This window comes from Hyaena hyaena, unplaced genomic scaffold (genome assembly GCF_003009895.1).
Source record: "Hyaena hyaena isolate Hyena2069 unplaced genomic scaffold, ASM300989v1 scaffold_1869, whole genome shotgun sequence".
NCBI classification, from domain to species: domain Eukaryota; kingdom Metazoa; phylum Chordata; class Mammalia; order Carnivora; family Hyaenidae; genus Hyaena; species Hyaena hyaena.
In genome coordinates, this window is record NW_024082488.1 from 50314 (window position 1) to 122402 (window position 72089).

Consider the following 72089-nt stretch of genomic DNA (forward strand, 5'->3'; position numbering starts at 1 on the left):
AACATTAAGCTGACCATTTTAAATGTTTTTTAATGTTTTATTTATTACAGAGAGAGAGAGAGAGAAGACAGCATGAGCAGGGGAGGGCCAGAGAGAGAGGGAGATGCAGAATTGGAAACAGGCTTCAGGCTCTGAGATGGCTGTCAACACAGAGCCCAATGCGGGGCTTGAAGCCATGAACCGTGAGACCATGACCTGAGCCAAAGTCGGACACCTAACCAACTGAGCCACCCAGGCACCCCCTGACCATTTTTACCATTTTTAAGTGTACAGTCCAGTGGCATCAAGTACATTCATATTGTAACACAACCATTACCGCCATCCATCTCAAGAATTTTTCATCTTCCCAGACTCAAATTCTGTCCCCATTAAACACTAGCTCCTCTTTACCCCTTTCCCCAGCCTATGGGAAACTGGTAAGCATACCAGAAATCACTATGTGTCTCTATGAATTTGACTATATAGCCACCTTATTTATGTGGAATCATACAATATTTGTCCTTTTGTGGCTGGTTTATTTCACTTAGCCTTACAGTTTTAAAGTTCACCCACGTTATAGCATGGTGTCAGAATTTCATTCATTTATAAGACAAAGCAATAATCAATAGTATAAATGTGTCATATTTAATTTATTTATTCACTCACTGATAGACATTTAGATTGTCTCCACCTTTGGGCTATTATGAAAAATGTTGCTATAAACATTGGGATACAAATATTTGAGTCCTTGTCTTCAATTCCTTTGAGTATATACCCGAAAATGGAGTTGATGGATGATATGGGAATTCTATATTTAAATTTTTGAGGAACCTCCATACTGTCTTCCACAGTCCCACCAGAAGAGCACAAAAGTTACAATTTCTCCATTTTCTTGCCCATGCTTATTTTCTGTCATTTGTTTTTATAATAGCCATCCCTAATATATGTTGCTTTATAAATACTTGTAAATGAATGAACAAGTAAGCATAATCGACTGGGGCCCTAGATAACAAAGACCCAGCAGGCAAGTTGGTAAAATAAATGTAGCTGCAGGGCTGTGATGTCTTGTAAGAACACACACTTTCGGAATGGTTTTCCCATCCGTAAAATTGTTTCCCCATCTGTTAAATGGATTTAACGATACCAGGTATGCAATGTTATTTTGACAAAAAAACAACAACAAAAAAATGTTAGTGAATGTGCTCCTGGGAGCACTACTCGATAACCTGTGAAAAGTGTGATTGTTCCAGTTTTAACCAGTGAGGTACCAGCAAGGCTTATGTGGCACCGTCTGTCAACACCATTCTCTCCACCCCAACATTCAGACAAGGACACTCTGCATGTTTTTATTCCCTTAGGAATGAGGGAGGACATGGCTGGGTGGGGTGAGGGGGGTCGTGGTCAGGAGTCTGTGGTCTGCAGCCTGAATCCTCCTCTTTTGAGCAGGTGACCTGGCGTAAGTTACTGCACCTACATGTGCTTTTGTTTCCTTTCCCTCAAAAATAGGAAACAAGTACCTCCAAAACGGGTGGTGAGAAACAAATGGAACAAATACGGAAGTATGAACGACCTGCAATACATAATAGCCACACTAAACACTAAATCTCTGTTCTCTACAGGGTGAACATGGGTGTCAACTATTCAATGGGAGAAGCTAATCCGGGCTTTCATGCAAATCATCCACTGTGTTCCCTCTTTCCCTACCTGCCAGGGAGGATCAGTGAGATAATGCATGTGTTTAATTCCCTTGAAAGTGCTTTGCAAAGTATAAAGCACTATAAAATGCAGGTTGTCATTACAATTCTTATTAGGGGTCTGATTCAATGCTGTTAAAATTCGACAGCAGGCAGGATGGGAAAGGCAGGCAGATTTCCAAACAGATAATAACTTTTATCAGCATCAGACTGTGTCCAAAGCATGTGTGTCCTTCTGATCAGCAATGAAAATGGCTGCAATTAATTTGACAGCCAAGCCAAGCCATGAATTAATGGGAAATCATTCTCTAAGGGACATTTTCCCCCATGAATGGGGAAAAAATGACTCACATTGTCAGGCAGATATGTTAGTTATGCTGACTTAGAAACTGGTATTGGGGCAGACTTCATATGTGAGTATTACCATGGTAATCTCCTCATACATGGGAGATGTTGGGGGGTCATCAGGGGGCACCCAGGCAATCATCGTGCAGGTGGGGAAACTGATCAGAGGTGAAGCAACACATTCTAGGTTACCCAGATGGTAGGAAAGGAAACCAGACCTAGAATTCATGTTTCCTGAATGTGGCACCAAAAAGAATAATGAACTCAATTTGAAACACAGTAATTCGAGTCTAGACTTTGCTGCTCTTAAGAGTCTGACCTCATACAAGGTTGTCATTTTGAGGTTATCATTTTATACGTGCAGGACATGCATTTCAGTTCCTATTTTGCACATTTGACCTAAAATTCCGTCTTCAAAATCTTAACTGGTTATCACGTGTGGGTTATTTCCCCGTTAGCTGGCCTTATATGGGATCCACGTTTGGCATAGAGCAGTGCCTCTTGCGCAGAATGTGCTGGAGAAGCACATTCTCAGTTCCAGTCCTGATTCAGGGAATTGGGGTGGTCCCTGGGTTGCAGTTCTGATTTCTCCTGTGATGCTGTTGCTGCTGGCCCATGGACTGCCCTTTAAGGTTCAAGGGCAGAGAGAATGCAGAGACCATCTCCCACACAGACCCTTGGACATTTCATTATCCGAAGGATGTCCACCAGCATCAGGGAAATATGTTGAGGCTTGCTCCAAACTCACATCAAGAAATCAAAGATGGACAAAGGTTGATGTATGTTAAGACTTACGTCTTTGACGCAAGATGCTTCTCCATACTTTCCCAACTTAGTTTTCTTCCTATCACTGTAACAATTACCAGTACACAATAAACACCGGGGGCCTCGTGAGGATAAATATCCTGAACAAATCTGTGATTTCGACTTTGTTTCTAATTAGGAGTAATTGTTTTCAGGCATTGATCTCCTCGTTTTTCAGGGAACTGTATCTCCTCATTAGCCGTGGACAGTTTCCTAACTAGCTAGGAATCTTTTGATCTCTTAATGGCAAGAAAAGTACTTAGATCCATCTATGTCTTCTTTGTGGCTCACCCCAGCTGCTTTTCAGAATCTCTCTCTTTTTCTCCAGGTGAAGAAAAAGATGCCATTGAGTCCATAATGATGACGGTAAGCATTCATTAAGTGCTTACAATGCACAAGGCAGTGTTTTCGGCATTTTGCTCTAAGACTTTGTTCATCTTTATGACAGCAAAATAGATATTATATCAGTTGCTATTATTAACCAAATTACACATCTCATCTCATAAGTGGGGAGTCAAGATTTAAATCTGAATAATCTGAATCCAAAGGCCACACCCATAACATCCACATGATTCAAATAAACTTCAAATTCCTATGGCAAAGTTCTGCCATGATACGACTTCGCATAAACACAGCCTCTCCTCCCTTATCCTTCACCTTACATGTCAAGCCCTACTTATGTCTTCACTCTGAGCTTAAGTAGGATTTCTAGCAAATTCTCTTCAGAACCCTCAGGTTGGTAGAAATGCTTCTCTGCTCCAATGAAATCATGCCAGTCTCTGAACATTTTCTCCTTCAGGACCACCTTAACATTACCTTTTCTGACTCCTCGTTTACAACCATCACACTTGAATTTGAATAAGATGTGTTTTATTATCTTGTACAAATGTAATTATTTCCCTCAAATGCTTCGGTTTCTTTCTCTAGCACTTAACACATCTTTCAAGACATGTTCTGTGTGCACATCTATCTCCCCATTCACTCTGAAGAACTTGGAGGCTGTGAAACCCATCCCCCTTATCTCTGGATTCCCAAGGCCTAACACTTACCCCTCGATAGATACCTCTGCACAGTTTACAGATGGGAAAACGGGGGCCCACGTCACCCAGTGACCTAGGGACAGACTCAGGGCCTGTATGCTGGTTGCATGATTCCAAACCACCAATCATTCCCCTGTGCTCTTCACATAAAATTCACATATAGCAGACCATGGATGGCTGCCATGCGCACTTTTCAAAATTCGAACTGAGAGAACTAGAGAACTCTAATCCACATATCATGAATGGGAAAGTTACTATTCTAGAGAATCCAAAGGGGAGTATTTGAGAAAACTTAAATCTGTTGACACCATATTTGAAAAGCCTTCTGACCTTATTCGAGTGGAAAGAATGGGAGGCACTGTATCAGAAGTTGTTTGGAAGTATCGGTGCCCAATCTCACATGAACAGGCCTGCCAGGTCTTGTCTCACTTCCATTCAAAGCTAATATTTGGGACTAAAGGACAATTGTTTCCTTTTCAAGTGCTTCTGAATTGGTCAGGCCATTATCTGTGGCATAAAGTACAGACTATGCACACTTCAAGTATCATTTGGGGCTCACACCTACTATGGAATCTCCACTAAGAAAAATGGTTGGGTTTAGTGAACATTATTTTTTGGCTATAGAGTCAGTCATGTCTTGGGAAAGAAGTAAATTTCACACAATCATCCATCACTTGATTATCCATTCAGCAAACCAACAAACATCCATTCGTTCAGTCAACACTTTTATTTAAAATATGACTGTTGAGTTTTTCATGTACAGGTGCTAAGCATTGGGCAGGGAGGACATGGAGTGGTGACTGAAACAGACAAGGTACCTGCTCTCTGTTTTCTTTCTAAAGGCTGGAAATATAAAGTCCCTCATGGGACTAAAAAATCATTCATTCTTTCATTTATTAATTCCACAAGTGCATGTGGAGAATCCACATACACTTGCACTTCTGCCTGCTGTGGCTATGATTGGCTAGTTCACAGAACAAAGAATTTGTTCAAAGAACAAGGAGCAAGCAGGCTGAATTCACATGCATATTCTATCACACACATATGGTTCCTAACCACAGCCTTGTCTTTTTTTTTTTAACTAATGCATAATCTACAAGGAGCTCAAGAAGGAAGAGTTGCCCGGCATAATGTAGCATAAAAGGAAGGGGAAATGCAGGAAAAATTAGGCCTGTCACACTATGCCTACTCTGCTCCATTTCAACTGTACTGCTGGACTCAACACGTGACATTTTTCATGTATTCAGTGCATGATTAACATGATAGTGGAAGTCATCTTCCAACTTACTAGATATGTATTAGGTATTTTATATGCATTGAATGTTTTGAGGTGCAGCTGAAAGAACATAGGACCCTTCTTCTCAAGTGCTTTCATACCTTTTAAGAACTGGCATTCCATGGGGCTCCTGGGTGGCTTAGTCGGTTAAGCGTCCGACTTTCGCTTAGGTCATGATCTCGCAGTTCATGGGTTTGAGCCCCACGTCGGGCTCTGTGCTGACTGCCAGCTCGGAGCCTGGAGCCTCTTTCAGTCTGTGACTCCCTCTCTCTCTGACTCTCCCCTGATCACGCTGTCTTTCTCTCTCTCCTAGAAATTTGAAAAAAAAAAAAAAAAAAAAAAAAAACTGGCATTCCAAAATGATGGTCTCAGTGGGTGGTGCTCCTTTGGGAAGCCTATACTTGTACCTGCCCTAAACACATCTTATGTTCTTTGATTTCNAAACAACAACAAAAAAATGTTAGTGAATGTGCTCCTGGGAGCACTACTCGATAACCTGTGAACAGTGTGATTGTTCCAGTTTTAACCAGTGAGGTACCAGCAAGGCTTATGTGGCACCGTCTGTCAACACCATTCTCTCCACCCCAACATTCAGACAAGGACACTCTGCATGTTTTTATTCCCTTAGGAATGAGGGAGGACATGGCTGGGTGGGGTGAGGGGGGTCGTGGTCAGGAGTCTGTGGTCTGCAGCCTGAATCCTCCTCTTTTGAGCAGGTGACCTGGCGTAAGTTACTGCACCTACATGTGCTTTTGTTTCCTTTCCCTCAAAAATAGGAAACAAGTACCTCCAAACCGGGTGGTGAGAAACAAATGGAACAAATACGGAAGTATGAACGACCTGCAATACATAATAGCCACACTAAACACTAAATCTCTGTTCTCTACAGGGTGAACATGGGTGTCAACTATTCAATGGGAGAAGCTAATCCGGGCTTTCATGCAAATCATCCACTGTGTTCCCTCTTTCCCTACCTGCCAGGGAGGATCAGTGAGATAATGCATGTGTTTAATTCCCTTGAAAGTGCTTTGCAAAGTATAAAGCACTATAAAATGCAGGTTGTCATTACAATTCTTATTAGGGGTCTGATTCAATGCTGTTAAAATTCGACAGCAGGCAGGATGGGAAAGGCAGGCAGATTTCCAAACAGATAATAACTTTTATCAGCATCAGACTGTGTCCAAAGCATGTGTGTCCTTCTGATCAGCAATGAAAATGGCTGCAATTAATTTGACAGCCAAGCCAAGCCATGAATTAATGGGAAATCATTCTCTAAGGGACATTTTCCCCCATGAATGGGGAAAAAATGACTCACATTGTCAGGCAGATATGTTAGTTATGCTGACTTAGAAACTGGTATTGGGGCAGACTTCATATGTGAGTATTACCATGGTAATCTCCTCATACATGGGAGATGTTGGGGGGTCATCAGGGGGCACCCAGGCAATCATCGTGCAGGTGGGGAAACTGATCAGAGGTGAAGCAACACATTCTAGGTTACCCAGATGGTAGGAAAGGAAACCAGACCTAGAATTCATGTTTCCTGAATGTGGCACCAAAAAGAATAATGAACTCAATTTGAAACACAGTAATTCGAGTCTAGACTTTGCTGCTCTTAAGAGTCTGACCTCATACAAGGTTGTCATTTTGAGGTTATCATTTTATACGTGCAGGACATGCATTTCAGTTCCTATTTTGCACATTTGACCTAAAATTCCGTCTTCAAAATCTTAACTGGTTATCACGTGTGGGTTATTTCCCCGTTAGCTGGCCTTATATGGGATCCACGTTTGGCATAGAGCAGTGCCTCTTGCGCAGAATGTGCTGGAGAAGCACATTCTCAGTTCCAGTCCTGATTCAGGGAATTGGGGTGGTCCCTGGGTTGCAGTTCTGATTTCTCCTGTGATGCTGTTGCTGCTGGCCCATGGACTGCCCTTTAAGGTTCAAGGGCAGAGAGAATGCAGAGACCATCTCCCACACAGACCCTTGGACATTTCATTATCCGAAGGATGTCCACCAGCATCAGGGAAATATGTTGAGGCTTGCTCCAAACTCACATCAAGAAATCAAAGATGGACAAAGGTTGATGTATGTTAAGACTTACGTCTTTGACGCAAGATGCTTCTCCATACTTTCCCAACTTAGTTTTCTTCCTATCACTGTAACAATTACCAGTACACAATAAACACCGGGGGCCTCGTGAGGATAAATATCCTGAACAAATCTGTGATTTCGACTTTGTTTCTAATTAGGAGTAATTGTTTTCAGGCATTGATCTCCTCGTTTTTCAGGGAACTGTATCTCCTCATTAGCCGTGGACAGTTTCCTAACTAGCTAGGAATCTTTTGATCTCTTAATGGCAAGAAAAGTACTTAGATCCATCTATGTCTTCTTTGTGGCTCACCCCAGCTGCTTTTCAGAATCTCTCTCTTTTTCTCCAGGTGAAGAAAAAGATGCCATTGAGTCCATAATGATGACGGTAAGCATTCATTAAGTGCTTACAATGCACAAGGCAGTGTTTTCGGCATTTTGCTCTAAGACTTTGTTCATCTTTATGACAGCAAAATAGATATTATATCAGTTGCTATTATTAACCAAATTACACATCTCATCTCATAAGTGGGGAGTCAAGATTTAAATCTGAATAATCTGAATCCAAAGGCCACACCCATAACATCCACATGATTCAAATAAACTTCAAATTCCTATGGCAAAGTTCTGCCATGATACGACTTCGCATAAACACAGCCTCTCCTCCCTTATCCTTCACCTTACATGTCAAGCCCTACTTATGTCTTCACTCTGAGCTTAAGTAGGATTTCTAGCAAATTCTCTTCAGAACCCTCAGGTTGGTAGAAATGCTTCTCTGCTCCAATGAAATCATGCCAGTCTCTGAACATTTTCTCCTTCAGGACCACCTTAACATTACCTTTTCTGACTCCTCGTTTACAACCATCACACTTGAATTTGAATAAGATGTGTTTTATTATCTTGTACAAATGTAATTATTTCCCTCAAATGCTTCGGTTTCTTTCTCTAGCACTTAACACATCTTTCAAGACATGTTCTGTGTGCACATCTATCTCCCCATTCACTCTGAAGAACTTGGAGGCTGTGAAACCCATCCCCCTTATCTCTGGATTCCCAAGGCCTAACACTTACCCCTCGATAGATACCTCTGCACAGTTTACAGATGGGAAAACGGGGGCCCACGTCACCCAGTGACCTAGGGACAGACTCAGGGCCTGTATGCTGGTTGCATGATTCCAAACCACCAATCATTCCCCTGTGCTCTTCACATAAAATTCACATATAGCAGACCATGGATGGCTGCCATGCGCACTTTTCAAAATTCGAACTGAGAGAACTAGAGAACTCTAATCCACATATCATGAATGGGAAAGTTACTATTCTAGAGAATCCAAAGGGGAGTATTTGAGAAAACTTAAATCTGTTGACACCATATTTGAAAAGCCTTCTGACCTTATTCGAGTGGAAAGAATGGGAGGCACTGTATCAGAAGTTGTTTGGAAGTATCGGTGCCCAATCTCACATGAACAGGCCTGCCAGGTCTTGTCTCACTTCCATTCAAAGCTAATATTTGGGACTAAAGGACAATTGTTTCCTTTTCAAGTGCTTCTGAATTGGTCAGGCCATTATCTGTGGCATAAAGTACAGACTATGCACACTTCAAGTATCATTTGGGGCTCACACCTACTATGGAATCTCCACTAAGAAAAATGGTTGGGTTTAGTGAACATTATTTTTTGGCTATAGAGTCAGTCATGTCTTGGGAAAGAAGTAAATTTCACACAATCATCCATCACTTGATTATCCATTCAGCAAACCAACAAACATCCATTCGTTCAGTCAACACTTTTATTTAAAATATGACTGTTGAGTTTTTCATGTACAGGTGCTAAGCATTGGGCAGGGAGGACATGGAGTGGTGACTGAAACAGACAAGGTACCTGCTCTCTGTTTTCTTTCTAAAGGCTGGAAATATAAAGTCCCTCATGGGACTAAAAAATCATTCATTCTTTCATTTATTAATTCCACAAGTGCATGTGGAGAATCCACATACACTTGCACTTCTGCCTGCTGTGGCTATGATTGGCTAGTTCACAGAACAAAGAATTTGTTCAAAGAACAAGGAGCAAGCAGGCTGAATTCACATGCATATTCTATCACACACATATGGTTCCTAACCACAGCCTTGTCTTTTTTTTTTTAACTAATGCATAATCTACAAGGAGCTCAAGAAGGAAGAGTTGCCCGGCATAATGTAGCATAAAAGGAAGGGGAAATGCAGGAAAAATTAGGCCTGTCACACTATGCCTACTCTGCTCCATTTCAACTGTACTGCTGGACTCAACACGTGACATTTTTCATGTATTCAGTGCATGATTAACATGATAGTGGAAGTCATCTTCCAACTTACTAGATATGTATTAGGTATTTTATATGCATTGAATGTTTTGAGGTGCAGCTGAAAGAACATAGGACCCTTCTTCTCAAGTGCTTTCATACCTTTTAAGAACTGGCATTCCATGGGGCTCCTGGGTGGCTTAGTCGGTTAAGCGTCCGACTTTCGCTTAGGTCATGATCTCGCAGTTCATGGGTTTGAGCCCCACGTCGGGCTCTGTGCTGACTGCCAGCTCGGAGCCTGGAGCCTCTTTCAGTCTGTGACTCCCTCTCTCTCTGACTCTCCCCTGATCACGCTGTCTTTCTCTCTCTCCAAAAAATTTGAAAAAAAAAAAAAAAAAAAAAAAGAACTGGCATTCCAAAATGATGGTCTCAGTGGGTGGTGCTCCTTTGGGAAGCCTATACTTGTACCTGCCCTAAACACATCTTATGTTCTTTGATTTCTTCAGATTTCTCCATCTTGACTTTGTTCAGTCATACTGTTTTAGTCCTTTGGGGCTGATATAACAAAATGACACATACTTTGCAGCCTCTAAACAACAGAAATGTATTTCTCACAATTCTAGACCCTGGAAGTCTGATATCAGGGTGCCAGCATGGTTGGGTGAGGGCTCTCTTCCCAGTCACAGATTTCTCATAGCTTCTTTGCATGGCAGAAAGGGTGAGGGAGCTCTCTGGGGGCTCTTTTATAAGGGCACTAATTACAATCATGAAGGCTCCACCCTTGTGTTTTAATCACCTATCCAAGGCCCTGCCTGCTAACACCATCACATTGGGTATCAGAACTCCAGCATTTGGATTTGTTGGGGGAGAGGGGGAGAAACACAGATGTTCAGACCATAGTTGCAATTTCTCTTGTAACTTCTAGCAATTACCCTTTGTTTGAATCCTGATGTCCTTGGGTGTTAGTTTTCCCTAGCTGGGTTTTAGCAACAGTAATAAGATAAACTATAAGATTTTGTCCATTTCTTCTTTCTTCCTGGGTTAAGATTGAGGTAGTCAAGACAAAGGGCCAAGGTAAAGCGGTCCAGACACAGTACATCAATCACCATGAGGAGCAATTTGGGGCCACGGAACAGGCTGAACTTACCAGAGTCTCAAGTCTGGTTAGTTAGCCTTAAGTTAGATTTCTGACAATGACCTACCCAGCCTCTAATTTGTCCTTCCTGCATAACATGCATGGTGGCATCTTTCATGGCTCCATTTATATCATCTGGTCCCACCTTATTGCTCTGGCTGTCACTATGGGAACCCATTATGGGCAGGTGTATTCTGACCCCACTCTCCCTCAGCTAGGTGGGACATCTGATAGGTGCCTGCTTGGCCATTCCCACACATGCCCACACCAAAATATTCTACAAAGCCAGCCCCCTCCTGAGGTTATGGGGCTGAAATTGTTGTACAAATATTCACCTCTCCCATGCCTTGGGCGGCGGGGGGGCAGGTCTGAGGTATGTTCCACATGGTTCCTCTGAAGTCCCCAGTGAAACTGAACTCCAGAGGTCCAAAGCAGTAACCAACTTCCATAACTCACAGTAACATTGGCTTCCTTGTCTTTGCTTTTACTCTTTCTTGCCTTTGCACTCTCATCCCCTGGTGTTGGTCCCTGGTGTCTGGTTCCATTTTTATGGGAATCTAAGCTACAACAAGTAGAGCAATGTTTTGCAATCCTTTTCAATGGACACAGGACATGACAAAAGTAAGGAAAATATTCATAGGCCAACCCATGGAGAAGATACATATTCAGAGAGGTGAGCAAGCAGCCAGGTCTGGGGCTACCCTGGGGGCACCTGTTGACTTGTGGTGACCCCAAAGCGATAGTTTTACAGAAAGCCATGGAAAAAAGAGATAAAACTTAGACCAATACAACAGAAGATATGGATTTGAGTGCCCCCCTCCTCCACATAAAACTAGATCTCCTGAAATATGACATCCTCAGAAAAGAGATAGACCAAAGAATGAACACCCAGATAAAAGAGATGATAAGAAAATTTATTTGTATTTGCCTTAGCTCTTACAAAGGGCAAAAGAAACCAGTCTCCTATGAGAGTTTATAATTATGCATTACTGATCATGACATCTAAGAGCTAGAATTAGACTTCTGCAAAATATATTTCAAAGGAGTCCTAGACCTGTAGAATCCAGATTTTTCCACAATTCTGGGTCATCCTGAAAATGTGCTTTCTCTTAATTTGCTTTAACCCCTTCCATTTTGTGCCATGATTCATCCAAACTTTCAACAGTCTACTGAAAAGCCACTTACTTTACATTTAAAAAACTGTTACAGAATTTGCGTATGTTTTCTAGAGTGTAAAAGACATGAAAGTCTTTTGAGTCATGTTAATCAAATAATGAAAAATTCTTAGAATGTAATATCCTTCAGACTACTGTGTTTACTCTTAAAAAATTCTTCTGATGTTTTATGGTGATTTGATTACAATAGAACAATGCTCCATCGGTTGGAAAAACATTGAATGAATAAGAAGTAATATACTTGAAATTACTGTAGGAGTAGATTCTTACTGGCCCCAAATAGAATCTATATTGATTTTCTTTTAAAACGTGTGGCTTAGAAAGGAAGGTAATAACCAACTCGATTCAAATAGAGATTGAAATATTTTAGCCTGTTTTGAAATTGGCTGAGAAAAGAACTGTCCACAAACACTTTCACAAATAGAGTGTGTCCTTTGGCAGAGCTGGGGAATAAAGCAGTGACTTTGCTATTTTTATCGGATTGGTGAGTGTGACTAACATTTTGACACATGAGTGGGAGGACCTGGTTCTATAGCAAGGCATTAGTGGGAAACAGAATTCCATTCTTCCCTGCCTATTTTACCTCGGTGAATCTGTTGACACAGCCCCAGGCCAACAGGTGGTTTAACATACCTTCTGGGTGAGAGCCAATATATGCCTTCTACAAAATGTATCTGATCAGCAAGAAGACAGGGATCATATTCTTGTCTTTGGTTTTTCTTTCTAACATTATTGAGATATATCTGACATATAACACTGTGTAAGCGTAGGGTGTACATGTGTTAAACTGATACATTTACATGTTGTCAAATGATTATCACCACAGCGTAGCTAACACTTCCATCCTATCCCATAATTAAACATGTTTTGTTTTTTTTTCTGGTGAAAATATTTAAGATCTACTCTCTCAGCCACTTTCAAGTATTTAATACCGTATTATTAGCTATAATCACCGTGTTGTACATTAGATCTTCAGAACTTGTTTATCCAGAAGTGTGGGCCCTTTGACCAATATCTTCTCATTTCCCCAACACCTTAGCCCCTCGTATCCACCACGCTACTTTGGTTCTCTGAACTGGCCTTTTTGGATTCTACACGTAAGTGATATCCTTTATTCTTGATTTATCTATTCCAGTTTTTGATCTGGCTTCATTCCTGGGCTCACAACTTCAAACTCACTCTTGTTTGTTGAGTTGTTACCTCTTGAAAGAGTGAGTGGCTGTTCACAAACTACTCTCCATCTCCATCTTAATGCTGCCTCTTACAGCTTGTAAGTCAGAAGACTTCTTTTTTGAATGAGATTAATTTGTTGCCACTTTTTCAGATTTGTTTTATGGCCTGATACCTGGTCCATTTTTATGCAGGTTCTGTTTGTGCTTTAGAAGAATGTATGTTTTCTATTTACGGGCATAGGGTTCTACATTTGTCCATTGGGCTGAATTGTTTCTTGTTGCATTGTTCATATCACCTATATGTTGTTAATGTTGTATCTGTTCCTCTGTCAATTACTGAGGGAAGTTAGTGAATTCACTCTCACTGTATTGGTGGATTTGTCCATTTCCACCTTGAATTTTATTGATTTTAGGACTTGTTCTATTTTTTATATGAAGTGTGACTTACAGTCATCGTATAGTGAAGCTTTATGTCTAATAATGAGTTTTTCCTGAAAATCTATTTGCTTGATTTTAATATAACTCTATAAATTTTGTTGTTGTGGCTTAAAGTTTGCCCAACATATATTTCTCTACCCTTTTAAATTCAGCTTTTCAGTCTTAAGTGAAAAATACTATTTTTAGTATTAACTTATCTATGTATTCTTATAGATAGTATGTAGTTAAGTAGTTCATTTTCTTCCCCTCTGTTGGTAAGACTTTTTCATCCTACAAACTACATTAGTCATTACAGATTCATTTTGATTCACTTTACCATCTTATTTTGTGTTTTCTATAGAGCTTGCTTTTTCTAAGCTTTTTTCTCCCTTCCTGCTTTCTTTCGAGTGACCAGATTTTGTTTTCATTTATTATCCTTCCATTTATTCAAGATTACGGATTCTATGCCTTCTTTTAGGTTATGCTTCAAATGTTAATACTCACACTAAAGAGATTCTAATATAAATACATTTTCCTACGTGTTTCTTCAAAATTATAAGAACACAAAACACTTAACCTCTCAGTATTGCAGTCCTCTCCTACATGTTATATATATTGTCTGTATTTTCATTTCTCTTCATTTTCTGTGGCAAAATAAATCATTAATTGTTCTGTTATTGTTTTACTGTTTTATAGAAATTATTTATTCTGGTTGATGCTTCTGCCTTTTGTTTTGCTTTGTTTTTACCTATCATTTTTGTTGAAACTTAGTCCTTCCCTCTGAATTCAATGTCTTGCTATTTGCATTTCATCTTTTAGAATAAGTTCGTTAAATGAGGTTCTGTTGCTGGTGAACTGGGGCAGTGCCACACACTGATTACACATACTGGAGGGAAAGTGGATTCAAAACCCAGCTGTTACTAAACCTGTGATTAACTCCCCCCCATGCCTCAGTCTCCTTATTTGTAAGATGAGGACGTCAGTAATATCTGTCTTGTGGAGTACTTGGGAGAAATGAGTATGTTGCATATGTAAAATGTTTACTATAGTTTCTGTTACAAATCAAACATTTAATATTATTTTTAAGGATTTGGGAAAATGATTCTTCAATAAAGGGCAAACAATCAGTGTCATTATAAAACAAAGTTATTTGAAGGGTTAAGGTGTTGAGCAAATACATAATACCATTAAATGTTAGGCATATGTTGTTGTAAATTTCTTGTCTCACACCTCTTCCCAAGGCTTTATCATGACATTGTGTCCCTTGATTTAATCAATTTTGATATACTTCCCCTACACAAGGACATTTCTTTCCTTAGCACATTGCTTTTAGACATTATTAAAAAGTGTTATCACGTCTACCTCAGTCCAACCTGCTGATATCTGCACAAACAGCAGCCCCCTTAGGCCTGCAAAACGTGTATGTGCAGAGGGCTTCATTTTGTCATCTTTCTTCATCAGATAAATGCATTTCTCATAGGAATATCCCTACTAACTCACTTGGCCCTGCTGTTTGGATCATACAAAATATAAAGTCAAGAAATCATAGTGCACATTGGCAGAGAGGATGCCATGGAAAAGGCTGATGCCATTACTCATATCAATCACTATCTTCTGAAAAAATGTATCTTGCATTATCTATAAAAATCTCATCTAAGAACTTTATATTTAACTTTTTACAGAGAAAGACAGAGAATGAAAGAGTAGGTAGGGACAGATGAAGGGTAAAAGAATAATGTCTTAGTAAAAAATTTATTACAGAATTATGTTATAGAATTTATATATCATTTAGTCCTTCCAAAAGTAAGAGCATACATTACATGGTCTGGAGTCAGATTGTATTCAGATTCTGAATTTACTCATTCAGCAAATATGTATTGGTCCTGATTACAGCCAGGTCCTATGACAGATGCAGGGAATACTAAGATAAAGAAGTCTTTGGCTTACTTTCAAAGTACTTATATTTTACGGAGTGTAAAAATAAATAGAAATTAAAGAGAAAAAATCCCCTCCCAAATGTAAGAGACATTGGAGAGCCAGATGTATTGAAAATTCGTCCTGGAGATAATTGCTTCTTTAACTCCATGTTACACCATCTCTCCAGGTTGTGTGCTCAGCTTTTCCCTCTGTCTTGAAAAACAACCTCCATGAATCCAGTTCCATTTGCAAGGTGAACCTCTCTGTCTAATAGTCCTAGTGTTATCAGAATTTATCTCAAGGACTGGCTGTAATAGGAATTTACAAATGTCAGTTGAATGAATGACTGTATTGAATCTTAAAGAAACTAATGCACAGAAAATTTAAGTAAATTGGTCAATGTCAGATGACTTCTTATAAAAGAAATCAAATATTTAATCCAAGACCTCTCACTGACTTTAAGAGTATTTTCACTAGCCTATGCTTAATATCCAGAACATTAGGGTAAGTCGTTTCCTACTTCCATAATATGAAGAATTATTTTTTTACACTATATTTAATAGTTGAGATGAAACCATTTTCTGGGAGATTCAAAGACAGGTTTGTTAGAGTTAGAAAGAAAACTCAAAGTATTATAATCATTTTGATATATGTGAGATGTCCTTTTAAACCATTAGATTAGTTTATTTTTTTAAGATAATAAGTTTCTGGTTCCACGTGTAAGAACTTGGAAGTTGTCACTCCATCTTAACAACAAATAAAAAGTGACAAGACACAACCAAGGCAAAATAATAATAATAATAATAATAATAATAATACTTTGAAGAGCAGAGAAAGCATCAGTACCAGTTATGGCAGAAATTTTGGAATTATTAGACCAGAATTTAAAGCAACTATGATTAATGTATTAGTGCCTCTAATGAGTAAAGTAGACAGCATATAAGCACAGATGGGCAACGTAGGCCGAGAAATAGAAATCCTGAGAAAGAACAGAAAGGAACTGCTAAAGATCAAAAACACTGTAATAGAAATGAAAGAATGTCTTTGGTGGCTTATTGGTGGACTGGACACACCTGTAGAAAGAATTTCTGAGCTAGAGAATACATAACAAGAAAGCTTAAAGACTGAAAAGCAAAGAGAACAAAATCTGAGAAAAACAGACTATCCAAGGACTGTGGGACAATTACACAAGGTTGTAGTGTACACGTAATGGGAATATTAGAACAAGAAGAAAGTGACAAAGGAAAAGGAACAGAAGAAATATTTGAAAAAATAATGAGTAAGAATTTCCATAAGCTATTGCCAGAAACCAAACCACTAGTTTAGGAAACTCAGAGAACAACCAGCAGAAAAAATGTCAAAAAAAGTCTGCACTTAGACATATTATTTTCCAATTATAGGAAATCAAAATCAAAGATAAAGGAAAATTTCTGAAAGATGCCAGATCCAATCCCCCCTCCTCAATCTATAGAGAAACAAAGATAAGAATTATATTAAACTTTTTTCAGAAATCATGCAAACAAGAAGAGAGTGGAATGAAATATTTAACATGTCAAGAGAAAAAAAAACACTAACCTAGAATTCTGTGCCCTGTGCCTTATCCTTCTAAAGGGAAATGGGAATAAAGACTCTCTCAAATAAACACAAGTTGAGGGAATTTTTTTTTGCTAGTAGATCTGCTTTGCAAGAAATGTTCAAAGAAGTTTTTTACAGAGAAAAAATATTACATAGGTCAGAACTCTCATCTACATAAAGACAGGAAAAAGGAATAAGTAAAAAAAAAATAAGTAAAATAAAAATTATTTATTTTTGTTATTCTTAATTGATATTATAGGTAACATTTTGTTCAAAGAACTGCAACAATGTATTCAATTTTCTAGGCTTATATATATTATATATATAGTTGTATATGCTTATGAATAAGTGAAATGAATAGCAGCAATGATAAAAGGGACCAGAGGAAGGAATTAGGATTATTTTGTTATAAGATACTCATTGTGAAATGTTATAGTGTTATTTGAAAGTAGACTTGGGTTAATTGTACATATATGACAAACCTTAGGACAACTATGAATAAAAGTAAAAAAAAAAAAGAAGTATAACTGATAATTAAGAAAAGAAAGAAGACAAAATAATATAAAATGTTAAAACAAAGACACAAAAGGAAAAAAATGAGTGGAATTTAAAAATAGGAACAAGAATAAGAGCAACAAATGGGAAATATTAATAAATATGGTAGATAGATTAATCCAAATAAATCAATAAACACTTTAAATGTTAATGGTCTAAATGCAGCAATTAAAAGGCAGAGATTATTAGAGTGGATCAGGAAACATGAGCCAACTATATGTTTTCTACAGGAAACCCATTTTAAATATGCTCAAAGGGAAGCAGGAATGGCTAGATTAATCACAGGCAGATCAAAATTCAAAGTGAAAAGAGTTATAGGGAATTTAAAGACCATCACATTATGATAAAGGGGTCAGTTCTCCAAGAAGACAGAACAATTATTAATGTGTACTTTCTTAACAACAGAATGTCAAAATAGGTGAGGCAAAAATTGATGGAAGTCAATGAGAAACAGAGAAATCCACTACTGAAGTTGGAGATATCAACACCCCTCTATTAGAAATTAATGGAACCAGCTGGCAGAAAATCAGTAAGGACAAAATAGAACTTGACAACACCATTAATCAACTAGTTATAATAGACATCCATAGACAACTTTGACCAACAGTAGCAGAATACTGTAGATCAATGGACCAGAATAGAGAATCCAGAAATAGACTCCCATAAATATAGTCAACTAATCTTTGACAAAGGAGCAAAAGCTATCCAACGGAGCAAAGATAGTCTCTTCAATAAATGTTGCTATAACAACTAGATATTCACATGCAAAAAAAAATGTAAACACAGATGTTATACTCTTAAAAATATTAATTCAAAATAGATCATAGACAATATAAGTGCAAATCTGTAACACACCTTGAAAATAACTTAAGAGAACACCTAGATGACCTTGGATAGGGTACACCTTTTTAGGTATAACACCAGAAGCATGACACATGAATTAAATAATTCATAAGCTGAAGTTCATTCAAATTAAAAACTTGCTCTGCAGGGCACCTGGGTGGCTCAGTAGGTTGAGCATCCCACTCTTGATTTTGGCTCTGGTCATCATCTCACAGGTTCATGAGTTTGAGCCCCTCATCAGACTCGCACTGACAGTGTGGAGCCTGCTTGGGATTCTCCCTCCCCCTCCCTCTCACTTTCTCAAAATAAATAAATAAACCTAAAAAATTTTTTTATTAAAATTAAAAAAAAATCTTTCACTCTGCAAAGGACAGCATCAAGGGAATTAGAAGATAGCCTGACATTGGGAGAAAAAGTTGCAAAAGACATATCTGATAAAGGACTGCTACCCAAAAAATACAAAGAAATCTTACAACTTATAAAATCAGGAAACAACCTGATTTAAAATTTTACCAAACTCCTTAACAAACACCCAACAAGGAAGATATACAGGTAGCAAATAAGATCATGAAGATGTCCCACATCATATGTCATCAGGAAAATGCAAATTAAAACAAGATGATACCATCACATACCCATTATAATGGCCAGTGGGAAATCTCTGTATATTCCTCTAAATTTTGTGGTAAACTTCAAACTGCTTTAAAAAAATGAAACCTTAAAACAAACAAACAGAAAGATAATAATAGACAAAGCTATTAAAAATGTAAGGCCATCAACACACTCTGTAGAACAGGTTAAAGCAAGAATTGTTAGAAACTACTTAGAAAGAAACCTGGCACTATCTTTTAACAGCCATAATGGTTATCTCCTATAAGCCATCAGTAACATTGGACAATCTTTCTTGTATATACAAACCTAAAATTCATAAAGATATAAGCACACCAGAGAGTTACTACAATATTATTCAGAATGCAAAGCCAAACTGGGAAGAGTGAGAGTGTTAGTAAGTAGAAGAATGGATGGGTTGACTATGCTACATCTACCTTAGAAAATAGCATACATGTATTAAAAAGATTGAGTTAGATCTCAACACATTTAAATGGAAGGTAAGGATGCCCATAAACATTGTTAAGCAGAATAACAAGTCTCTGAGTAATAACAGATAAAGAATAACTCTATTTTAGAGAGAGAAAAAGGTAATAAAACCCTCTATCTGCATTTAGACAGTATTCCAGCAAATCCAATGCATAATTCCTTGATATATTATTAATTTACACCATTAAGAAAGAACAAATGTGTTGCCTTTTCAAATCGTGAGATACCACAGTATATTATCTTCATTTTTCAACTTTTTAAAAGTGAGAGTCAATGGAATATGACATATTCAGCAAATATTGATATACTGAATACCAGGCATACCAGACATTGTTCTAAGGACTGGAGATATACTAGTGAACAGAACAGGCACAATATTCTGCCTTCAAAGATCTTGTATTTTCCATAACCCACATTCAATGTTTTAAGAGTCGTAAGAAAAGTATGGAAGGATACAAGTCAAAATAATTAACATCATAACCTCAGGTAAGTAGATCTGAGTGGTTTGATATGTTACCATAGGCATGTCTTTATTACTTAATAATATTTTAAAATCTAACAAAATACATGTACAGAGGCTTATTTGTTCATAGGGGTTAGACTATTGGAAATGCTTTTATTTATCCTGATAACGTCTAGAGGCAAAACATTCACTTATCTGGTTGCATGTGACTCCAGGAAAGGACCAATCCCCTATCAGCCATCACTACCTCCTGCACTGTAAATGGGATACTCAGAATCCTACAGCCTGACTGATTCCTAATTTAGAAGACAGTTACCATAAATCCACAAAGGACTGAATTTAATTTCACAGCTATGATGCTTCTGCATAGCATTTGCAGAGCTGGGACACCTGACTGCCTTTTATGGATAGTCATTCTGTCATATCTTACCCGCCCGATAATGGCTCTCAAACTAGGGTCTATTTCATGTTTCTCTTCACTTGAGGCCTGTCATTTCCTGAAAGCCCAGATCTCTTCAAAAGTGCCACATATCACCCAGACAAATAAAGGCTACAGATGTCGGCGGGATGGCAGCTGTTAAGACTGTGAGCACACCGGCCTCTGTAGAGCTTCTCAGCACAATCTTTTAATAGCATTTTCCACGCCAGTGGGAAGACCATGAAATGCCTTCAAGTCTTTTTGGGAGGCCAGCGGTAGGTCTGACTATTCTGCAGATTTTATACCATCACAGTTGTTATGGTTGAGTCGATGAGATTGTGGGTATCCTGACAGTGTCCTTGGGAGAAGAGTTTGGGAGTTTATGGGGAGAGGGGCTACTGGCAGCATCTACTAATGATTTTTTTCTAGATTATTCATTTATTCACTTAGCACATATTCCTTTTGTCTTCTTCAAGGGATACTTAATATACAGGTTAGGAGTAGAGGGTCTGAGGCTATGCTGCTCAGATTTGAATCTTAGTTCTACTACCTAATAGCTTAGATTATAAGAAATTAATTTGATTTTTGCAAGCCTCATCCTCCCATCCATAAAATGGGATTAAAAATAGTTTAAGGTTGGGGCGCCTGGGTGGCTTAGTCGGTTAAGCGTCCGACTTTCGCTTAGGTCATGATCTCGCAGTTCGTGGGTTCGAGCCTCGCGTCGGGCTCTGTGCTGACAGCTCAGAGCCTGGAGCCTGTTTCAGTCTGCGACTCCCTCTCTCTCTGACCCTCCCCTGCTCAAGCTGTCTTTCTCTCTCTCTCTCTCCTAGAAATAAATAAAACATTAAAAAAAATAAGAATAGTTTAAGGTTATAGCAAGGATAAAATAAGGTGATACACATAAAGTACTTAACACAGTACCTGGCACCTAATAAGTGCTCAGTACATTTTAGTTGATAAATGCTTGGCACTAAAAAATCACTAGAGAGTAGAAATGTTAGCTGAAAATATGGGTACAAATGGGTAGTCCAGGTTTACTCTACCTTTTTGGTATCTAAAATTCAACGTCAAAATCTAGTGGAATAATTGATCTAGAATTAGAGAAATCCTAGAGATCTGTCAGAAGCATGAGAACACTGAGGTGCCTCTATAACTCAGAGCACATGATTCTCTCATCAAAACAAACAAGTAAAACCATAACAAAAACAAAGCAATGCACATGAGAGGAAAGAAAACCACTAAGTGTAAGAATAAGGGACCCAACTCAACCAATAGGAAAATTAACAAAACAAGAGAAATTTAAAAGGGATTTTAAAATCATAATATTTACAAAGAACGTAAAAGAGTAACTTTAATTCAAGAATAGAAGACACAATAAAGCTTAGTATCAAAAGTGTGTAAAGAACTTACCAAGCTCAACTCCCGAAAAACAAGTAATCCAGTAAAGAAATGGGCAGAAGACAGATCCTTTTCCAAAGAAGACATCCAGATCCCTAACAAACACATGAAAAGATACTCATCATAAGAGAAACACAAATCAAAGCCAAAATGAGACATCACCTCATACGAGTCAGAGTGGCTAAAATTAACAACTCAGGAAACAACGGATCCTGGAGAGGATGTGGAGAAACGGGAACCCTCTTGCACTGTTGATGGAAACGCAACCTCATGCAGCCACTCTGGAAAACAGTGTGGAGGTTCCTCAAAAAATTAAAAATAGAACCCCCCTACAACCCAGCAATTGCACTACTAGGAATTTATCCAAAAGATACAGGAGTGCTGATTCCTAGGGGCACGTGTACTCCAATGTTCATAGCGGCACGATCAACAATAGCCAAATTATGGAAACAGCTTAGATGTCCAACAACTGATGAATAAATTAAGATGCTATATATATATGTGTGTGTGTGTGTGTATATACATATACATATATACATACATATATATACATACATACATGTTGCAACAACATGGATGGAACTGGAGGGTATTATGCTATGTGAATTAAGTGAGTCAGAGAAAGACAGATATTCCACATGTGGAATTTGAGAAACTTAACTGATGATCATAGAGGAAGGAAAGGAAAAAAATAAGATAAAAACAAAGAGGGGGGCAAACCATAAAAGACCTTTAAATATAGACAAAAAATTGAGGTTTGATGAGGGTGGGGAACATGGATGATAAGGAGGGCACTTTTTGGGTGGAATACTGGGTGTTATAGGTAAGTGATGAATCATTGGCTTCTACTCCTGAAGCCAAGACTCCACTGTATGTTAACTAACTTGAGAATAATAAACAAACAAGTAAATAAATAAATAAATAAATAACAGCATGTGAAAATGTAAAAAAAAAAGAAGACACAAAAATATTTTAAAAGAAAGAAATGAAATTTTGGAAAGAATTATAGAGACAAATGAAATACATAGTACATGAATTAAAAAATAGATTAGAACATCTTCAAGAGAAGATTATGTGGTGTTGGGAAATAATTCTCTGCGAATTTAGTACATTTCTACACATCCAGGCATTAATTGTTCATATGTTCCAGGATTATTTTTTCAGAAATGTTTATACAAGCAGGCAGTTCTGGAAAGATACAGATAGGAACTCCCCTGGTGAAATGCATTACATTACGGAAAAGTAAAGATAAAGACCGTACCTCCTTCTGGAGAGATTTTGAGATATCTCTCCTGGATATATTCCAGGGTAATAAAGCTGGAGACATTTTCTTCCCTCCCCAGAAATATTTGCTTTCATGCAAGGGTGAGAAAAATCATGTTTCTCTCTGTAAGACAGTACAGGCAAGTTTACCAGCAGCTTCTATATAAGATCAGTTTCCTAAACTCAGGATTTTCTCCTATAAGACATTCCTGCTGCAAGTGCTGATATTGCTTGGCCCTGGACGTGTCACCCTATGGGAGTTGGGGCTTATTGATTCAAAGCTGTGATGTTACTCTGGCTCTTGTTTTGCTGTGAGTAATAAACTGTGTTTGTCTCTGATCCGGAGGTCTTCTGTTTTCCTACCACTGTACATTTAAAATGGTGACAAAATAACTGGTTTGAAAATCATGTAAAACCTCAGACTTCAGTTTTTCGGCCTCAGCTCACCATGCAGAATGTCAGCACTCAGACCTGTAAAGAAAGGAAGCTGTAAAAAGACATAACAAAGCATTATGAAGAACAGATTGAGGAGATCCAACTACATCTAAAAGGGGTTCCAGGCTGAATAAATGAAAGAATGGGGCAGTGACAATATTTAACACATAATGCTTGAGAATGTCTGTACACTGAGTCCTTAGATGCTATGAGCTCTGTATGTTATCAGAGAGATGTTTTTTAAAATGGCTCCTTTTGGTGAAACTGCAGACCATCAATGCAATGGTGGAAGTGGATGGCATTATTTCTGGTATAAGCTTTAATTGTGTTTAATCAGGATTCCGAACACAGTAGAATTGAGGTGGCTCCTTAGTGTTAGATGAATTCAACTTTCCCCTTTGCTCTTACTTACCTACAGGACCCACAGTGTAGGTGGCTCTCTCCATGTGGAGATAGTTCGGCTGGAACTGAGAAAGAAGGAGAACTTGATATCCCTTTGTTTCTTCATATTCTTAGCCTTATACCATAAGTGAGCATTAGAATGAGAGCCTATACCAATAGTCTCCCCACTTGTGTTCAGTGTTTACAGATACTGAATTCTCTTTAGCCACATTCTAATACCCAGACAAAGAATGTTGAGTCAGTGCCCAAGTATCACTTAAACATCATTCTGCCTCCAGAATGTTTCCACTTACAGATTAATGACTCTGCTCCCAGACTAATTTAATCCATCTGTCCCCAAATGCTTCTGATGCTACTTTGGCCCTAGGACCTACCTTACTAGAGATATTAGTAGAGTTTATAGACAGGAAGAATAATCTTCACAAAGATGTCATTTTCTCCTCAATCAACATAATGAAATTTCACACAAAATCACAATAGATTTGATGTGTGTGTGTGTGTGTGTGTGTGTGTGTGTGTGTGTAACTTACATGGGTGATTTTAAAACATATCTGAAAAAGGTAAGAGCCAAGAATGGCCAACCAATTTTGCAGATAAGGGGGAAATAAAGGAGGATCATTTAATCAAATGTCAAGGCATTTTAAAGAAGTTGGAAGTAAAAGATAGCAAGATGTTTTAAGGCTGAGCAAACTGATAAGAGAGGGAGATAAAGAACCCAGACGCAACCATCTCACATAGGGAAACGTCATGTAGCAAGTTACACTGCAGGTCAGAGACGAAAGATGAGCAACTCAGTAAAAGGCACTGGGAGAAAACTGGTTACTTTTATGTAAAAACAAACATAAATAGATTCCTACTTTATACCAGACAGAAAAAAAATACTATACGGATTAAAACTTGACATTAAAACCTTTCAAAATTTAGATAAAATAGAATAATTTATTTCAGGTAACTAAAATAGAATAACTTTCAACTGTCTGTGATAGCAAAAGAATACTTAAGAAAAATGCTAGAAGTGAAAATCATAAGAGACTCATAAATATAGCTACATTAAAATTAACTATAAACAAAGTTGAAAAATAATCAGGAGAGTGGAAAAGTTGTCACCCACATACACACGAAAAATTGGAGGTCATAAAATGTTTTTTAAAAGTCCTGCCAATTTAGCTTTTTTTAAGTCAAACAACTATAAAGAAAAATGGAAAAAGCATATAACTATTCAATTTACAACAGAAGAAGCTAGAAATGTGGTATTTTAAAACTTTCTCCACCTTTCTTTTATTCACAGAAAACAGAATTTACAAAAAAAAGCTAGATACAATTTCACTCTTTTTCTAATTGGCAAAAATTTAAATCTACCAAAAATTATTTATTAAGATGTAGGCAGTTTGGAATCCATGTGTTACTAGAGGATATGTGTGTGTGTGTGTGTGTGTGTGTGTGTGTATGATTACGTTGGAGAATTATATGTATGGCTTTAATTACATTGGACTATACACACACACACACACACACACACACATAACTTTAATTACATTGGACAATAATTTGCCAATATGCTCCAAACTACACAGCCCAGAAATCCCACTTCCAATTAAATAGGTTGTAAACTCATGGACAAAAGGAAATATTTCCAAGATGCTCATTGCTGTCTTACTTGTAATTTAAAATATAGTGGGGGAGAGAAGTGGCAGGGACATAGTTTTATTATTACTATGATTATTGTTTTCAAATTTTTATTTAAATTTTAGTTAGTTAACATATAGTATAATATTGGTTTCAGGAGTAGAATTTAGTGATTCAGCACTTACCTATAATACCCAGTGCTCATCACAAGTGCCCTCCTTAATGCCCATCATCCATTTAACCCCCCCCACCTCTTCCATCAACCCTCAGTTTGCTCTCTATCATTAAGAGTCTCTTATGGTTTGTTTCCCACCCCCCTCCTTTTTTTAAATCACCTTCCCATATGTCCATTGTTTTGTTTCTTAAAGAAAAATATCATATGCTTTCACGCATATGTGGAATTTAAGGGACATAGTGTTAATGTTAAGTAGTATGGGGATAGATTATATGATATAATTTGAAATATTCAAACAAAGAATAAAGTTATAGCAAAGAAAATTATTGGAGTATATATATCCATCTATCTATTCAAATTATCATGAGTATTTCTTAGAAACTGAGTTTGTGAGAGAGATAATTGCAGAGTGATATATCAGCACGATTATATTTAAATACAAATTTAAATCACAGGAGAAGGTATGGTATTCTTCTTATGAGTGCATGCATATAGGGCAAGGACCCAGGACTAGGCACCATGGGACACATGGGACAACAGGCTGAAAGAACCCTCAGGGAACAAAATCAGGCACCCTCTCAGACCCTCCCCTGACTGGAGGAATCAATACCATGTTATTTACTCAACGATGGTGTTGTTCATAAAGCCATTCACTCATCCAGGTGTGTCTACCTAGAGAAGAACTTTTTGCCAATTGCACTGAGCACCCTGATAGACTAACAGGGTCTGCAGACATAGTATTGCATATGTGGTCATCGGAGGGGGATTTGTTATGATGTTAATGGAATCTTCCTCAGGCTTCTCCCTTGTGGACCCCTTCCAAAGTCCTGGGAGGAATCCTAGCATGCTGTTCTCAAAGTCATACACTTTCACAAATTTTGTAACAATCTATTATTTTAACTTAATTGCTTAAGACCACTACCTCGTTCCACTCGAAATTTCCCTTTATCCAACTGCTGCTATTGCCACTGACTTTGAAATAGCCCTGAGACGTTTTAGGATCTACTAAGGGAAAGTTGCATTGGAGATAATTTAGTCTTGGTTTAGAGAAATATATTTTGGGGGTTCAGTCACTTCTCTGTATACATACTCCATGTAAGAATAGTTTCTAGGAACATTCTTACCATCCTGTGTGCTAACTCACCAGATATTGGGACATGCAGGTGCAGGGCCAGAGGTCACATGTGAATATGCAAGTCTCCTAAGATACCCAGCACCAGAAGACGTGGGAGGTGATTCATCATGGTTGTCAACCCAAAGGGATTTAAGATTAGTCACCGCACAAGAAAACTTAATTCACCCTGAAATATTACAGCTGATAAATGAAGGAAACTTAATTAAGTTGTCCCCAAATTGGACAAAATCCCCCAAGTTTACAGGGCACTACTAGAATGAAGTAAAGCTTGAATAAATTATTCTAAAATATCAATAATAAAGAAACAAGTTTTATCAACTGTGTTGGAGAAAAATTGAATTATCTGTCTGTTCTCTCTATACAAAATGGTATTATAAAAGCATTCCAATTTGAAGTGTCAGTCAAAAAATATGTAGTCAAAACTGCAGGGAACAAGTATTATAGAGGTGAGTCAAGCCTTTAGTAAATACAATATTATGTTATTTTTCTGTATTTTGTCATTTGTCAGTTCAAATTTTTTTCAAGTTGTTATAAGATTCACTTCCTAAATAAATAGAAAATTTTGTATATATTTGAGAAACTAAACAAATAAGCAAAGGGAAAAAAAGAGAGAGAGACAAGCCAAGAAAAGGATTCTTAGCTATAGAGAACAAATTGATGGTTGCCAGAGGACAGGTAATGGTGGGGAATAAGGGAAATAGGTGATGGGAAGAAAGAATGCACTGGGTGAGGTATGAAAGTGTTGAATCACTATAACATACACATGAGACTAATATAACACTGTATGTTAACTACACTGGAATTGAAATAAAAAACAAAAAAATAAAGGAAACATTATGAAAAAATCCTAACTGGAGCTTAAATTAAAACTTAAAATAATATTTTTGTTTATATTTTGAATTCATAATTTTAAAGTAAGAAAAATAATTATCCACCCAAATTTGTATAGTCTGTAGGCCCCCAGAACATGAGGGTCTTTTCATGGTTCTAACACTGGAAATAATAGCTCAGAGGACCGCACACATTTTTAGAGCAATGTACATAACATTGTGAGGGGAGGATAGGAAACCAAAAGTGCGAGACCTATAAATTGGGACTTCAATAAAAATTCTGTTTAGTTTTTTAAAAAAGCTATCTTAAATAAGGTCACCAGTGTAGCTCGATCAGTTAAATGTGTGACTCTTGATTTTAGCTCAGGTTAAGATCTCACCCTTGGTGAGATCCAGCCCCACATTGGGCTCTGCACTGACAGTGGGGTTCTGCTTGGGATTCTCTCTGTCTCTCTTTCTCTTTCTCTCTCTCTCTCTCTCCTCCCCCTCCCTTGCTTGTTCTTTCTCTCTTTCTCTCTCTCAAAAAATATAAATAAACTTAAAAAAAACCTATCTGAAATAAATGACAAAATTCACGTGTTGGGTCTGAGTGCAATTGTATATAGTTACTATGGTTTTCTGATTTTTCTATGTGTTTGAAATATTTCACATTTTTCAAAAGGACTGAAAACATGTCAACATACACTTACAGAATATAGAGGATATAGGAATTAGGAAGGTGGTGCAATGGTTCAGTCAAGATATGCATCTGCCCTGAGCTGGGACAAAAGTGATGGCAATAGAAAGCAATGGAAGGAATCTGAGAAATATACAATGAATAAAATCAATGGGGCTTAGTGACTGGTCATAGGTAGAAGTTTAGGTAGAATCCCAGAATGACTCACAGAGGGATGGGGTCAGCAACTGGGCGAATGAGGGTACCACTGAGAAGTGTTGTCACTATGGACTTGCTCCCAAGCCACAATAACCCACTTTTCTAGCGCTGTTTGCTACCTGAAAGGAAGCTGGGGTGCCAGAAGCCACATGCTGCAAACAAACCCAACACCTAGTTTTCAACTGGTTTGATTCAGTTCAGACTTGAGGCTAACCCTCCAGAAGCCTTGGAAATCATTAGCATCTAATTATAATAACAAAGAACATACCTACCAGCTCAGTGACAGGACCTACTGTTCCCATTTAGGGACAATAAGAGGTGACACTCTAATTTACAGAAGTCTCCTTACCCTTCCAAGGAAAACCCAAGATGTCGGCTTTCTTACCAGCCCCTTAATTACCTTAACTACAAAAAAACCCTGACCCTGAGAACTAATCAGAGAGAAGATGCCTTTAGAGTATAAGCATCCCTTCTCCTTTACTTCTTTGGTCTTTAAATAAATTACCTGCTTGCTGTCAAATGCTATTTTATTATTGGGCTATTTGTCCAATGGCGTTGAGTAGGAAACGAATCTACCACTTTGGCAACAGTGCCTGGGCCAGAGGTGGTGGGCTAGGAGACGTCTGAGAACCAGAGGAGTGTAGTGACTCAGTTACTCAGAAGATGCTATTTATTCTTAGGGTACCCTTTCCAGCATAGACTTTTAGAACTTTTCAAAATACAGCGAGCATTCCCCTAAAACCAAGTGTTTAGAGTAAAACGCATCTGGGACTCAAGAATTAAATGAGAAACAAATTAACTCTAAACATTGGTCTCATTGCTTAGCTTGTCTGAGTCTAATCTCTTATTTCTATCATGGGGTTATGATGCCTATTTATGAATTTCAGGGAAAGTTGTATGAGAACAAAGTAAAGAGGTCAATAATTGGATATGCTGTCAAGCTTCCCATCTTCTTCTCCCCTGTATTGAGCAAAATACTTCCAATGGATCTAATTATTTTAAAAAATTAATTAAGAGATGGGGCATCTGGGTAGCTCAGTCAGTTAAGCCTAGGATTCTTGATTACGGCTCAAGTCATCATCTCACCTTTGGGGAGGTCCAACCCTGCAATGGGCTCTGTGTGGACAGTGCAGGGCCTGCTTGGAATTCTGTCTCCCTCTCTCTCTGCCCCATGCCTGCTTTCTTTCTTTCTCTCTCTCAAAATAAATAAAAACAGGGGAGCCTGGGTGGCTCAGTCCGTTAAGTGTCCAACTTTGGCTCAGGTCATGATCTCACGGTTCATGGGTTCATGCCCTGTGGGCTCTGTGCTTACAGCTCAGAGCCTGAAGCCTGCTTCAGATTCTGTGTCTCCCTCTCTCTGCCCCTCCCCTGCTTGCCCTCTTTCTCTCTCAAAATATAAATAAACATTGCAAAAATTAAAATATATAGAAATAAAAATAAACTTAAAAAATAAATTAACAGAGAATATTGCAAATATGTAATACCCCCAATTAGATGACAAGCAGTAGGTTGTGACCTTCAGACATAACTTCTTCTCTCTGAAAATAACCAAATTGGATGTTATCATCATTAAAAATGAATATAGAATATAAAATTTTTTGTTAAATTAGTAACAATCAATCCCTTCTGCATTTATATTTACCCACATATTTAACCACTTCCAGTGCTTCAATTCATTTTGGTAGATTTGATTTTTCATCCTATTTCATTTTCCTTCAGCTTAAGGAACTTCAATGTTTCTTGCAGGGAAGGTCTGCTAGTGACAAAATCTTTAAGCCTTTTATTGTAAATGTTTATATTTAGCCTTTAGTCTTGAAGGATGCTTTAGCTGTACATGGAATTCTAGGATGATAATTTTGTTTTTGTTTGTATTCTATCACTTTAGAAATATCAGACACTTCCATCATCTGCTGAGTTGCATTGTTGACTGACAATGAATTTCTTAATTTTGTCCCCCTCTAAGTAATGTCTTTTGTCTCTGATGCTTTAGGTTTCCTCCTCTGACTATTTCTTAACAATTTTATTATATGGTGCACTATGCTTGGGAATGAGGTAAGCCCAGACATATTATCCTTTCAGGAAATATTATCCTGTGAAATTAAAGATTCTGTCATATCCAGTGTGTCAGAAGTTAACTGACAAAAAAGAAAGGGATCTAACTAATCAAGTATTCTGATGAAGAGCATGATAATGAAGACCACATTCGGATATTTGCTTTTCAAGAAATAAAGCTTCTATGTTTTTTTAAATCCATAATGACTTTCATTTTTTCTCTTAATCACAGGGGTACAGAGAAGCTTAGTGGTCATCTAACAAAATTCCTTATGTCATAATGATAACACAATCAAGAGGCAATCAGTGCAGCCAGTCAGCAATAGAGCTGAAACTCAACTATGATTTTCTGACTCCTTTATAGCCATTGTTTCTGGTCTCGACTCATTCACATGGCACCATTTTTGTTTTTACCACATCAACGTACCAACAGAGCAATGGTGGATATTTTTCTTTAAGTTCATTTTAAATCCCCTCATTTCTCAAAATTAGTATTGTGTTAAACAAAAGTGTCCCCAGGGGTGCCTGGGTGGCTCAGTCGGTTAACCGTCCGACTTCGGCTTCGGTCACGATCTCATGGTTCGTGGGTTTGAGCCCCGCGTCGGGCTCTGTGCTGAGTCTGCTTCAGATTCTGTGTCTCACTCTCTCTCTGATCCTCCCCTGCTCACGCAGTCTTTATCTCTCTCTCAAAAAATAAATAAAATATTAAAAAAAATTTTTAAATTAAAAAAATGTGTCCCCCAAATCATATATGTTTAAGATATTGGTAATAAGTTTTTCTGATGCCCTTGAAAATAAATGTGTAATTATTGAAATGAGTCTTTTGAGGTCATCCTATATATTAGGCTGTGTATGACATGCCACACTGGGCAATACCAGTCTGCTGCTTCCCAGGGAGCCTGAGGAGCAAACTATGTTTTCTTCTTCTCTCTAGACAAAGGAGAAAGTCATTTTTCCTGATATCTTTTCCCTCACCAGCCTCAGGTTTCTAGACAAGAGGTTTCCAGACCAAGGTGGCTTCTCTTCTCTTTTCAGCACTAGTATGTTCTGTAGCTCCCATGTCATTTCAGTTTGCTGAACATCATTTCCCTTGTGAACAATTAAAGGCCCTTTTTGCAAAAGTCTCTCAGATGTCATTTTGATCCTATTTCCTGAGGATTAAAAATGTATACAAGAAGAAAACAAATGAGCTGAAGACAAACATTTATAATGCTAATCTGTGTGTTTATTTGTTGTAAATTAGAGGGATTAAGATTAAGACTTTAAGAAGAGAAAGTATAGAAACAATACACCATAATGGAGACTCTTAATTGTATGTCAAAAGCAAGAATGCAAAATTGCATCTGTGCAATGGCTCCAATTATAGAGAACTTACATAAGCATGCACACACACACACACACACACACACGCACGCACACACAAACATCAGAAGCCAGCATCAGAAAATATAAATTCTTGCATTCTTTAGACACCTCTAATTGGCAATGTTATAACTGAGATCTAAGTAAAAATTTGTGATTTTTAATTTTTTCGTTGTTTTGTCACTCTTCATTGCCCCATAAAGACCAGTATGCATTTTAGATTTAACCAAAACAATAAAGAGATATCAATAAGCTTCAGTCCTTCAAGACATTTTGTAATTTAGGGAAAGGAAAATGAGATCTTTCTCAAGGAAAAGAAAATCCAGATCTTTCAGGATTCATGCTACAAGAAATTTCTCCAGTTGGTGAGAGACACCTATTCACCTGTAGCCCCTGTGGTGATGCCTCAGTGAGATCTCCTGCCATCATGACTATTTGATCTCTGAAATTAAAAAGTGGGAATAGAGGGAAAGGGGTATTTTCATGTTAATTTTTGACTTAAATCTTCAATGTTATGCTTTGAGTCTTAACTGAGACAAAATTCTAGCAAGCAGGCCAAATGTTCTTTGTGTTTCAGCAGATAATAATAAGGCAGTAAATAGGAAACAAGGGAAGCTAGTTCGTTAGGATCTGAGAGAAAGATGCAATCTTGGGTATTCTTGGTTACTGTCATTTCCTTGTTCCCAACCTGCCACTAGAGAAAGAACCCACCTGACTATCTTTATCCAAGATTTCACCTCCAGAATTAACTCTGGACTTTAGTGTAGACTCAAGATTTGAAAACAAGGGAAAGAAGGTAATCCCATTTCCCATATCACCCACCAGGATTTATCTTCTGAGTTCTGGTTTTACTTTATTAAGAACCTGACTTTCTTCAAGTGATTAGTGGTGAAAATTTAGTGCCCTTCAGCAGACTCCAACCTTACCATAAGGGCTTTCACAAAGTACATCAGAGTAACACCAACATTCACATACATAGTATCAGAGTATGCCTGAGGGTGAGGTGGGGGTAGTTATGGGACAACATATATAAAAATCTGCTCAGAAGTTAAATCAAAGAGACTCCAGCTATGGAGTTCATAGTGCTTGCTTTTTCTTCAAAGTAGAAATTAAACAAGATCATTACTTGGTAAGATCAGACATGGGTGTGGTAGGATCAGACATGATCAGACTGATCTTGGTAAGATCAGTGGGAAGTACCTTTACATTTATTGACAACAAGAAATTATCCTCACACTTAAGATCCTGTAAATTAAAAGACTATAGAGTATAGATGTAGCTCTGGGAAAGATCAAGGGCATGCCAAAGGGAACTTTTCCTCAGTCAGGGATACACTGCAGGTGCTAGAAACCATACTTCTTCCATCTGGCTGGCACCTGGTATTCTGCCATCACAGCATCCTGACTTCTGATGGCAATTGCAGTCTTAGAAGCAAATAGTGGACTTTTCCAAGGTAAGGTCAAAACAGCACTGGTGAATAAGCCACCTGCATGGAGCAAGAGCCATGACTGTGAGAACTTGGGACCCACAGACACTATAGTCACTTTCCCATGCCTGTGGTTCTGCCACCCCTTTCTGTGCCCCATCTCACAGCTCCCAGGTGTTCCCACTGTTTATTTATAGGTTCTCTCTTATAGTCTGCCCTGCTCCAGATGGTTGGTGTTGACATGTCATTAACTTAGGTCTCTGTGGGGTCATCCTTTGGCTCTTCTCAAAACTCTTTTCTCCAAATCTTCTTAAAGACATTATTTTTAGAGCAATTTTAGGTTCACAGCAAAATTGAGAGAAAGGTACAGAGATTTCCTATTTATCTCTTACACCCACATATGGATAGCCCCCCCCCATTATCAGCATTCCCTACCACAGTGGAACATGTTTTTATAATTGAGGAACATACATTGACAAAACATAATCAGCCAAAGTGTATAGCTTACATTAGGGTTCTTCCTTGATGGTGTACATTATATGCATTTTGGCAAATTTATAATGCCATGTTTCCATCGTCATAGTGTAACAGCATATTTTCCTTGCTCTAACAATCCTCTGTGCTGTAACTATTCATTCCTCCTTCACCAATCCCTGGTGACTGCTGATCTTTCTACTCTGTGTCCTACAGTTGGAATCATATAGTATGTAGGCTTTTCAGATTGGCTTCTTTCCTTACATAGTAATGTGCACTTAAGTTTCCTCCATGTGTTTTTATCACCTGACAGCTCATTTCTTTCTAGCAGTGAATAATAGTCCATTGTCTAGATGTATCAAAGATTATTTATTTATTCACTTATCAAAGAATATTTTGGTTGATTCCAAGCTTTGGCAATTATGAATAAAACTGCTATAAATATCCTGTACATATGTTTGTGTGGATATCATTTTTCAAAATATTTAGGCAGACACCAAAATGTGTTATTATTTGGTGACAGGATAAGAGTATGTTTGTTTGTTTGTTTTTAAGAAATTGGCTTCTGATCTATTTGTCCATTCTTTCACCAATACCACACTCTCTTGGTAACCATACATTTATAGTAACTCTGAAATTTAGGTAGCATTAGTCTTCCAACTTTGTTTTTCTTCAATATTGTATTGGTCATTCTAGATTTCTGCCCCTCCACATAAACTTTAGGATCATTTGTCTATATCCAAAAAATAACTTGCTGGGACTTTGATTGGAATTGCACAGATCAAATTGGGAAGAACTGACATCTTGACAATAGTGAGTCTCCTTATCCACGTCTGGTATATGTCTCCATAAGTTTAGTGTTTTTATTTTTTTCCTCAGAGTATTATAGTCTTCCTCCTATAGATACTGTACATATTTTGTTAGATATACACCTAAGTATTTCATTTTTGAGGATGTTAACATAAATCATATCGTGTTTTTAATTTCAAATTCCACTCATTCATCACCAGTATGCAGGAAAGCAATTGACTTTTGTTTATTAACCTTGTATACTGCTACCTTGCCATCATTGTTTATTAGTTCCAAGAGATTTTTTTGGTCAAACTTTTTGGATTGTCTACATAGATGATCATGTTATCTGTGAACAGTAACAGCTTTGTATCTTCACAACTATATACTATGTATGTATGTATGTATTTGCCCTCTCGTATTAGCAAAGAATTCCAGTATGATGTTGGAAAGGAGTGGTGAGATTGGATAACCTTGCCTTGAAACAGATCCCAGTGGGAGAGATTTAAGTGCCTCACCATTAATTATGACATCAGCTGTAGGTTTTGTGTCGATTCAGTTTCTGCCTGTGAGTCTGTGCTCTGCTAAGCTGTTAATCTCTCTGCTCACCTGTGGGCTCTCTAATCTCGGGAGCAGTAGAGTTCACTCCACATCCTCTACAGACAGATGCTTCTCCCACAGATCCCACAAGAGCAGTTTGTTTTCAGTTTGTTTAGCTCTTTATTTGTTAGGACAGAGTAATGACCTCCAAGATTCTTACGTGTGGAACTGAAAGTGAAATCCTTCTACACTTAGGTATGTTCATATTTTTCTATTTTCCTTTTAATGACACTTTATGTTCATTTCCCCAAAGTTCAGACACACATGCCTCATAATAAGTTATAAGATGTTGGTCATTACTTATAACCTCTTGTTATTCTGTATTTTATTGATATTCCAAAATAAATTTTGATAAAATATATCATTCTGTGGGATTTCCAAGCATTGGGACTATGTGAAATGTTATTTTTATTTTCTAATAATATATTATGTTTAAAGCAACAGATCATTATCAGTGGATTTATTAGCAAGTGTTTGATAAACAAAATCTGCTCATACTTATTTCATAGTAGAAACTGGTTTGTTAAAACTCACGACTGAGTTCCTTCAGAAAAAAACTTGATAAAAAGCTCTAGGGTTATATAAAAATCACAGCTAAACTTTAAATTTTATTTTTATGGCAGTTGACATTTTTCTTTAAAAATGCCATTTTGCATGATTCTGCATTTCAGAGCTTTAGAGAATACCAGTATCCAAAGCAATGCTTGATGATTAATATTTCTTCTTGAAAATCTGTCCCGTTTCCATTATTCCACAGTGTCTCATTATACCAGTTAGCTTTTCTGAGCTTTAGTTTTTTTATTTGTCAAATGAGGATAATAGTACCTCCTAATTGTGAAAATCATGTAGGATAATGAAAATAAAGGCATTTTACAGAGAAATGATCCTCCACCCAAGGGATGACATTATGGAAATAATCACCCAATTTGTTTATTTTTAATCCTTCTCCTAATGTAGATGAACTGTGGAAATTACTATAATCGTACTTTAATTTATACTTCAATTCACAATGACGTAAATTATGTACCTATCTCCTGTGTCTTCCCCATTAGGATAAATATTGTGGGAGATTTTTAAAACAGTAGTTGTATCTCAAATGTTTATAGTCTAGTTGTAGAGACAAAGCATAGTAAAATAAAATGACAAAAACACATTGTTGAAGAAGGGCAGTACTGGAAAGGTATTTGAATTTGGAGTCAAGACATTCCATAGTTTGAATCCCAGTCCAGCCACTATGACCTGTGTTAACGTTGGTGACTGAATCCCTGAAATTAGAATTAGAAAATTATTTTACAAAGTTTCTGTGAAAAGAAATGAGATAAAATAACATCCTGGAGTGAAACCAGCGGAAAAAGCTGCTTTCTTCTTCATCTTCTACCCCTCCTCACCCCCAGTCCTTAATTGGATAATGCTATGTGGAAATATCCCACTGAGAAAGATTGTTTAAGGAAACTCTTATTTGGGGGTCAAATGTCATATTTGAATACCCAAAATTATGAAGTGAGAAATCAATACCTAGTGAGGAAAAAAAAGAAACATGGTCCAAGAAAAGGTACCAAAGGGAACTGGATATGATGTTTGTGTAGCTCACTGAAGAAATTGTTCCAATTGGAGCAAATAAACAGCATATATATGTCCTGTTTTCCTTCGCTGATTTCTATTTTTTACTGACTGTCCCAACAATAAGTACATTTCAACAGCTTTAATAGCTCCCATCCTTGCTTTTTAATTTTTAATAGCTCCTCAGTTTTAATGACTCCCCATTTCACTCTTGAATATAGCCAGGTGTGGGAGTTAAATTACCCTAGAGAAGACATATAGTCAAGAAAGTTTAGGGACAGGGTTGGATAGATTGAGAGAGGTCAGTCATGGAATCTTTTTTAAAAAGATAGTCAGTCCATGCTGCAGGGAGTCATGGTCTACTCTTGAGTCAAGTGTCCAGACTAGAGACAAACCATGATTTACTTTATATTTGAGCTTGTATTCACTTAACTTGATTTCTCATTCAAAAACACATATTTGTTATTAGTTTCAAAATCCATCTCTCCCACAACTCTGAGCTGAAGGATCCTGGAATTACACAGAGATAAGTGTATTATGTGGGAGTAATCTTTGGAGATCTGACTGATCACTTACATCCATCATATCATAGGAGTCAGGCTTTCTGAAAGATAAATTGTCTCTAAATATTTTCAGTATAACATTGTAATATATTCTCCAATGAACTCCATACATCTTTTTATGACCATCTATGCAATGAAGTCTAAAGAATCTAAAAATACGATCGATTGTAAGTCGCAACATTAATTATAAATGTCCAACAAAGAAAAAGCCACGAATTAAATGATACTACAATGTTTTCTTACCATTTGAAATTTTATTCTGTTTTTATTGGAAGATTGTTTTCTACTTACAAGATATAGATTTTTCTATTTTCTATTTTCTACAATATCATGTATGTGCATACATAAAAAGAAAGTGAAATACATTGATTAAATTTCTCCTAAAATTTCTTCACATTATCTGATTTTTCTAAATCACATTTGGACCTTATAAGATATTGAAATCATCTCCCTCCCCATGCTTTGGCACAATATCATCATCAGAGGATGATACTATGGCATTGGAATTATAGCATTTCTCTGAAGATATTTAATTGTCGCTTCTAGAATTTGCTTCCAAGCTGTTGATGTCCCTTCTGAAAGTTTTGATGCACATTCAGAGGCTATAAAATCTAAGGCATGACTGTTGCCTGGCTGTTAGTAATTATGAAATCCACTATAATATGAAAGAGATGTTAGGGTGTGTGGATGGGTCAGTCGATTGAGCATCCCTCTCTTGATTTCAGCCCAGGTCATGATCTCATGGATCATGGAATCGAGTCCTGCATCAGGATCTGCACTGACAACATCGAACCTGTTTGGGATTCTTTCTCTGTTCCTCTTCTACTCAAACTCACTCTCTCACTTTCTCTCTCTCTCTTTCAAAATAAATAGGTAAATTTAAAAAAGGAGATGTGTATCTTATAGTTGAATGGTAGGAGGAGAAGTCCACATGGCTCTCTGGTGAGAAGACTTGGCTTACTGTGACCTTCGATGGTTACACCATGACCAAGGCATATGATTTGATGCTTTGGAGACAATATTAATATCAACTAAGATTTACTGAGTTCTGACCATCTGCCAGACATTGAACCAAATGCTTTCATACATCATCTCCTTATCTTTACAAAAACCCCTATGGAATAAATATTGATTTTCATTATTTTTTTCAGATGAGAACACCAGAATCAAGGTCCCCAAACTGGTAAATTGTTAAAGTAGATTTAAAAGATGCTAATCTGATGTTGGCACCTGAGCACTTAATTGAGAAGGTCTTCTGCCTACTGAGCTTACTTAAATAGTGCCTATCTGTGAAGATTGTTCTTGTCTCTGACAAATGGGAAATAACTGATGCTTTTTAACAATAAGATAGATCCCCCAAAGCTATTCAAAATATCAGATATTGAATGTCGGCAGGGAAAAAACAGAGTTCTTTACACCCCTTCCGCACGTTGCTTCCAATTTCACTTTACTATTAAACATCCTTATGATCAGTAGTCTTCACATTTTGTGTGTCTCTTCCTGATGTGCTGATTATTCTTGCATTCATTCACCAAATAGTCTTTAAGTGCTCACTGTGAGTCAGGCCCTTGGGATTGGAGCAGTGATCAAAACAAAACCCTGCCCTCGTGAAAGTTACAATTTCATGGATGGGTGAGAAAATGGGGTACAATTCAAAACTAATACATAGTGTGACCAGCAGTGATAGACATTATGAAGAAAAACCAATTAAGGCACAGGGCAAAGAGTGGCCATGGGAGGTGAAGAGTGCTCTGTTAGGTTAGACAGTCTAGAAGGAGTTTTCTGATATAGGACATATCACCAGACACCTAAGGAACAAAGGCTTGAATCCTGCATTATTTGGTCTAGGAGCTGGTCACTTCCCACTCCCTCAAGAAGGTCTCAAGCAGAGGGTACAGCCCAACATGACTGCAGAGCAAGTGACAATGATGGAGGCAAACACATAATGAGTGCTCACCCCAGACAAGCCACTCTGTTAAGTACTTTATGTCTTTATATACATCTCCTCCTTTAAAAGCCAAAAGTCCTGTATAGTTTTCTTCCCACTTAAAAAGGAGATAATGAGAGCACCTGGGTGGCTCAGTCGGTTAAGTGTCCGACTTTGCCTCAGGTCATGATCTCATGATTCATGGGTTCAAGCCCCGCATCAGGCTCTGTGCTGACAGCTAGCTCAGAGCCTGGAGCCTGCTTCAGATTCTGTATCTCTCTCTCTCTTTGACCCTCCCCTACTCATGCTGTCTCTCTCTCTCTTTCACACACACACACACAAAAAAAAAAACAACATTAAAAAAAAAAAGGAGTTATTGACATTGGCTCAGAACAGGTAGCTTGCTCAAGTTCGCCCTGGAATTGGCCCATATTCTTCCCTTGGAGTCTACTCTGTGAACCAGTATAAATCCCCCATCCCATGATACATAGATGGTGAATAATAAAAGATAAAGATGAAGCATAAAAGGCACAGTTAGTAAGTTAAAAGGTCATGATCTAGATGAGGAAACATTCTTGTTAAAGGGACTTTGTTGTTTTTCTTCTAAAAAGCACCTTTCTTAAAACCTCGTCTCTCATAACACAGGTGTCTTAGCTCCCCTCTCCCTCCCTCCCTCCCCCCACCCCCCTCTCTGATCTTCTAGAGCATTTCTTACTCTTTCTATCTGTTGTGGCACCAGCGGACATTTTCTTGTCACTTTCAAACCCATTTTCATGGCAGACTAGGCAAATGCTTTCTGCTCTGCATTATCTCCCAGATCAAACACCTTAGCCATGTACAGAGTGAAGGCAGATGTCCTGGCAGCTGGTGTGGCCGTGGGTGCCACCGCTATATTTCTGAGCCACATCAGTGCTGAGTATGGAGAACCAGCCCTCATGGTGTATAGAGCACAGTGGTGAACATAGAATTTTCAAACTGTAGTGTGTAAATCATGAAAATGGGCATAGGTTTTCCTAAGATGCTCTTCCCCTAAAAATAATGCCAATGTTGAACAAGTGGGAGATTGGTACCCTGAATGCTCAATTGGACTTGGTGTATGGAAGTCTGTAAGCAGATAACAGAACTGGCAATGAATGTGAGATCAGAATGAGGACCCTGGCCCAGGAGGTAGAAAAAAATAAAAAAAAAAAAAAAAAAGGATGAGGACTTTGTCCTGGGGCTTTGGAGTAATAGGCTGTTACTAAGGAAGAAGTTCAGACATGAAAAGGAAAGAAGGCTCTCCTAAAAGGAACAAAGAATGAAAAAGTTGGACTAAGTTTTGAGAATGTGCCACAGTCCTATATATTCATTCATTTCCACTTATTCGATTCATCACAGATTTAGGAGCACCTGCTAGAATCCAGTCATTTAGCTATGCTCTTTCATGGATATCATCTCTTTTAATAGATAAACCAATCCCGAGAAATAGGAGCTATTTTTTCTCATCTTGCAGATGTGGTGACGGAGGCAAAGAAAATCTGCACAACGTGCCCAAAGCTACACAGCTGCCGAACCAGGATTTTAACAAATAGCAAACTATGAAGAGGTGAGACTTTTAGTAAGAGGCTTGATGCCCAGTTGGGGCTGGAGCTACTTATGTCCCTGGAGCAATTTGGTACCACATGTAATCCAAGAATCATCTGTGTTAGCCGGAGACTTGTCAAGAATTCAGATCTGGGGGCCATAGTTTTTAGACAGTCTTGTGAGGCAGATGGAGACACAAGGAGGCTGAGGATCTGTGAGTTTTATAGTCTTGGCCCCTGGGGACCAAGGTGAACCTAATGTAGGATGTTGTGCAGGAAGGTGGCTAAGCCCAGGCAAAATCAGAGCCAAGAGAAGCTAAGTGATTTAAACAAGGAAGCATAGCCATACAGGTCCAGTTCTGCTCTCTGTGCACCTGACATTGAGGACAAGAGGAAAGTGATGAAGCAGACACCTCTCCAGTCACTCACTATCATGGTACCATGGATGATTTACTTGGTAGCCTTTATTATTTGAAGAACTCATCTGATTGACTGTTTACTTGTTTATATTATTTTTAACAGCTTTACTGAGGTGTAGCTGCTATACAAAAGAACTATACAAATTTAATGTACACAGTTTGATGGGCGTGAACATCTGCCTATGTCCATGAAGCCATAAGCATACCTACTACCTCCGAAAGATTCATCTTGCATAACTGAAACTTTATACCCATTGGACAAATGTCCATTTCCTCTCTTCCCAGCCCTTGGTAACGACCGATATACTCTTTGCTCCTATGATTTTTGGCTACTTTAGATACTTCATATAAGGAAGATCATGCAATATTTTTCCTGGAACTGGGTTCATCTTACTTGGCATAATGTCTTCCAGGAACACCCATGTTGTTTCATATGGGAAGGTTTCCTTCTGTCTTAAAGCCAAATAATATTCATTTGTATGGATATACAATATTTTATTTATCCATTCACTCATCAGTGGAGGTTTAGGTTCTTTCCCTATCTTGACTATTGTGTATAATATTGCTATGATCATGGGAGTGCAGATACCTCTTCAATATACTTATTTCATTTGTATACATATTTCATATGTATACCCAGTGGTGGGGGTGCTGGGTCCTAAGGCAATTCTCTATTTAATTTTTTTGAGGGGCCTCTAAACTGCTTTCCTTGGAGGTGGCATCTTTTTATATTCCCATCAACAATGTACAAGGGTTAGAGTTTTTTCATATTTTCACCAACCCATATTGTATTTTGTTCTTTTGATTATAGCCATCCTAATCTGGACTGAAAATTAATGTTCATGAAGTCAAAGAATGTCACGGAAGTGTTCGCCTGTGTGACAGCAGTGCCTGGCACAGAGGAGGTGCTGAATAAGTATTGGATGGATGGATGGATGGATGGATGGATGGATGGATGGATGGGTGGATGGATGAATGGACAGAGGGAGGGATGGAGAGAGGGATGGAGGGATGGATAGAGGGAAGGAAGGATGGATGGAGGGATGGATGGATGACATACAGGCATGTCAGGCTTATTTCTTTCTTTCCAAACCTGGTATTTCTTGCAAAGACATGAATCCCCATTGATTTTAATGCACTCATCCTTTTAATTACTCTCCCCTGGAGAAGACAAAGAATTAGTAAATTTGGGAAACGTAACCTGACATGATCAGCTCACATGCCTTTTTCCTCTCTTTGCAAGTAAGCTGTCTGACACCACGTTCTGCTGCTCCTCCTCCTCGAAGGGCAGGCTCTCCTTAGCCTGGGACTGTCTGCCCCCATTCAGAGCCACCTGTAATCCATGGGTAATTAGCTCACTCCCAGAGTAGGAGCCTCCTAGAGTAGGCTCATTAGGCTCTCACTCCAAGCTGTCGTCCAACTCTGCCCTCATAGTAGGAAGGGCACAACTTGGTGCTCTATCCACCAAGACATTTTTTCCTATCAGTTTGTCTAGAACTAGGGTTGGGAAAAGGGAAGACATTTATCCAGCATTTTCAGAAGCCCTAAACATTCTGGGACTCTGAAATAATTAAACAGAGTCCATGTCCTTTAAATAATCCAACAAGTTGGAAAGCCGACTTTCTGGAAGCAGTATGTGATAGTAGAGAGAGCCCAGGAGTCAAAGTCCTACCCACCATTCTCAGTGTCATCATTTAACCTAATTGTGTGGCTCAAACATGGCATTTGACCTCGAGGACCCTCAATTTCACTTCTGCTAAAATTGGGATGTTAATTCCTGCTGGCACTGTTGTGAGGATCAAATAAATCAAATAGACCTATATTTTGTTAACTGAACATCAGAATATATGTTCAAGGGAATCATTATTATTATTGAAATAGAACAATGCCACAAAATTTCATAATCACTATCAGCCAAAGTGCAATGATTAAATTCTCCTTCCCTGAGCAGACACACAGAAAATATTGTGCTCATATCTCTGGTGGACCTCAAACTCCATAAACTGATTCATTATAATGAGAGCATTATTCCTGGTTTTGGATACAAAAGAAGTATTTTTTCCTGAATTGACAGAAAGACGTTTTTTCTTAACTATGGGATGAACAGTTTTTTTATCCCATAGTTATCAGTGAATGTGATTTGCCTCTTGTTACATTTCTTCAATATGTGGATTTCTCCCATAAAAAAAAGCTGTTCCTTAATAAATTTGTCCACGTCTAGCTTCAGAAACCACAAAGGTGACAATGGAGTCATCATAAGAATTCAAACTCATCATTGCATTGATAAAATTTCAGATTTTAAATGAGAAAAAATTCCTATGGGGTAGGTATTTTATTACTTGGAAAAAAACCAAACACATGGGTTTTGAGGTCCTGATTTCAAGCAGCTATTTAATAACTTTTTAGCTGTGTTATATCAGGTAACTCACCCAACCTCTTAGAGCCTTGGTTTCCTTTCTTTAAAAGAGGGAAAGGGAATTGAATGAGATAATGTATTTCAAGATAAGAATAAGGTGCGTGTTGGAAACTTCATAACTATTCACTTAATCCCCTGCTCTTGGGGACTCAGTAAAAATCAACTTGTAATTATAAAATTTCTGAATTTTGCAGTTAAAGTACATAGAGTAAGAAACAGAAAAAGAAGTCTAAATCAATAAAATTCTGTTGGCAGGGCTCTGTGGGTCATTTGCCAGAGTAGACTAGAGCTGCATTAATTTGGCACCATTGGAAAGTTGTTTTTTTAAGTTGCTCTAACAAGTATTGAGTGATCATGAACCTTAGCAGGCTTATCATCAGTTCCAAGAAATAATCAACTGGATTCCCCTAGAAATCTCCAAGAAGTCATTTCAACCAGGTAGAAAATCATTTTAATCCTTTAAAAACAATAATGGAATAAACTGGAAGATTTTACTGTGATGTCCGCCACAATGGCCAAACTGTATTCATTGTGTAAAATTGACAAAAGCCTCTTTAGAACCCCTCTAAATAGACATTTATGATATGGTTGGCTGAGGGATTGAAAACCCCAGCCAAACAGCTCATTACACACCAGGGTCTACAAATCAGGGGTTGTATGTAGTTATGATCTCTGTCCCATCAAAGCCTGGACAAAGAAGCTCTATAGAAACGAGAAAGGAGACCTGATTCAAAGGCGGAGGCGTGGAGGCATCGAAAAGCTCCTCCTTTTACCTGAATAACAGATTGAGTCTTCAAGTAAATTAATGAGGAGAAATCTAAGTGTGGATGTAAAAGGAAAACTGAACTGACGCTTTGGTGTTTGAAGGGGCTGATGAATAACACATTTCTCTTTCTTACCCAAGATCCAGATAAAATGAGATCATGATGCAGGCATCAGGCAGAGGGAGATACAAAGTGTACCTATTTTTACTAAAACCAGAAAACTTGGTTTAGGTGTGAGGTTAAGAGGATGTCTGAATGTTTTACCTAAAAGGTAAATTTAGTCCATGAGCCAGTTCTGCAGGGAAAGAAGCCCCATGCCAGATTCTCTGGGGGGCGGTGGGAGGGGGGAGGGGGAAGAAGCCGATAAAAGCACGCTCAAGAAAAGCAGGTGCCTGTGTGAGTGTGCAAGGGCACTCAGGTACCAAAGTCAGACCAGGAGGCCTTCTTGACCCCACCCACTCCACCACCTCCACCCCCACTAAATAGTCACCCTGTCTTTTCTGTCCTACCTCCCAAAATAGCCCTGGGACTCCCAGTTTCCACTTCTTCCACAATTTGCCAAAGGTCAAGTGTTTATCTGGACTATCCCATCCGGGGCCTCTCCCATTGAATCTTCCAGCCTCCGTTGCTATCCAGGACCCTGTAGCCACCGTGAACCCGTCCTCATCGGCAAAGGGCCAACCTGCTTTGTGCTACTGTTACTTTGCACTGCTGTTCTCTCCCTGGAGAAACATAGCCTTGCCATAGCCACTTATTCCACCTCCTTTTTCTAAATCCACCCCAGATATTATTTCCTTCCCCTCCTCCTGTTTTGCAGTCCTTCATTCCACCGTCTATGCAACCCGTTTGTTCCCAGAGCCATTTCATCGCACTTGCTAGTGTGTCTACTAGCCTCTCCCTGCTACCAAATCGTGAGCTTCATGAAGACATGAATCACATCTTTCTTATGTTTATATTCCCGGCATCTAACACACAGCTCAATAATGCTTGAGGAATTGAATCAAATGGAACATGTTGTATGAAAAGTATGAGGCATGACTTCATTAAGCAGGTATAAGGAGGGTTTCCATCAAGCCTGTATCATAAAGAAGAGGATTTTTTTTTCATGCTTCCAAATGTACTAGGGCTATAACCCGCTGAATTATTACTGTGCATGAAAACATAAGCGCGAGACTTTAAATTCCACTCTGCAAATGTTGCCGTATAATTCAAATGAGTCACATTTTGCACCATCTGTTAATAAACTTTCTGTGTTCTTATGGCTGCAAACAAAAGGAAAAAGACAGGTAATGCTATGCAGAATGTCACAAAGAAGCAAATGCACGTCCTACCTCCTGTCTTGGCAAGATTGAGTATTCAGATGCATGCTTCTGTGCAGATTAAATTCACTGTCTTTTCAGTGGGACTTATGAACCCTTTGGGGCAGGAGCGCTGAGCACTGGAGACCCAAAGCACTAATGAATTTTTCATGGAGCAATCTTCCTTGCTGTGAAGGGAAGAGGGTGTATAGCCAACACAGAGTTCGCCTGAACTTCTACAGAAATGAGGATGATGGGGAAGCCATTTGAAAGTTTCCCTTTAGCTATGAATCTCTGTACTGGATCTCAGCTAAAATTAAGTTCTCTGCTCAAGGATAAATCAAGAAAACTGGAGCAAAGTGCAGCTGGGCGGCAAGAGACATTTTCAGCTTGTGTGGCCGCAGCAAACAGATCTGCATTAAACTCAGCGTTGCACACAGTGTTAGGGGGACACCATAAAAGTTATTGAACCAAATCCGTTTTACGGATAAGGAAACTGAGACCTGAGAGAAGTGATATGACAAGATACTGTCCAAATTAAAATCTCATGATTCCTTCTTGCCTAGAGTACTATACATGCCTTCTGTAGATATGAATATTTTTCTTGTATTTTTTCTTTTTGCCAAATGGCAGAAACTCCAACTTCAACTTGAGCTTAATCAAGATGTGAAATGTATTAGCTGATTAAATGTCCTGAAGGGTTGTCAGGTATGACTTGATCCAGGCACCGAACCTTGGCACCTATCCCTCATAGACCTGCTCTCTTCTGCATTACCCTTGTTTTCGGACTCCACATGGTGACATAAAAGCTGCCTGCAACACAAGTTCTATATCCACCCAGAGTCAAGTCCAATATAAAATGGACTCGCCTTGCTCTGCAGACTTGGTAGAAGTTTCATTATGCTTCATGGACTTTAAATGGCTCCAGCATCCATCCCTGAAACAGTCACTGTGGTCAAGAGGGTGAAATGCTCTGACTGGTCCAGACAGAGTCACAGAGACTTGGGGAAGGCCTATCCAGGTGAACAGATGCAGGAGGGAAATGGCTGTTGTCTGTCACATTGCCAGCCTGTGTCTGTTCTTGTCGCTTGTACTCCACTCACCGCTTACATCCCTAAACGCCATATCCCAGATTGAGCCAGAATGATCTCTCTGGCATGAAAATATGGTTTGAAACTGTCACCCAAGGGAACCATTTCCTCTATCCTCTTACGTTTAATTTCTGGGGGCCTGCAAATTAAACTGACAAAGGACAAAGTAACAAGAGAATGACTTAATTTCATATGTGCAGGAGTTCACAGAAGAATGTGACTCAAAGTGGGGGTTAGAATTTGGGGTTTATACAGTATCTTAATAGGGGAAGGAGGTGGGAGAAGGACACTTACAGGAAACAAATGAAGTTTTGGAAAGAGAAATGGGCCCTGAGGAGAACAGACGGAAGATAGTTTTGTGAGGCTATTTAAGTGTGGTGTGCAGACTTCTCTCCGGTGCTGAGAGTCCACCTTCCCTGGTTGCCTTTTAGGAAGAAGAATTCTTTTGGGAGGCTGTTTTTAGGAGGATAAGGTATTTCAGGAACTCAAATGCGTCATGCTTAAAACAATTTTTATGCCACAGTGGCAGATTTTGGACCCCTTCAAAACCCATCAAGGGCTGTCCATTGCCAAAGATAAAGAGGAAGTTACCAAAATATTCTAGGCTCTCCATGACCTAGAACTCTCACATACTTGGCCTTAGATTGTTTTTCAAGTGTCATCGCATCTCCTGCCACCCACTTCCTGCCTCACTCACCTTCCTTTTCTCCCCAAATCTCACTGATCTTCTCAGCTCCGGGGTCATATTCTCCAGGAAATCTTTCTCAAACTGCAGCTTCAGTTCATGTTTCCAAAGTACACTCCTCATTGCCCTGTATTCTGCTGACTTCTTTCCATTGAAATTCTTCTAGTGTCTGCGGCTCTATCTTACTTGCTCCTCAAGGACAGGAGTGTGCTTTGTCTACAGAGTGCCAGAAACTTACACAGTACCTGACACCTTGAGCCTGTTTAATCAATACTTGCTAAGTTGATTATATATTAAACTAGTGATAAAACCAATATGATATATGGGAGAATGCAATGAGTTTGGAAGCAGGCTTGGAAGGGATCTGGAGCCTTCATTGATTCTCTGTGCGGCATTAGGAAAGTCATTTGACCTCTTAGCCTCGGGCTTTCCTTACCTGTAAAGAAGGAACGATTATTCTTCACCTTGAAGGTTTATGGTGACTTCACACAAAGCTCTCAGCATTGTTTCAGGCATACAGCAAATGCTCAAGCAATGCACACACTGCCATGCTTAGAAATCAGACCTCCTGAGTCAATTCACTGCACCCAGCAGCCTTCCACCAACCTCGTCTCAGCATCTACTGATTCTGGTCGTGACCCCTTTCATTCTTCTGTCTTCACTATGTGGAAATACCATTGGTCCCTTGGCGCTGAACATAAAGGCCTAAGAAAACTCCTGGCGTGGCTTAACATCTCAACCCAGCACAAGGGCTTGGTAAGTGGAAGAGTGTGTTGTTTAATTCCTGGGCATCTTCTCCTCGTCTCCAGAAGATTCCACGAGTAATGGGGGCCCAGGAAGTTACGGCAAACCACAAACGACTATCACGATGCCGTAGCGAAGGTTCCTGAAATCATATTACCTGTCTTGGCCACAAAATGCTTATTCTAATTTCTGCCTCTTTGTATTTGTTCATCACAACTGTAACTGAGCACATCTACCACATGTGGGAACAGTGTTTGAGCCACAGCAAGTTTCAGATAAATGCTAGCTATTGTAATTTGTCCTAGCGTTGTAAGCAGTATAAGCCTAGAGGTGCCTGGGTGGCTCAATCAGTTAAGTGTCCGACTTTGGCTCAGGTCATGATCTCACCGTTCATGGGTTCAACCCCCGCATTGGGCTTTGTGCTGACAGCTAGCTGATAGCCTGGGGTCTGCTTCAGATTCTGTTATCTCCCTCTCTCTCACCCTCCCCTGCTCACACTGTCTCTCTCTCTCTCAGAAATAAATAAAAACATTAAAAAATTTTTAAAAAAAGTTTAATCCTAGATTTTGTCTCAGTACAAGAAACTTTCCAAGACACCTTAAGAAATGTGAGCTATGGCCTCAAAAAATCACCTTTCCCAACTCTTGATGTTTTATCCCACAAAGAATACTTTTGTTTCCACCCCTGACTATCTTCCTACCCACTTTCCCTTCTCGTCGCCAAAGGCCCACTTCAGGCCACCCTGATCTGCAATAACTTCTTCACTCAGTTCCTCACTTCCAAAGCTGCCTCTTACAAATCTTTCCTTGTTAGCCAATGGAGAGATGTTTTTATTTTTATTTATTTATTTTTAAAGTTTATTTATTTACTTTGAAAGAGAGAGAGAATGTGTGAGTGAAGGAGGGGCAGAGATAGAAGGAAACAGAGAGAATCCCAAGCAGGCTCCGTACCATCAGCGCAGAGCCTGATGAGGGGCTCGAACCCACGAACAGTGAGGTCTTGACCTGAGCTGAAATCTAGCATCTGCTGCTTAACTGACTGAGCCACCCAGGTGCCCCAAGAGAGAGATGTTTTTAAAACACAGATGTGATCATTCAGCCTTGGGCTAGCTGAGGCCTTCACCGGCTTTCAAAGCCTATGGAACGAAGACAAACTCTTGCAAAGCACAGAATGATCTGGCTTCTTTTCATTATTCTGGCAATTTTGGAAACCTCATTTGTTACTGCCCTGACTCTTATGCTATGCTTTCCTGAATGTGCCGTGTTCTTTACTGTTTTGATTCTGTTAAATGTGTCCCCCTCTGTTCAGAATGCCTTCATCCACCCTCCTTGTTGAGTCTAGCCCTCAATATCTGAGACCCTGGGAAGGGGTGAGAAGGACATGAGGCTTTTGGGGACCACTGGACTTTGCCAAGCCTAATCATTATAAAATGTCTCCGTATAGAGTTGAAGCCGTTTACAGTGCTTCTGACGCTGAACAGTAAAATAACTTGGTGGAAGAGGAAGACCCGAGATTTAGGTCTAGACTTCTGTTTCCATATCCGGTATTGGTTTTGCAATGAGTTATAAAGGAAGTAGGTGAGAGAAGGTGGGGAAGGAGAGATGCAGGGGAAGGTGGGGGAAAGAGAAGCAGGGAGGGAGAGGAAGGGAGACAGAGAGAGAGAGGTAAGCAGGGAGAGAGGGGGGGAGGCAGGGAGAGGGAATGAGGATTCTGCAACTCTGTCAGGGATCCTAGAATTACATTTGCCTTGTCTGACTGTTTCTGATAATCATTTTTTGCCCTTTCTGAAAACAGAGGATATATTCCGAGCTGAGATGTTTGGAGACGGATTCTCTGTCACTTCTCACACACACCGTGTGGGGAAATAAAGGTAAGTCTGACAAACCCACTTTTCGTTCCCCACCACCCTGTCTTTCCTCAGAGAAAAACTCAAGAACAGAGATGCCCTCGTTAAAATGAACTCTCCATGATTTCAGGGGACCCAGATCTCTTCTACACGCTACTGTAAGCTTCTGGAGAATAGGGGATATTGATTACTCATGCTTTTTTTTTTAATTTTTTAAATGTTTTTTTATTTATTTCTGAGAGAGAGAGAGAGACAGGATGGGCAGGGGAGGGTCAGAAAGAGAGGGAGACACAGGATCTGAAACAGGCTCCAGGCTCTGAGCTGTCAGCACAGAATCCCATGCAGGGCTTGAACCCACCTACTGTGAGATCATGACCTGAGCCGAAGTCGCATGCTTAACCGACTGAGCCACCCAGGCGCCCCTCCTCATGCTTTTATCTTCAGAGCCTCACACATTAATTAGAACATATTATATAAAGATTTTTTAATGAATGAATAAAAAGGAAGAGTTGTATAAGCAGCCCCGGGTTCCTGGGTTTCCTTCTTTGCCCTTCCTTCTCTCACTTCCTTGCTGCTTCTTATGCTTTGGTTTACCCCTTATGGTACACAACTGACCTCCCTTCCCTGTTTCTCCTTTGTGAAGCCAGGTAGGCCAACATTTACCAAGAGCACCTCCCTGAACAGGGGATGGAATCGTGCAGAGATGACGAACAGTCAGATTTGTAGGGTTATGGTCCAGATGCTTCCTCGACACACTCCAGCTCTGTGTGGACAGAACCGCTCTTCAACCCCTGGCCCAGCTGCTGCCTTCCCTAAAAGTCAACCTGCTTCCTCGTAAACAGTAATGCCTTGTGTCCTTTTTCCTACACCCTCCCTCCCTGATGTGACTTCAGGTAACTTGGGCTTTATCAAAGGTAAATCCCAAGAAAACGGGCTGCAACTCTCCCTCGCCTCCCTCTTCTACCTCTGTGTCCTCAGGCCTGCCTCAACACTGGAATCTAATAGGAAGGAAAGTCACATCCAAGTCCATTGGTAAATGTTCCAGCGAGTAAACCATCACCATGTGCCATCTTCTCCTGTGCGCCTGTACAAGGGAAGTCTGTGAGGCCATTGGGCAGGCCTCTCAGATCCCCCTTCAAGAGAACTAACCATGAGCAATGAACTCGGTTGACAGCATTCAGCTGTTGTGCCTTCACATCTACCACCACAGGTTTGATCTTCCAACCAAAGCCACGAGATGTGTGGGTTTCTCCAAGTTTTTAGACAATGACCCCATGTGATGAGATTATTACAGTTGAGCCATTTCTGCCCAGCACTGTAATGGTCGGGCGTGACTTCTGTAATCGTCAGTCTTTGCCAGAGATCTTGCCATTGGCTGGCCCCAGATTCCCAAAATCTCTTACAGTCTGAGACCACCCCTACCCAGTAATCCTCATTTCCCTGTCTCCTCTGACAGGTGCCACACTTACATCACATCCGGAAGGGTCCCCTGCCTTCCTCCTAGCTTTCTATTTTGTCCTCCACTGGCATTCCCTTCCTATACCTCCACACATCTACTTCCATTGTGCTGTATTTTTCTGAGACCTGAACCTGATGCCAAGTACGTCCTTCTAAAGTCACCATCAGTACAGCAAAGCTGAGGTAAAATATTCTTCCACTTGTTATGCATTTGGAAGGAATACTCGGTTTCGGATTCTAAGGGATTGAAAAGACCTGAGATGAAATTCCACCCGTATCCCTTATAAGCTGTGTGACTTTGAGAAATAGAATGAATCTAGGAACATCAAAGTCATTCCCAAAATGGAGATGAGAATAAAAGGGCCATCTTTGTGGTTCAAGATCAACAGCTGATCAGGAGAAAGACTAGGAAAGGCAGAAGGTTCGGGAAGTAGGGACCGTACCGTACCTAGAAGAGCAGATAACAAATCCATGTTTGTTCTCACTAAGGTTTATCACCAAGGCAGAGGATGTGCTGAATAAAACTGGTGGGAATGCAAAGTGTGTGGAAGGCAGCCCCTGAGGCGGGGCTGCCTGAGTTCAAGTCCAGTCAAGCGCTGGCTCTAGCATTTTCCAGCTGTATGGTTGTAGGCAAGTCACCGAACTTTTCTGTAGCTTCTTTTCTTATCTGTAAAAGGGGGACAATGATGGAAACTGCATCTTAGAATTGTCCCCGGGGGGGTGGGGGGGTGGGGAGGATCAGTGAATGTACACACGGAAACACTCAGAGCTGTGCAGTAACCAGAGAAAAAGGTGTCAGTGTTTACTGTTGTAACTTGCAGGGCTCTCCGCCCTTCCTTCCTGAAAATGCCCTTCTCATTTTACCATGCCCCACCCCATCCCCACCTAAGAAAACTGCATACCAGTAACAGTAACAGCGATCTGAGCTGCGTGCCTGAATACCAACAACCACTCCCCCCCCACCATCCGAACACCAACACACACACACATTTTTTTAAACATCTTAGCACTGTGGATTGTAAACGATCATTCTAATTATCAAGGCCAGGGAGAAATAAAAAGGTATGTTGGGTACAACTGAATTAATATTGACCCAGAGTCTTTTTCTTAGACATTTTAAAAGAAATAAATGCTCAATGTCAACTCATTTTCTTGTGCTTTGCTTTTTTCTCCGCAAATTAGAAGGAAGCTATCCTGCTAATTAAGGAAACTGGTTAGTTTGGATTCAATCTATTGAAGATTTTATGAACCGCTGCTCTCACATTTGATTCCAGATAAAATAGGCTCACTTCTGAATTTCATAGATGATATTAAAATGTAAGCACTCCTTTTAACTCTCATTTAAAGTCTCATTTAAAACTCACAGTGTCCTTGGAGCGCCTGGGTGGCTAGGTCGGTTAAGCATCCGACTCTTGGTTTTGGCTCAGGTCATGATCTCACAGTTCCTGTGTTCGAGCCCCACATCAGGCTCTGCCATGACAGCTCAGAGCCTGTTTGGGATTCTCTCTCTCTCCCTCTCTCTCTCTGTCCTTCCCCGCAACTCTTCTCCCTCCCCCCTCTCAAAATAAACATTTAAGAAATAAAAATAGGGGCGCCTGGGTGGCTTAGTCGGTTAAGCGTCCGACTTTCGCTTAGGTCATGATCTCGCGGTTCATGGGTTCGAGCCCCGCGTCGGGCTCTGTGCTGACTGCCAGCTCAGAGCCTGGAGCCTGTTTCAGAATCTGTGTCTCCCTCTCTCTCTGACCCTCCCCTGCTCACGCTGTCTCCCTCTCTCTCCTAGAAATAAATAAAACATTAAAAAAATTAAAAAAAAAAACAGAAATAAAAATAAAAAAATAAAACTCACAACCTCCTTAAGAGGTTGGGATTTTTATTTCTATTCCAGAGGTAGTGAAATAGATGCAGTGACTGACCCCGCACAAGTAGAAGAGGCAGAGCAGGAGCAGAATCTAAGTGATCAAAGGCTTAGCCTTTTGATGTCTCCCCAGGGTTCAAATTCTCCTTTTGGTACTTCCCAGCTGCGTGACTGTGATCAACTTCCTTAACATCTCTGAACCTTTCAAATAACATCCACCCCCACGCCCACCCCAGGCAACTGTTGAAATTTCAGGGAGGCAATTCATGTTTGGGGGGAGGGGTGGCTAAATGCATAAACTAAAACTAGCACAGTCCTTCTCTATCTTCGATGTATTCACTTCCTCTAGGGGACAGTCCAGATTTCTGTGTTTTTGTTCATCAATGTCTCTAATCAGAGTCAATCAGCGGCTTCCCAGGAAGTCACTTCGTGGAAATGAGGGAGAATGATTGCATGTGTGATCAAGAATGCCTGTCACTCTAAAGTACTTAAAGCTTCCTTTTAGACATTATGCTTTATTTTCACCTAGAAATTGAAAATGGGGGTGGGTGGGTGGAAGCATATTGGAAGGGCCAGTCCAGGAGCATTAATGCAGGGAGGGCGTGGGCACTGGGCGCAGCTGGGCTCCGACATAGAACCGTGGCATTTCCAAATGGGCAATGCTGCAGAGACAGCCAGCGGGCATTCTCCTTAGGTGGGAAGAGACAAGGATGCAACAGGGGTTGTGATTTAGAGCCATGCATCCCTGAGCGGCAATGTGCATCTTGCTATGATGCAGAGTCTTATTCCGTAGCTCTGGGCAGGGCTTGAGAGTCTGTTGCTAACAAGCTCCCAGGGGGATGCTGATTTGGCTGGTCCTTGGACCCCACTTTTAACAGCATGGGCTAAAGCAACAGTTCAAACCCTGGCTTTTTATTCAGTGGTTTTGTGACTTTGGGTAACTCACTTGATCATCATTCCTCAGGCTTCTCAGTCATAAAATTGGATAATAGTAAGATCTACCTCAAACTATTAATAGAAGTAACAGACTTAAGATTGTGCCTGGAGCATAGTAAGGTTTCAAACGTTAGCTATAATTATTATTATTATTACTATGGTCAGAAGCACAGTCCATGTGAAATAGTATCAGAAACAAAGTGTTGGTCAATGGGGGAGATGTTAAGTAATTTGGGTTTGATCTCAACTTAAAATTAAAAAAAAATAAATGCTGGAACTTTGTGCTTAAGTTACAATATTATTTATTAGATTAACTTACTTTCTTCAAAAGGAAATAGTGTTTTATTTATTTGTTTGTTTTTAGTTATCTTTGAGAGAGAGATAGAGCACAAGTCAGGGAGGAGTAGAGAGAGGGGGAGACGCAGAATCCGAAGCAGGCTCCAGGCTCTGAGCTGTCAGCACAGAGCCCAATGTGAGGCTCAAATTCACGAACCCTGAGATCGTGACCCGAGCCGAAGTCGGACACCCAACCAACCAAGCCACCCAGGTGCCTCAGGAGAATGGTGTTTTAATTTGCCAGGGATGCCGTAACAAAATAGTGCAGGCTGGGTGGCTTTAATCTTTAATAACAGGAATTTATTTTCTTACAATTCTGGAAGGTAGGAGTGCACGATCAAGGTGCTGGCAAATTCAGCTTCTGATGACAGCCCTTTTCCTGGTTTGCAGAGAGCAGCCTTCCCACTACGCGCCCTCATGGTCTTCTCTGTGTTCACCGGAGGAGAGAGCGACCCTACCCTTAGGAGCTCACTGAACCTTAATTACCTCCTTCAGGGCTCCATCTCCAAACACAGTCATTTGGGGGGCTAGGGCCTCAACAAATGAAATGTAGGGTGACACAATTCAGTCTATAACAAATGGAAATGAACATTATTTTATGTTCAGTGTTTCTGCAACCAAGCGTACAATATGTATATAGGCTGACACAGTCAGGTTTTTCCCCTTCCAGTACTCACTGACAATGCATGAGGCTTAAATCCATAGTCCAGCCACGTTATACCCATTACCAGAGGTACACAGAATATACAACTCTTCCCTGAAATCCTTAACCCTCTGCATTGAAGGCAGAGGAGGGTCGAGCTTTTGAAAATGCTCATTCTAGCTCCTCTACAGTCTTTGTGGGTAAATAAGTTGATGTATTTTCTTTGGAAGGTCAGATGTTAAAGTCTATCAAGATTAGAAATATAAGATGAGCACTGGGTGTTATATGCAAAACAACTTGACAATAAACTATTAAAAAAAAAAAAAGAAATATAGGAACCAATCTGGCCAGAAATTCTACTTCCAGGAATTTACTCTACCGACAGTCTCACAAGTGCATAAAACATGAGGCTCAAGGTGACTCGCTGTTGCCTTGTTTACTATTTTATTTTTTAAATTGATACACAATAAAATTGACTTTTTATTGAGTTCTGTAAGTTTTGATGTGTCTACAGAATCATGTAAGCACCATCACAGTAAGGCTACTTATACAGAAAGTAATATAAAATAAAGAATAACTGGGGCTCCTGGGTGGCTCAGTTGGTTAAGAGTCTGACTCTTGGTCTCGGCTCAGATCATGACCTCACGGGTCTGTGAGTTTGAGCCCCACATCAGGCTACTCACTGTCAATGTGGAGCCTGCTTGGGATTCTCTCTGTCCCTCCCCTGATTGTGCAATCTCCTTCTCTCTCTCTCTCAGAATAAATAAATACATAAACTTATAAAAACCCTGAATTTTTAAAAAAGGAATGTCAACCAAAACACAATGGTTAATATAAATAATTTGATTAACTTTCTTATAGCCTCACCTATACGCATGTAAAACTGTCTGCAAATTCCTAGAAGAAACTATGGAAGCAGCCCATGTGTCTATAGACTGATGAATGGATAAAGAAGATATGGTGTGTGTGTATATATATACATAAGTATATAATATCATGTATTATATATAATGGAATGCATTATATATAATATATAATGTGTTATATATAATTATATTATATGTTATATATTACATATAATACATTATACATTATTATATACAATGGGATGTTATAATGGTATTATATACCATTATATTATATACCGTACATTATATGTTATATATAATGGAAAGGTATATATAATGGATGAAATCATGTCATTTACAACAACATGGAGGAACTACAGAGTATGATGCTAAGTGAGATAAGCCAGGCAGAGAAAGAAAAATACTGTATCATTTCACTCATGTGTGGATTTTAAGAAACAAAACAAATGATCAACAGGGAAACAAGAGACAGAGGCAAACCAAAAAACAAACACCTAACTACAGAGAACAGACTGATGGTTACCAGAGAGGCAGTGGATGGGGGCATGGGTGAAATAGGTGAAGGGGATCAAAAGTATGCTTACCATGATGAGCACTGAGTCATGTATACAACTGTCAAAGTAACATGTTGTACACCTGAAACTACTATAACATTGTGTATTAACTACACTGGAAAGAAAATAAAATTTGAAAACAGAATGGTTAACAAAATCATGACATAATACCAGGCAGCCATTAAAACATGAGACACATATCGGTATGATCCCATGCACCTACATGATGTATGTGCACGTGTGCTATCACAAAACTATACACAGGAAGTGAACGGATGGCTGCTTAAATCTGAGACTGAACATCTTTGCTTTAAATCACTTTCTTTTGCTCCATTTTATTGTTTGCATTTATTGTTAGAAAAGTTTAATTAAAGAAAAAATAAATCGATAAAAAATTTGAAGAGTATACAATGTTAGAAGCAGGTATGTGGGAGAAAGTATAATATGCTATGCAATATTTTTGAAAGAATTTTTTAATGTTTTATTTATTTCCGAGAGAGAGAGACTCAGTGTGAGCAGAGGAGGGTCAAAGAGAGAGAGAGAGAGAGAGAGAGAGAGAGAATCCGAAATAGGTTCCAGGCTGTGAGCCGGCTGTCAGCAGAGAGCCAGACGCGGGGCTAGAACCCACGAACCATGAGATCATGACCTGAACCGAAGTCGGACGCTTAGCCGACTGAGCCACCCAGGCGCCCCACTATGCAATATTTTAAATTAAACTTTTAATTTTGAGATCATTATAGATTCACATGCAGGTGTAGGAAGTAATACAGTTTGTGACCTTTTGGGACTTGCTTTCTCTCACTCAGAACATGCTTCTAGAATTCACCGTCATTGTTACATCCGACATCTGTTCCTTTTATTGCGGAAGAGTATTCTAGGACATGGTGTGCCGCCATTTGTTGAACCATTCACCCACCAAAGGACATCTGGGTTGTTTCCCTATTTTTGGCTCTTAAGAATAAGTGTTTTATGAACATCCATGTTCAGGATTTTCTGTGATTATGAATGTTCATTTCTCTGGGCTAAATGCCCATGAGCTCAATTGTTGAGTTATATGATAGCTGCATGTTTAGTTTTATAAGAAAGCGCAAACACGTGTTCTAGAGTGGCTGCACCATTTGACATACCCACAGCCATGTGCGAGGGATCCAGTTTCTCTACATCCTCACCATCATATGGTGGTGTCATTACGCCCGGTGCATCCTTTCCAGCAGTTCTGTAGTGATATCTTGGGTTTCAATTTGCACTTTCCTGATGACTAGTAATGTTGAACATCTTATCTGCCCTCCGTGTATCCTCTTCAGTGAACTATATTTTCATATCATGTGCCCGTGTTTTAATTGGGTACTTTGCTTCCCTTAATTGAAGAGTTTTGATAATTCACTGTATATTCTAGTCTCTAGTACCTTGTTGGTTGTGTGATTTGCAAATATTTTCTACCAGATTGTAGCCTGTGCATCCTTCCTCATCATGTGGACTCTCATTGAGTAAGGCTTTTTAATTTCAATGAGGAATATTTTATCCATCCATATTTTGGTGAAAATTCTTTGTTTAGTTGTAAATACCAAAGTTCCCCCTAATGCATTTTTTCCTAAAGGTTTTATAATTTTGTGTTTTACATTTAATTCTGTGGTGCATTTTGAGTTCATTTTCCTGTAAGGTGGGAGAAGTGCAAGTCTACTCTAGGTTTTTCCTCTTCTTTTGTCCATGAATGCACAACTGCCCCAGTACCCTTTGTCAAAAAGGCTGTGTTTCCTTCATTGAATTGCTTTTGTATCTTTGTCAAAAAATCTTAGTTTATTTCTGGATCCTCTGTTCTCTTCTGTGGATCTATGTTTCTAACCCTCTGTCAAAACTGCACTGTCTTGATTACTGTAGTGATATAGTTGTCTTTGTTATTGGGTAGAGTTCTTCCCACTTAATTATTTGTCAGAATTATTTAAAGCTGTTCTAAGGCTTCTGCCTTTCCACAGGATTTTTAGAGCAAGTATGTTTCTGACCACAAATACATTCAACATGTAGATAAGTTTGGGGAGAATTGATGGTTTTACTATGTATAGTTTCCCAATTCATGAGCATAGTATGTCTCCTTATGAGAGTCTTCTTTGAGTTTCATCAGCATTTTGTAATTTTCAGCATAGGGATCCTGTACATGTTTTGTTGAGTTGATACTAAGTGTTTAATTTTCTTTGGAGCACTCGTAAATGATATTGTGTTTGTAATTTCAGTTTCTATGCATTCATCGTTAGTAAATACAAATGTGATTGATTTTTGTGTATATCCAGTGTTTCCAATTAAGTTAATCAATAAAATGCCTGGCCTAAAAGTATTCTTTCACTTTACAGATGTAGACTTCTTTTCTCCGAAACAAGAAAACCTAAATCCTCACCACGTGGGCTTGAACTTGAGCTTCCTTCACTGATAAGGCAACTGGCCCAGGAAAAGCGGTGTGGGATGGTGAGAGGGAGTGAACTCTGGAGATCAAGGGAATGGCAGTGAACTCTAACTGGCTACCTGCAAGCCCTGGACCTGGAACACCCTCAGCTCTCCAAGACCTGTTACTATAATAATGATAAAACAACAACAGTGATAAGAGCTATATCAATGAAGGACTTAATATAAGATAGGCTGTGTGAGAGCATTACACATGTCTCGCTAACTTCTCATATCCCCTCATGAAGTAGGAATTATAGGCCTGCAGTACATTCTCTGCAGTTCAAGTATTCTACAGGCTTGGAAAGAGAATTATTGGTATATGTGCTTGCTTCTCATTCTTTGGGCATGAACACCTGACCTGAAGTGATGTGTGACCATTTATCATTTACCTTCATTTTGCCTACTGAGAATAGTCGTATGCTTTTCCTGTGGAAATATTTATGTTTTTGGTTATAGGTGCTTTTATTATAGGCACACCAACCTACCTCTTCTGTTAAACAGGCTATTCCACATATATCATATTAGCTTTCAAACACCCAAAAATGTTTTGAAACCTGTACCATTTCTGGTCCGAAGATGACCAGATAAGGGATAGGTAATATAAGTATCCTCATTTTATGATTCAGGAAACCAGAACACAGAAGTGTGAAGTCCCCTGTCTGATCACACACATCTTTTCGGTGGTAAAGGAGGTAGGCTGATTGACATGTGGGCTCTAAGTCTTCATCACCTTGCTCTATGTATCCGTGGGTTACGTGAACTTCAGGAAAAGGCCTGAGAGGGAGTCCATGGGGGTGACCTTGAAGAAACATTTAACTCTACCTAGAACTCTTCAGGGTCTGCTTTTGTTGACTGAGAGGTGTAGAATGCAGGCGAAGACAGCCACTTGTCCCCGTCAGCAGGGAGCTGGGGAGCTATGGGGCTGGGCGCTTTCACACATTTCCAGAGACCATTTGTGGCAGGTGATGTGTTGCCCCTTCATTGTCCGCAGCCTGAGATTGTCCCCAAAGGTGTAGCTGAGTGATCCCTCTGACACTGCATTCTTCAGTTTGATTACGTTAACTCACTGACACTTTTATTCCACCCCCAGCAGACTACGATTATATTATCAGTTATCATCTCCCTTCCAATTCTTCATTCTTTGTGGCAACTGAACATGGTATGTTCACCCACAGCCCCCAACCATGACAGAAGTAATACAAAGCCTTATCATTTAAGCTGGATTTAATTGCTTTCAAATGGGTCTGATTATGAAAACACTCTCATGACCCTGAAGTCTTCCAAATTCATCCTTTGAAAGGCATAATGCATATCTTTGCCAATTCCATTTCCTTATGGATTAAGTGGATTGCTCACCATTTTATCAACATTCATCTCAGTTTCCTTTAACTACAGGTATTTAAAACAAATCAGAATCAATAAGGTATGTTCATATAAACACTGTATGAAGTTCTTCTTATTTCATATTGCTGCTTCCTTGTCTTTTATCCAATCTACATTACATTTCCTCCAACTCGTTAGCCTTCAGGAGAAAAATTCACTTCTGGGGCACTAGGGAACCCGTTATGATTATATATGAAATAATATATATATGTGTGACTGCTTTTGCATTCTATTGAGTGGCTTTAAATGAACAGAAAATGAAAAAAAAATTATTTACTATTCACCATAATGCCCAGCACATGTTTGCCTTCAATATATATATGTTTAATTTAATAAATTATTTACCTATGGGTCACCTGGGTGGCTTAGTCCGTTAAAGGCCTGACTCTTGGTTTCGGCTCAGGTCGTGATCTCACAGTTGGTGGGTTCAGACCCCATGTCTGCATCATCTGTGCTGATATGGTGCAGAGCCCCCTTGGGATTCTCTCTCTCTCCCCTCTCTCTGTCCCTCCCCTGCTCTCGCTCTCTTTCTCTCTCTCTCAAAATAAATAAACTTAAGTAAGGAAACCAATAAATAAATCATTAACTTATAAATGTCTGTGGGGTTCAAGTTGTAAAAAGGAAAAAAACAAACAAACAAACAAACAAAAACCCAGCTTAGTAAAGAAACTCTTTTCTGGGTATATTCTTTGATCAAAAAAGATGAGGGACAGGGTCAAGGGGAAGAGAATTGAGCAAGAGAGAACCTTATTTCCCCACCTAGAAACTGACCTCTTGGGAATTCTATCAGCCAGACAGTAAATCTTTCCCCAGGCATCCCACCTCACCCCACTTCCTTGGAGAAGGATTGTATGTCTGCTCATGTTGACATGACTTGTAGTGCCCACCCTCACCATGGAAGGAGTATTTGTCCCTGACCCCTTGTCATTGGGCTTGGCCTTCTGACCTGCTTCGGACATTGAATGTGAATGGATGGGGCTTTTGTGAATCTGACCTGAAGGGAGCATGATTCCCACCTGAAGGGAGCATGATTCCCATTAGATATTTATTGTTTGCTTCCTCCAGCAGAATGGTAGTCTTCAAAGAGGGATGGCTCATTCAGCCTGGGACCCCAAATGAGAAAATAAGAAAGAGCAATCGCAGCCACCTGCAGCTGCTGACATATAATCTGAGTGAGAAATGCAGGCTCCTTGCTCTACACCACTGAGATTATGGCCTGCTTATTGCCATGGCAAAGATGACTAATATGCATATGAAGTTTAAACTGTTTAATTCATCAACGGTCACAGATGATCTGTTTCCAAAGTGAAATGTGTTATCTAAGGAAGACTTTCTTATATGAAATAGTTATTAAAATTTAGTCCTTATTTATCCCTGATATTTCTTTCTTTTTTTTTTTTTTTTTGAGAGAGAGAGAGAGAACACAGGCAGGGTAGAGTGGTAGACAGAAAGAGAGAGAGAAAAAGAGAGAGAGAGAGAGAAACTTAATAGGCTTCATGCTCAGAGAAGAGCCCAACACAGACCTGGATTCCATAACCCTGGGATCATGACCTGAGCCCAAATCAAGGGTCTGACACTCAACCAACCCAGCCACCCAAGCACCCTTATCCCTGATATTTCTGTATCACAATTATTTTCTATATTATTTTTCTGTAAGCTGTTCATTCCATCAATTCATAAGGTATGCAATTAAGCGATGACTAACCTTTCAGGTACCTTTAATAATATTTGATTTTTTTTCTTATAAGAGAGTATACATTTACCATAGGGAAATTATAGACTTATTACAGAAAAAGTATCAATTGGCATATTACTTCAGAAAGATCTGATGCCATACAAACATTCAATCCTCCCTCCCACCAAAATAGTTTTTATGGCATTTGCTCAAGTTATATTTCCTCTTTGAAAATTACCACATGTAAGTCCTGAACAGTTTTTGTTAAATAGATTTCTATGTACTTCTTCAAAACAATGTGTTAAGAGAATTTGGTTTCTCTCATAAAGATTTTTATTTACTTAAAGCTTTAGTATACTAAACAACTAGGTATTTCCTTTTTTTCTTTTTTTCTTTTTTTTTTTTTTAAGTAGACTTCATGCCCAGGGTGGAGCCCAGTGAGGGGTTTGACATGAGCTGAGATCAAGAGTCAGATACTTAACTGACTTAGCCACCCAGGTGCCCCCCTTTTTTTTTTTTTTTTTTTTTTTTACAAAACCACTGCCTTGAATATTTTTATTGGTTTTCATAGTTTTCAGATGGCTCTTGAGTTTTCTCATCTCATTGCCTATGAATAAGAATAATAACTTTGTATCATGCTTTCAAATAAGTCTAACCCTGTATCAATTACATGTGTGGCATAAAACCCCCAAGAGTATATTAACCAAAAGTGATAATTCTGTTCTCTTGGTCTATTTTTTCTTATTTTTCATAAGAATGTTAAGATAAGAATATTTTATCAAATTATGAAAATATCTTTTTCCTCTTAAATAATTGTTTGTTTCACTAGGAGGACTTGTTGGGTTCTCCCAAATGCTTTCTCAACATCAGTTAAGATAATCACACTTGTGTTTTGTGTAAGGAACACAAAAAAATTTGTATCAAGTAATCCAACAACCTGACATGCTGAAGTATTTGAAACATTAATTTAAAACTCCTTAGAATTAGCTGATTGGAGCCAAACCACATCTTAGGTCTGGACTGTGGTTTCCTTCTAGTGAATTAAAACTTCCTCTCACTACCCAGCCAGAGCAGGTGTCTTCTTAACCTTGCCCTCTGTTTCCATTTTTCCATTCCCAGATATGCTCTAAGCCACCATGATGGCCTCTATTCTGAGCTGTTTTTTGGTTTATTTAACCTGCTGCCTCACGGGAAAAATTATATTCCCCTGAAGTTTGAATACTACCTTCTTACCCTAAAATCTAGAATCAAGGTTTCCTCCACTCAAGGCAAAAGTTTTCCCCCAACGAATCTGGCATCTTCACTTTTTACCTTCTGCCATCACCTTGTCCCATAAGCCTTTATCTTTTTATTTACTCGGGAAGTATTCTAGTTTTGAAATACAAAATTTTTTCTAAGTTTTTTAATGCTTATTTATTTTTGAGAGAGAAAGAGAGAGAGAGAGAGACAGAGCGTGAGCAGGGGAGAGGCAGGAGAGAGGGAGACAGAATCAGAAGCAGCTCCAGGCTCTGAGCTGTCAGCACAGAGCCTGTGACACAGGGCTTGAAATCCACAGCTGTGAGATCATGACCTGAGCTGAAGTTCATCCGACTGAGCCATCCAGGGTCCCCACAACTTTTTTTTTTTCCTACAGGGAGAAAATGGCCTCTTTAAAATTAGAACTTTAGAATCCTAGAGCTAATGCAATGATGTAGAAGGAAACAGAAATAAATGAAGTCCCTGCTTTCATGGTGCTTCTTTTCTAGAAGGAGAAAACAAAAAGGAAAGCATGTGTCAGATGGTGATAAGTACCAAAATGAAAAATAAAGCAGAGGAAGGGGCCAGAGGGATGAGGTATTGGTGTTAGCAAAGATCTCTACGAAGTGAAGATGAACCAGGTGGAAGTCTAGCAGAAAAGCATTAAGGACAGTGGGAGCAGCTAATGCAAATATGCTGAGACAGGGCATGCTTAGTACCTGTGAGGAACAGCAAGGGGCAAGATGGCTGCCGCAGAAATAACAACTGGGAGAGGCTTGGGGCTGTGACCTGAAAGATAGCAGGGGTCCAGGTGAGACAGTGAAGGTTTTGGTTATTAGTCTGAGTGAGGTGGGTGGCCATTGGGGTGCCATGTTGGGACTGGACTGAGATGTAGGGAGATATAGGATGCCCAGTTAGGGGACTATTGTGAGAGTCCAGGCAAAACACAAGGAGCTTTGGGTCAGAGTGGTCATAGTAATATGGAGATATGGAGAAAAATGGTTGATTTCTGTGTATATTTTGAAGTTAGAGCTGAGAAAATTTGCTGACGGATTACATGTGGAGAACGTAGGGAAAAAAGGAATCTATCACTCAGAGTGTTTTCCATGAACAAGTGGAAGAGGAAGGTTTGTTTTTCCTGAGATGGGGCATCATAGGGGGAGCAGACTGAGGTGGGCAAGAGTTTATCTTAAGCAGAAATCAAGAGGCAGAAGCTTAACTGACTGAGCCCCCCAGGCACCCCAGAAAAAAGCACATTTTTAAAAGTTAACGTGGAGTGTCCTTAAAAGTATATTCATAGGCAAGTCGGGAAACTAGGTTGTAGTTCCAGATTTGGATAAAACGGGTGTCATTTTGTGCACAGCACTCCCCTTGCAGGCTCGTAGTTTGGATGGTTCTTCATGAAAGAATAAAGAAGTCGGAGTAGACAATATCTCAAAGTTCCTAGCCAGTAGCCTCTTGACTGGTCTCTGATGATAAATGCTCACTAGCCACTGAATAAACGAATACAGCAGTCAGCAAACAAGTGTTCTTTCCTATGCCACAATTTTATCATTGCTCCCCCCGCCCCCATCCCTTTCCCCTTAAGGAACATGGCAGAGTGGAGTTGAAATGGCAGCTATGCTTTGCAATTCGCTCCCCTTTCTTCCTTCTGGCTTGCCTGGAGAGATGCTTAATTATTTATACTCCCTTTAGAAAGTGCCACTGGACTCCGCAGCTTTGGATGCCATTTCTACTGTTATTAGTCTCAGAGCTGTTTCTTATTTCCTCCAGCACAAGGAAGGTGGCAAAAATAAGGAACAGCACTTTCCTTTCGCAAGACCTTGAAGTGCTCAGTTCAGCAGCACTCAGACTTCCAGAGCCTTTAATGAGAATGATGGAAGACCTAATTTCTGTTCCTGAGCAAGCCCAGCACACCAATGTGGGGGTTCTTGTCGTTGTTGGCCTTTTCTCAAAGCAGACCACACTGTGGCATTCTCTCTCTTTGCTGCCAAAATCTCCAATTGCTAGATAGCTTCTAGATGGAGCAAAAGTCTTCTTTTTTTTGTAATTTCTTCCATCTATTTTTCCTTTTCCTTGATTTTTCAGTTTTTCCTTTTTTAAAAAAATTTTAATGTTTATTTATTTTTGATACATAGAGGGCAAGTGGAGGAGGGAGGGAGAGGGGGAGGGGAGTCACAAAATCCAAAGCAGGCTCCAGGCTCTGAGCTGTCAACATGGAGCAGGAGGCTGGGCTCAAACCCACAGACCGTGAGATCGTGACTTGAGTAGAAGTTGGATGGCTTAACAGAGCCACCCAGGCGCCCCTTTTCTTTTCTTTTTAAAGTCAGAATACTAATTTAATTATGGTCCATTCTAAGGCCCCCAAAGGGATGAATAAGTGTTTATTGCATGGCTCAGTGCTACGCAGTGTTTAGAAAGGTTAGAAGTACATACCCTCATCAGGAAGACAAATGCACTACAGTTTACAAGGAAATGTCAACCTATCTGGTGTCCAGGTACCGTGATTATGATTTGGTAATAATTTAACTTACCCAACATACATTGAGAACCTGCTATGTGCACAAGTCTACTTTGATACTGGTCATGAACGGTTGGCACTCTCTGAGTTCATGGTGTAGTGGGAGGGGGTTACAGATAAAGAACTCCCACAGGGGCACCCAGGTGGCTCAGTCGGTTAAGTGTTCAACTTCGGCTCAGGTCATGATCTTGTGGCTCGTGGGTTTGAACCCCACATTGAGCTCTGTGCTGACAGCTTGGAGCCTGGAGCCTGCTTGGGATTCTGTGTCTCCCTCTCTCTCTATCACTTACCCATTCACACTCTGTCTCTCTCTCTGTCAGGGATGAATGAACACACACAAAAAGTTAAGAACTCCTACACATCAATAACAAAAAGATACGCAACCAAATTAAAAAGTGGTCAATGGACTTAAACAGACATTTCCCTAAAGAAAATATGCAAATAGCGAATAAATCCATAAAAAAGATGCTCAACATAATTGGTCATTAAGAAAATGGAAATCTACGCAAATCAAAATTCACATTCATGGGATGGCTATTATAAAAAAAAAAACAACTGAGGGGGCACCTGCATTGTTCAGTTAGTTAAGCATCTGACTTTTGATTTTGGCTCAGGTTATGATCTCAGGGTTGTGAGATCAAGGCCTATGTTAGGCTTTGCGCTGAGTATGGAGCCTGCTTAAGGTTCCACCTTTCTCTGACTGCTCCCTACTCTCTCTCTCTCACTCTCTCTCTCTCTGTCTTTTTCTCTCTCTCTCAAATTTTTTAAAAAGCTGAAAATAAAAAATGTTGTCAAGGATGTAGAGAAACTAGAACCTTTGTGAATTGCTAGAAGAATGTCAAATGATGTAGTCCCTATGGAAAACAGTTTGGTAGTTCCTCAAAATGTTAAATGTGGAATTACTATTTGACTCAGCAATTCCACTTTTAGGTAGCTTCCCAAAGAACTGAACACAAGCCCTCACCCAGATACTAGTGCACCAGTGTTCCCAGCACTATTATTCACAACATCCAAGAGGTGGAAACAACCCAGGGGCGCCTGGGTGGCTTAGTCGGTTAAGCGTCCGACTTTCGCTTAGGTCATGATCTCGAGGTTCGTGGGTTCGAGCCCCGAGTCAGGCTCTGTGCTGACTGCCAGCTCAGAGCCTGGAGCCTGTTTCAGTCTGTGACTCCCTCTCTCTCTGACCCTCCCCTGCTCACACTGTCTCTTTCTCTCTCTCTCCTAGAAATAAATAAAACATTAAAAAAAAAAAAAGAGGTGGAAACAACCCAAATGTCCATCAACACATGAGTGGATAAACCCAATGTGGTAGATACGCACCAGCAAATACTCTTCAGCCAATAAGAGGAATGAAGTGCCAATACGTGCTACAACATCGATGAATCCTGAAAATATTATACTAAGTGAAATAAGCCAGACACAAAAAGCCAAATATTGTATGATTACACTTGCATGAGGTAGCTAGAGTAGGGAAATTCATAGAAACGGAAAGTAGAAAAGAGATTATCAAAGCTATGGGGAGGAGATAATCAGGAGTTGCTGCTTCGTAGGCATAGAGTTTCTGTTTGGGATGATGAAAATTCTGGAAATAATTGTGAACATTGCAAATATACTTAATGCAATTTTATAGTTAAAACGGTAAAGATGTTACTTTCCACCTATTTTCCCACAGTAAGAAAAAACAGAATGGAGCAAACAGAAGCCATGTAAATAGAGGATGATAGCCAGATACTTCCTGGTTCAGCTGCTTGTTTCTTCTGTTTGGACGAACTTGCTAATTCACCCGTGGTCATTAGCTGGGCCGTTCTGCTGCTAGATGTTAGTTGGCTGTCAGCTGGGCAACTGGAGAACTGGGTCCCTGTTTCTCGTGATTTCCCGTGCAACCCTCACCAGAAGGTGAGCTCGGACTTGTCCGGTTTCCAAGGAGGGAAGCAGAAGTTGACAAGGCCTCCCGATATGTAGGCTCAGAGCCTGGATAGCCACTTCTACAACATTCCATTAGTCAAAGTATGTCATAGAGACCTATGTGGAAACAGACTTCACTTTTTTGTAGCAGAAGTTTCTTTTTTTTAAGTTTATTTATTTTGAGAGAGAGAGTGAGCACATGTCCTAGAGTAAGAGAGAGGGAGAGAGAATCCCAAGCAGGCTCTGCACCATGAACACAGAGCCCGATGATGGCCTTGAACTCTTGAACCGTGAGATCATGACCTGAGTCAAAATCAAAGGTCAGACGCTCAACTGAGGACCCACGCACCCCTACAGCAGAGGTTTCTAAGTTGCATTACAAAAATACAGAGAAGCCTAGGGGTTCGTGGTGAGTTTTTCAACCTATCAGTCTATCAATGCCTGCCATAAGGGAATGAGTAAATGAAAGATCCAAATGTTGAAAAAATAGCTACTGCAATTTTATTTTTATTTATTTTCATGTTTATTTCTTTTTGAGAGAGAGAGAATATGAATGGGGAAGGGGCAGAGACTGAGAGGGAGACACAGAATCCAAAGCAATCTCTCGCCTCTGAGCTGTTAGCACAGAGTCTCAAGCGGGGCTCGAACTCACAAACTGCAATATCTTAACTTGAGCTGAAGACAGATGCATAACCGACTGAGCCACTCAGGTGCCCCAATAACTATTACAATTTTAAAGAATATTTAGTGAAACAGGGGAAAATGTCATATGTAAAATTACATAATATATAAAATATTAACCTATATACAAACATAAGTGTATGATGTATGGTTATTGTGTGAATGCATATATTTATTATCAGTATATTCTAAATGCTGTATTCATATATTCCTGTGAAAATTTCAAAATAATTAACACTCAAACTATAACTTTTAAGTGTACTTGAATTATTTATTTATTTAAATATTTATTTATTTTTGAGAGAGACAGAGAGACAGAGCACGAGTGGGGGAGGAACAGAGAGAGAGAGACACACACAGAATCTGAAGCAGGCTCCAGGCTCCGAGTTGTCAGCACAGAACAAGACCTGGGGCTTGAACTCACAAACCGTGAGATAATGAACTGAGCCAAAGTTCGATGCTTAATCAACTAAGGCACCCAGGTGCCCCTGGACTTCTTTTTAATTCTTGTATTCTTGAACTCACTTAAACCTCAGGAGCTAGTTTAGAAAGATCAAAAATTGTAATACTGCCTTTTTTTGATCTCTCATATGATTGATCATAAAAGAATTAGTAATCCAGGATTAATTTAGATCCTACTATACTGGCTCTGTTGAAAAAACAATCACAGATATTTTTAGCATTCTACAATCCACCTTTGTCCCAACCTTTATCTTTTAATCTTGATATTCTCAGCTAGAAGCAAGAAGCTTAAATAACTAGGACAACAAATCAGAACCAATATACTTTCTTGAATTTGACCAGTAAGGAGAAGAGATAAAGATTACATTCGACCTTAAAAGCTCATTTGTTAAGGTTCACTCTTGGTGAGAGTTCACTTCCCAAATCACTTTACTTTATTCCTTTCATAAATGTTCCCTGAGTGGCTCACACCATCGCTGTATTTGAAGAGTAAGAATGCAGTGGAGGGATAAGCACATGAACAGTTGTATCAGTTGCATTTTTGTTGTGGTATCTGCTTATTTGCTGTGAAAGGAGACAGCAGACAGGGCCAGGTGAAGCCCTGTGACTCAGACATAATTTCAGTTTTGTGGGAGAAGGAGATGCTGACGGAAGTTTTTGAAAGTTGACCTTTCAGAATTAGAATGTACATTTATTCTTTCACCAAATATTTATAGTCTCCCTGCTTTGTGCTAGTGAAATCTGCCCACACTGTACTAGGTGCTCTGAGCCGAGCAGTGAACAAACCAAAGATCCTTCCTTCTTTCTAGACATATCCTAAGAGAGGAAGCAGCAAGAAAACCAATGAATAAAGAACACATCAGTAGTAATAAGTGCTATGAAGACAAACGAGTGAGGCAAAGACCTAAGAGAAGATGTGGAGGTGTCAGGAGCGAGAGGCAGTGTCTGGCATGGTTCTCGGGGGGGCCTCGCTCCTACGGTCAGTGCTTTGAAGGTGGTGGTCTTCCCTCCAGGGATTATCAGCCCCACCATGTATCTGGAGCTCAAGTGGTCATCTGAGTTTTCTCTTGGAGTCAAAGTTGATTAGACCAACTTGTCTCGCACATGCTTTCCGACTCACCATAAGTTCAGGTTTCCATGTTAATGTCTACAAGGAGCAGGTAGTAACCCAGACACGTGTGTTGGGCAAGTTTAAGATCATAGAGGTGTTGTGGGGCCTGAGTATATACTGAATACTCTCCATTTTAAATAAATACATTTAAGTACAGTTATTCATAAATCACTCTCTGGAAGGGACTGAAGTGTTTGATCCCTTCTATAAGAAGTCTTTGATTCTAAGTTACTTAATTGAGGTATGCATTAAATAGCCAAGAATTAATGGAATCTTCAGAGCAGCAGACACAAATTACATCTGCCAGCACCGGCTGAATCATCCTTTTGTTATGCAGATGAGAATTTGACAGATTAATAGTTTGTGGATACAGAGAATTAGTCTCCCTTCTGATACCTCTGCCGTGAACATCAGCTCTCTCTGGCCCCTCCCGATTTTCCTTTGGGGAAACAATCCTTTCCCACGTGGCAGTCTGGCTGAGGTCAACTACCAAGGTGTACTTTGCTTTCCAAACCTTAACCCCCCACCTTGCAACCCCTGCGTCCAGTCAAGGAGTGGACATAGGACCCAAGGCTACGCTGATAATGGCATTCTTTTTCTGGAGGTAATTTGCCCCCCCTTTTTAAATATTGTGATGAAATATACATAGCATAATATTTATCACTGTAACCATTTGTGAGTGGATGCTTTACCGGTGTTCAGTACACTAACAGTGCTGTGTACCACATCACCATCCTTAGCCAAAACTTTTCTTCTCCTCATCCCAAATGGAAACTCTGTACCCATTAAGCAGCCACTGCACATTCCTCATCCCACCCAGCCCCTAATAACCTCTACTCTACTTTCTGGCTCTACAAATTTATCTATTTTAGGGAACTCATACAAATGGGGTCACACACATTTGGACTTTTTTTTAAATATCTGGCTTATTCTACTTAGAATAGTGTTTTCAAAGTTTATCCATCTCGTAGCCTATATCAAAACTTCATTCCTTTCTATGGGTGAATAATATTCCGTGGTATGCATAAACCATAATTCATTTAGATAAGTGACTTGCTCTGTTGATGCTCATTTGGGTTTTTTCACCTTTGGCTTTTGTGAATAACGATGCTATGAACTTTAGTGTGCAGATATCTGTTTGAGTCATACATACATATATATATATATACACACACACATATATGTATATACACATATATATATATACAGATCCTTAAGATATATACATCTTTCATGTATTATGTATATAATTTACACACAGTATATATAATTTATATATTTAATATATACTATAATTCTTTTTTGAAATATATATCTCAATTCTTTGGGGGGAGAATATATATATATATAGCTGGGTCCTATGGTAGGTCTTTTTTGGTTTAAGGAACCAAATCATTTTCCATGGTGATTGCATCATTTCACATTTCTGCCAGTTCCTGCCAGTAACACAGCAGTATTTCAATTTCTCACATCCTTGACTCGTTTTGATTTGTTTTGTTTCATATTAGCCATCCAAGTCATTGTGAAGTTAACTGGTACCTCATTGGTGTTTTGATTTTCATTTCCCTAATCACTAACGATAATAAGTATCTTTTCATGTCCATACTGGCCATTTGGATATCTTCTCTAGAAAAATGTCTGTTCAAGTTGTTTGCCCATTTTTGAGTTGAAAAGTTTGGGAGTTTTATTGTTGTTCAGTTGTAGGAGTTCTTTATATATTGTGGATATTAATCTCGTGTCAGATATAGAATTTACAGATCTCTTTTTTCTTGATAGTGTTCTTTGATGCATAAAGTTCTTAATTTTGATGAATTCCAATTTATCTGTTTGTTCTTTTGTTGCCTGTGCTTTCAATGTCATATTTGTGAAATCATTGCTAAATCTAATGTCATGAAAATATTTTCCAATGTTTTCTTCTAAGAGTTTTGTAGTTTTAACTACTCAGTTTAGTTCCTTGATCCATTTTGAGTTTAATTTTGTATTTGGTGTTAGGTAAAGGTGCAACTTCCTTCTTTTGCACGTGAATATCCAGTTTTTC

At 39.3% G+C, this 72089-nt stretch overlaps 1 long non-coding RNA gene across 1 annotated transcript; it reads left to right on the top strand.

Moving 5' to 3' along the window:
• The first annotated feature begins 35104 nt into the window (after nt 1–35104).
• On the top strand, nt 35105–42051 carry LOC120226844. The gene is made up of 3 exons (XR_005527104.1): nt 35105–35310; nt 40658–40750; nt 41958–42051. It is a non-coding gene; the product is annotated as an uncharacterized LOC120226844 (long non-coding RNA).
• Nucleotides 42052–72089: the final 30038 nt, after the last annotated feature.